The sequence below is a fragment of the Nelusetta ayraudi genome, unplaced genomic scaffold, assembly GCF_046127955.1.
Source record: "Nelusetta ayraudi isolate G7.1 ecotype Tasmania unplaced genomic scaffold, CSIRO-AGI_Nayr_v1 ptg000097l, whole genome shotgun sequence".
In the NCBI taxonomy this organism is placed as follows: Eukaryota; Metazoa; Chordata; class Actinopteri; order Tetraodontiformes; family Monacanthidae; genus Nelusetta; species Nelusetta ayraudi.
This window is the reverse complement of record NW_027466147.1, coordinates 1,976,143-2,048,231: the sequence shown is the minus strand read 5'-3', so window position 1 is coordinate 2,048,231 and position 72,089 is coordinate 1,976,143.

The following is a 72,089-nucleotide window of genomic DNA, read 5'->3' as shown; positions in this document are numbered from 1 at the left end:
AGCGGCTCCAGGCTTCCTCTTGGTACGAGGAGTGGCGCTTGACTTGACTTGACCTTTCTTTGCTCTTCTTCCCAACGAGGAAATGTTGTCCAGTTTGCATCAGACTGACCAAGTGCCGCATCCACGCTGACAAAGACATCCACGGACAACTTTAATCCAGTTATCCAGAAGAACTTCCTGAGGTTGGGAATGGAAATGTGTCAGCTGGGAAAATACACTAATCTGGTCGCCTGCCACAGGATTCAGGGTGGGTTTCGGACCCTAGATGTGATTTTAAGGGCTCAGAAATCTAAACAGTTTCCTCCAAGATTAAACAGTCCCTCTAGATATTCTTCATATTTTGGCGCAATCCTTTCGTGAACTTGCCCCATTTTGCACATCCGGCGTTCGTGTTTCTCGTCTGCAGGTTGATGGGACCATCATTCATCCCGTCATGGGTGTGTACAGTAGCATTGTAGAAAAAATAAGCCGGAGAAGAGGAGGCATCTCCGGTTCACGTGCGAGGACAGGAGTTTTTCCTTATCTTGGGTAAATGAAGCTCTTTTCTTCCCTCCCGTGCCCTTTATGTAGCCGTCAGAGCTCATCACACTCTCTGGCACGCTGCGCCGCTTGTGTGTGCTCTGGCATTTATTAAGAGTTTGCAGCCAGGGTGCATCACGGTGGGTGCAGCAGCCGAGTGAAGGTCTGAACTCCAGCTCGGGCACTTTGCCACTAATGCCACGACTTATTGCAACGAGCGTTTCTTGGGATGCAGCTACAGTTTTCTTTTTTTTAAAAAAAAGAAAGAAAAATTACCTCCAAAAATTGCGGTCTGAAGACACATGCAGGCAGTTATTTCTTCGGGATTTCTGGACGCTTAGCGCGGACGAGATCTCGGTTTCGCAGGACGTGACTGAGAGCAGATTGTTTTCATACAGTCAGTGTATTTAGTCTCCGAAACAACCCCGAGGATGTGAAGCAGATGCGGCGATCGGCAAAGAGGAGGAAAAACAGAAGACGAAACTCGGATTTTGGAATCAGGAAGTTAAGTAGCGATAAATCACCAATTAATGAATGTACATATCAAGCTTCTCCAACTGAAAGAATTCGCACTAAAGGACAGAAACACGTTTTGTAGCTTCCCCTTTGACGTTTGTTTAGGACCTGAAGCAGCACCGTCGTCCGTGGCTTTAGTGCTGAATATCTTTTCAGCTTGATTCAAACAAAATGAAAAGAAAAGAAAAGAAAAGAAAAGAAAAGAAAAGAAAAGAAGGGGATTCGTACCATTAGTATTCAACCAGGCATTGAGAAGTTAAGCACCATGGCTCAGGTCTCTCCTCCCCTAAACCGCCGTCCCTGCTCTGGATGGAGAGATTTCTGTGGAAATTATGGTTTAAAAAAAAAAAATAAATCAACACATTACTGGAATTACAGATTTTATCTCATGGTTCACAAAAATATGGAAATCATGTGAAATAACTCATGAAATGAAAACCTTCTTGGCTCGTCATGGTAATACAGAAAGACTTGATCGACGGGATCGCTGCCTCCGTCACCCATCAGAGCCACACAGTCAAACTCGCCGCCCTGGCAGAACTTCACTCCCATTTTTCACTAAATCTTCCGTCACCTTGTGCTTTGGGTTTCGTTGGCCAAACTTGGCTTTCTTTTACAACTCGCCACCGTGGAAAGCGCCATAAAGCGATACGTAAAGATGACAGTTTTTCTAAAATGCGTTACAGCAGAGTTGGTTTCTCAGACAAAAACTGAGGCGGTTTTGCTCACGAAGACGAAGCAAACCCATCGGTAACGTGAAGCAAAGACGACTAGCTAAAAGATGCTGACGGACTCCGTGGAGCTGAGAGGGAAACTGCTGATGCTGATGAGTGAAATTGTTTCAGTGACAGAGCTCAAAGAAAATTCCTAGCTGGAAATGCTGAGATATCTTTTTCCCAGCGTAGAACTAATTCCATCCAACTGAGGTTCAAATGTGTTGTTTTTTTTTTTTGCATTGGCTCAGACAAACTCTAGAAACTAAACACTTGGGATGTACTTACGCTTCACTTATTTATTTGCACCAAATGACTTAATGGAAACAAGATACTCATGTTTTAAATCACATTTATTTCTTTATCTAAACAACCAGGAAACTCAACTCAACAAAATGTCGTAGTTTTCCGTAATAACTCTGTTTATGTGAAATCCAGCAAAAGGATGAAAACGGATATGAGAACACGACCGAAATCTCACAAGTGTTTTTCTTTTTTGTATCAAATCATTTACGAGTCGGGACAAAGATCCGGCCCTGTTTTCCGTGTTTTTTTCACCGAGCAGATCCTGGAGCTCCGCCTCCTCCGAGTCCAGTCGGCTCCGCTTCCAGCTATGACGGTCATTCTTCTCGCACGGCCTCTGTGGGGGCCTGCTATTTCAATCAGCGTGAGGGGAGAGAGAGAGAGAGAGAGAGAGAGAGAGAGAGAGAGAGAGAGAGAGAGAGAAAAACAACAGCTCAGACATAAAATATAATAGGGGGAGAAAGAGCAGGAAGAGTTATAGGGCTGGGATGAATAGTTTCCCTTTTGACTTGGTTCCGTTTTTGTTCAATTTATTGCTCTCGGCGAGCTCCCGACCAGAGAGCTCTCTGCGAGTTTCAGCTCGACGCCTCGAGGCTTCGCTCTGCAGCACAAACCGACCCCGTTTGTGCGAGCCAAACACATGTTCTGCTCGGCAGGTTCTCCGGTCAGCGCCCCGCCGAGATGCAACTGCAGCGAGCTGCAGTGAAAGATGACGACGCAAAGTCAAATTAGCTTTAAAATCATAATTTCTGTTCCATTTAAAACGACTGAGGAAAAATGATTGATTTGGATTGCGGACTCATCATTTTCAATATTTCTGCACAGCGAGTGCCTGTTCTGCAATTTCAAACTGTTCTTTCAAAGTGAAGACAAACAAAGATTTTGTTTCAGTAGCTTTAAATATTGTAACAACCTTTTGGGCCCCAAATTTGCTTTTTTTTCTTGCGCTTGACTCCGTCACCTCGCTGCTCCCAATCAGGCCACAGACTTTGGAGGTAACTGGTGTTCCAGTCTCCTGCTTCCAGTCCCGGCAGGGATGCAAAGTATATTCTTTATGCAGAGAAGTGAGTTGGGAGATCTGGGGTGGAACCGAACACACGCACGACGTCCAGTGTTTTCCATTATTGCTGTCGGTTGGAGCTCCGAGGCTCCACTTTCGTGGATTTCTCTCCAACTGGCAACCAGCGGTGAAGCGACACACAGCTCGACCAGAACGATCCGCGGCACTGAGCAGTCAGAGTATCAGAGTCTTCCACTGGTGGCTCCCGAGACTCCAGCCTCAGAGTCAAACTGAGACAATTCAGCTTTTGTTGATGGTCTTTATCAAGCAAGCAAGGCTTCACCTGACACTCAAAGTTGAAAAGGAAATAAAGAATTATTTCGATGTCCATCGGGATGAGAACTCAGTGCAAACTGGAAAGGACGCGGCCACTTTGTTGTGAAACCGTGGCCTTTGCTCCGCCTCTTTATCCTCAAGAGGCTCTGATTGAATCCCCACTGACGGGAAATGCTTCAGAATTAAGCTTTTTAAAATGGATAGTGAACAAATTGAAGGTTGAACCTCTCAAATACAATGAATGAACTGAAAAAAAATGTTTGAGTTGACCTGTCTTGACAGATTGCTGACTGGTCTGGTCATAAAAATAGCAGAAGAAAACAAGTCCGGTAGGAGCCTCCCAAGATGGGTTGGACAGCGACTCCGCTGCTTCTCAAGGTTGAGAAATTCTTAAGCGAGATACCAAACTGTCATATTCCTAAAAATTCTGGAGTGTGAATTAAGCTGAACAAACTATCATCTCATGTAAAAACCCTCTGATGAACAATGAAGAGAAGTGGCCCCACAGAGCCCCGTCGTCTACTGCGCATTCACGAAAACACGCCGTCATAAATCACAGCGCAAGACAAACAATCGTATCTGCAGATTCTGCTGCGTCCTGGAACGGGTTGCCACCACCTGGGATCAGTGTCACGCAGCGAGTCAACGGCCAAAAGCTCTCCGACCCCGCGGCCTGCATTCTCCATCTGTCAGCTCCAGTCAAGAAGGAAACCTTAGGCCCCAAAGGTTGGACTGGAAGTGGAATTCCTCTCTCTGTCCGTCACATTCTGGTATCAGCCGTCGCTGCGCTCGGTCCAGCTTGAAACCGTGAAACGTCTCCGTCCAGGCTCGGGGGGACGGAAACCGCGGCGCACGTGTTCTGTCTCACAGGATCCGTTTCAGCGTGGCCGCGTTCCACCGCCACGTCCTCGTCTTTCCTCAGCGAATCAGAGCCGGCCGCCGCTGGTTTCTGGGAGTTCTCAAAGTTTTGATAAAGAGTTGAATAAAGTTGAATAAAGAGTTGCATAAAGTTAGCAGTCATTCTTCTGTTCCTGTTGTCTTTATTTTGCCCTCATTTGCGCAGGATCGGTGCTGCTGCACCTGCAGGGAGCCGGTTGGTTTTGGTGCATGGGGACCTCAAAACTACGACATCTGGTGGTGAAATACTTGCACAGTCCCACTTTCAAGCCTCCACTGTTGCGAACGAGACCTGGGGCAGCGGTTGCATTGCGTATTTAGAGTCTCAATAACATTATGGGACAATACTGCACAATACACCAACACACACGCTGTTGGTAGCATCAAGAATTTCCCCTGAATTTCAGTTTGTAACGAGGTCCCTCGTTAACAAAGAGTCATAAAAACAAACAAAAACAAAGACTCCCCCCTGCACTTTTAAGATGTTTATCTTAAAACTAAAAACTTATTCAGTTATTTTTTCATTCACCGTCCAGATGCCCCCTGTCCTTTAACTGTTTATCCTGTTTTTAATGCTGCTTATTATCGATAAACAGCTTTACTCATGAATGGAAAAAGGGATCAAAGCTGAATTAATACATTTATTTGCGTTCTTTCTTCTAAAAGTTTTTCTCTCACTGTCCCTGAGGAGAGCCTGTGAGTTGTTGACGTGTTGACCGAGGTCACGCCACTCCGAAGCAAAAATAGCGAGAGCTCCATTCATTAAAGTGGCACCTCGGAACATTTCTGAGGCCACAAAAAGTCCAAATATTTTTCCGGCATGAGTCCCGTGTTTGACGACACTGAGAGCCGGCGTGGTGGACGACGGAGGAGCAGGACCGCAAGTGACCGAGGGTGTTTCCAAAACAGACGTGTTTTGGAAACTAACTCTTTAATTAACGCCCCCTCGGCGAGGGTCTGGCATTTAAGTTCTTAATCACGGCCGGTCCTGCTCCTCTCGCCCTCCGCTGGAAGCTGCCGAGTGGCCACGGCGACGGGGCGACCGTCTGCCTCATCTGGACTCTGTGGAACAGAGACGTGTGAGGCCGCAGCCTCCTGGGAACCACGTCACTGGGACCCAGCGCGTCATCTGGATCGATCCTGCGTGAGGAGGGTTGTGTTGCGGTGTTCTCACGGTGCCGCTGTAGGCAGACGGCGGCGGCCTGTCAGACTTGTCGTCCCCCTCGCTGTGGTTAAATAGCGTGCCCGGGAAAGTTCTGCCGCTGTGGTCTGAGACGTCATATTTTTCGCAGGGAAAGGCGTGCGTGTTTCATGTGGACAAATCCATTTACACTGAGACCAGCGCCCCCTTTTTCCCCCCTCGAGGCCCAGTTGGGCTGAAGCCATTCCCACTGCTCACTCTGAGCTCTAAACTCGGCCTTTTGGATGGAGGCGAGCGGATAAAAGTCACCCATACAAACGGAATGGCCTTTTAATAAATCGTTAGTCTGTCCATGACCAGGGAGCTTATGGCCCAGAATGCAATGTGGCATGATGTCAGCAGAATCTTTTTTTCCTGACCAATCACTGTGATGCAAGAGACCATTTGCATTTTGAAACAACTTTCAAAGAAGGTAAGACGTTGCAACTGTATCCATTTGTTAAAAGACAAACAATATAGTACTTTACCTAAACAAAGTAACAGTACTGAAATAGCACTTTCCAGCGATAATAATGTGTTCCTCTTCCTGCAGAGTCTTTATTTGGCCAGCGAGCTCTGACACTTCATCACATTTACACAAATTAACAGGAATCTGCTGACTCTCGAACTCTCGCCACTTCTATTCTCAGCACAAACCCGACATTTTCATGATGAGTGTGACAAAAAAACTCAAATTTTCCTGCCGACGTCAGTTCAGTCAGTTCACAGTTTGACACGGGGCTCCTGACCGGAGAGCAGGTGCAATGACTTCAGCGGATCTGGCGTCAGTGACACTTTGCAGACGCTGGAAGTTCTCTTAGGAGTCTGAGGCCGAGCAGCTACACCTGGCAGCCAGCGGTAGCCGGACACATCGCGCATGACGTTAGCTGACAAGCCGCACGGCAGCCAGTTCAGCCTCCCCCAGCTTCCCCTTCGGGTCTGTTTTCTCTACCAGTTAAATAAAATGTAATATCACGTGATGGCTCAGGCTACCTGCTTGCATTCACAAGTTGTGCTGAGCTAAGGTAAGCTACGCTAAGCTAATCGGCAATTACGGAACACAGTAGTCGCAGCTCAACTTATACACACAAGTGAAAATTAATAGAAGTTTAGCAGCTACATTTAAGATTGAAAACCATACCAAAAGGGCCAAAGGTGCAAGTTTCTGTTTTAACTCTTCAGCACAAAGTCTATTTTAAAACATCACATTCCTTCAGGGACAAACCTGGATTTATAGCTACTTAAAACTTGCAGAAATCTAATAATTGCAGGGGCAAGACAGAAAGTTCGTAAATGTTTGCCTCTGAGTCTGATAGTTTTTTTTTTTTTTTTTTGGAATTGATGCATGTTCATTGCATACAGTAGCTTTTATCAAATAAGCAAATTTGATAAAAATTAATTTCCAGCTTTTTAGTTTTATTTATTTATTTTTTTAAACAGGCGACAGACTGAAAATGAGTCCGACCTTAAATCAGCCTCACTGTTGCATGAAGCAGACGGACCTGTTGAGTCTGCCGGGACGTCGTTCTGTTTGCAGCTGCAGCGTGAATGGAGCTGATGGTTCCCAGTTCCCATTACTGGGCAGGGGTGGAACCCAGCGGGGGAGCAGTGGACTTGAAGTGTGGATGTCAATGGAACCGGAGGGGGTTGAGAGGGAGCGAGAGAGCCAAATTAAAAATTGTGTGTGTGTGTTTGTGACAGGGAGAAACAGCGAGGGTCGCAGAGGTTGTGTATTTGTGGACACATTCCAAGCAGGCCGCAACCTCCGGAGCAGATCTGGAGTGAGTGTGTGTGTGTGTGTGTGTGTGTGTGTGTGTGTGTGTTTGTGTGTGTGTGTTTGTGTGTGTGCATGGGTGTGCAGTGCCAAGTTGCTGATGGGTGGCTGTCGGGAGAGGCAGCGGGCGACTGACCCTCTGACAGTCGGGAAACAACTCTTTGTCGACCTGAATTGTTGACGTGAGTTCTGCACAGTTCGTCTCTGTTTGACGATTATTTCGCTTCGGTGGCAGATTTTTTATTTTGGGGGGGCGGGGCGGGGAATCGGGGGGGTTGGCATGATGTCACGGCGGCGCCGCGCAGCCATAAAACAAAACGAAACGTGTCGGCCGCCGCTGCAGGAAGTGGTGCGGTGGCTCGCCCAGACGGGCGGCTGTGCGGGAGTGAGGGAGTGAGGGAGTGAGGGAGTGTTCCGGCCCTCTGCAGGACTCAGATGTCACGCGAGCGACTGCCGGATTTATACGAGCGTCCGAGCGAAAGCGGAGGCGTAGGTGGAGGAGGGACGACGCTCGGCCGCACAGGCAGCAGGATGTGACAGCGAATAAAGCGGCAGAGTCAAACAGAAAAAAAAAAGGAGCTGGAGGGGAAGCAGAGGCCCTTAAAGTGCGTGTGTGTTCTGGACCAGGTCGAGGACCTGACGCTGCGCTTGGCAGCCGCCGTCCTGACAGACTGCAAACTTCACTTCCTGATGGTCTATAGAAGCGTTTACGAGTCCGACGAGTCGCGTGTTGGAGCGAGCGGGTTGGCTCGAGCGGCGGGCCTTTCCGACTCGACTCGAGCAAACGATTCCCCGATTCAGTTCACTTGTAAAAATCTGTCTTTGTGGTCTGACGCGTCGTTCTGAAAGGTCCCTTTTTTTTTCATCCTCTCTTCGCTCTCTGTGAGCCACATCTTGCAGACCACCTCCAGAACCCTTCCTTTCCCAACGACAAATAGTCATAAATCTCGGACAAGCGGACCAATCGGCATCCCTGGTGGAGGAAGAGGCGAAGCCACTGCCAGGGCTCAGCTGTGGCAGGAAGTTGTAACAGTGTCAGCGTCAGCCAGGGATGTACTATAAGAAGTGGATACCGCAGAGGCAATATGGCGGTGTGGCCATTCTTTTCCAGTGGCCACTTGAGGTACTGCAGCCGGAAAAAAACCCATACGGCCCTAAAAGCATTTTTCCCCATAGACTGCAATACAGAAAGAAACGCACGCCTGACAGGACGCCCGGACCTGAAACACTGTTCGTAATAAATTCATAAATAAAATATTATCAATCCATTAATATCACCAATCTCAAGCAAATTATTTATTCCCAACGTGACATGGTGATGTCATGCGCCGGCTCACTCTGATTGGCTGATGATGCATCAGGTGAGTTACAGAGTCATGATGGGAGGTGACACTACTGCACATGCTCAATGGAACCTGGAAGCCGGGAACGCTTTTGTTGCGTGTGCGCCAAGTCAGCAGTTCCATTGAAGTGAATGGGCCACCATACTGGACGCTGGACACTAGGGGGCTGGTGTCAGCGTGGATGCCGCGGCGGCGCGGGTCAGAAACTCGACGTGACGCTGAGCAAAAAGGAAAAGCTCCGAGCCGGAGCGACGTCGTCGAGGCAGAAAGGAACAACAAAAACTATTTAGTCTGCTTTGAAAGTCCATCCCCCGGCCTTCGCGTACACATCGTTTTCTAACACAACAGGGGAACAGAAATATTTACAGTGGGCGAGCCAAGCGCAACAACGGCGCTGCGAGGAAACTAACAGCGGCGTGAGGTCAGTAAACGCTCCGTGACATATTTTCTTTTCCCATCACGAAAGGGAGCCCAGGCTGGCTGGCACACGACAGGCCGGAGTGACGGCGAGAGTCCCGCCGGGCGGCTTTACAGGCAAAACCCAATTGTTACCTTATCGTGTCGGGGCCAACAAAAAAAAAAAAAAAACACAAAATAAAACACAACTGGCAGCTCGACAGACACTGGTGTAAGCAGAAAGCGGGTTTATTTTCGACATCTCAGCCTCGTTGAGTCAGTCCTGGATGTGCGAGGACCCAGAGGCGGTGGTTCTGCCCACTTTCCCCTGTAATTTGTCATGTTTGGGAATGTTTTTTCTTTTCCTCACCTGGACGATCATCCAATTTTAGTTCCATGCAGCTGACAAATCAGATTACATCAACACCGGAGGAGATTTATGCTCTCGTCTTGTGTTAAATTATACAATTATGACATGAAATTGACAGTTTTTAAACAATTAAAATGGCCCGGGACACACAAACTGGCAACAACTGTAGCTATTGGCGGCTGAGCGGTGAGGTGTGATGGTGGGCGGAGCTTAAAGTGTGTCCAGAGCCAGTCAGCAGGAGAGAAGAAAACCCTTCCTGGTCTTTAGTTCTTTGCTCTTTTTTCAGGAAACGTTGTCCAGTTGTGATCACATTGACCAACTGCAGCATCCACGCTGACACAGAGACTGTTTACAAGCTAGTAGCAGCCTCTTGTTTCCTGTCACTGCTAAACCCCGGCCCGACTTTAGCAACTGGAACAAGTGACGTTGGGACTTTAAGGAACTGGCGGCCGGCGGCCGTCTGTGAGCACATTTTGGAGAAAAGTGAGTGAAAAATAAGGATGTAAGGTTGATTAAAGCACAAAACAACGCACCATGCCAGCCGTCTCGTCATTTTAAGCAGAAACTAAATTCTTACCCAGCCCCCAGTGCTTCCAAAATGAAAGCAGATCGTTTCAAACTCACTGCCGACCATAATTTGTTTTCGTCGGCGCTCTTGCATAACTTGGAACACGGCCACTCTGGTCAGCGACTGACGTCAATTTACCGGAGCCGTTGAATCACTGAGAGGATTTGAAAACCTGACATGCCGACAATTATGAGGCCGCCGAGCCGCCTCCCAAAAATACTTTGCATGTGTTAAATTCTCCCAGAAACCGACATAGGACGGTGGGCGTATAGGAGGCAATTAGCGCTCGCTTCCCATCAGTCACTGCCGGTTTGTAAACAAGGCCCCGAGTTGGCACAAATGTTTGCACTGACTCTCCGCGCGGCGGCGGCGGCGGCGGTGGGGAATCTCGCTCTGAAATACCACTTTCACCCGGAGGAGAATCAAAAGATCTGCTGTTCTCCTCCGTCCCCCTGCAATTACACTCAGACTAGTTGGGTTACACGCAACACCCGCCCCTGCTGGAAAATAAGAGTTCCCCATCAGGTTCTCTCTCTCTCTCTCTCTCTCTCTCTCTCTCTCTCTCTCTCTCTCTCTCTCTCTCTCTCTCTCTCTCTCTCTCTCTCTCTCTCTCTCTCTCTCTCTCTCTCTCTCTCTCTCTCTCGACAATGAGGACCTTGAAAAACGTTTTTTGAATCAGCATTTTCTATGTGCCGACGGAGCTGAATTCCACTGGCTGGGCTGTTGTGCTCCGCTGCGGGCCAGGAGAAGGTGTTCACTCGCTGCCGACATGGAAGCAGGTGCACCGAGAGCAAAGCCGTGAACAGGACACCGCAGACTCCCAGAGAGCCCGGGACGTCACCCGCCCTGTGGTGGCGCTGGACGCTGTGATTTCCCTCCGCAAGAATGTGAGAGGAGCGTCTGCGCTTATTGGAGCCGCTTTTCTTTTTTTTTTTTTCTTTTCTTTTTTTGTCATTTCCACCAGGCCGACTCCCTGCCACTTAATTTCCTCCGTCCAAGCTGATGTTCGTAGAAATCCAGATCCAGGTTGGCCTCGCACTTTTGTTATGTTTTCCACCTTGAGCGGATGAATTTTTCTTAATTTTGGGATCAGATGGAGTGAATCCTGAAGAGGAAGCTTTGTCAAATGGCTCTTGCCAAAGACTTTTCTTTAACAAAACACGTCTCCATCAGTTTTTGACACCAGAACTAACATCCGCACTGACACTCTCACTGACATACAGCTTATAGTTCCCAGTTAGCTTAAGGTGGATGTCTGCGGTCTGTGGTGAGGAGCTCGGCCAGTGCTGGGATCTGAACTCACAACCTTCTCGGTGTGAGAGGACAGTGTGCAACACTGCACCTTGACCTGAGAGGTGCTAATTGTTTCCTGCTGTTTCACACATGCTGTGGTTGCAAACTGCCCTTGTGCTGCTGTAGCTAGCTAGTTAGCACTAGCAAGATAAAAGCACCTTCTCCACATACACGTTTCTCAATGTGCATGCAAACATCCAGTCGACGTGTGCGGTTTTGCACAGGCTTCCTGTTTGCTCCTCTCTGCGGCAGCGAGACGTGGACGCGAGCGGGCAGCAAGATCTCAGAGCCTTTGGTTCTCAGCACCGCCGGTAGACAGGAGTGACCATCACTATTTTAATGGACGGTTGCGGTGTTTGGAGGCGCCCGCAGTGGCCTCCCATTATGGTCAGCGCTGGCCACTCGGCAGTGCTTCCACCCTGACCACACAGCTCCACTCACTTCCTCTGAAGCCCTAATCAGCTCTTCCTGTTTCTCCTGGAATTCAAAGAGAGGCCCACTGCTGCCCCCGCCGCCTCCAACATGCGCTGATTAGCGGCACAAATAACAAAAGTGGCTTTTCTCCATTCTGTCTTCAGCCTGAGGTGATGTGGAATATTATGAGCCAGAGCTTCTTATCGTGCGCTTCCTTCTGACTGATTGCAGCGACGGGCGCCTTCCCTCGGTTTTTTTATCTCATGTTTTTCACACTGACGAAAACCCCTAAAGGTGCCAAAAAGGCTCCAAACTTAGTCACGTTGACTGCATTTTAAAAAAGGGGGGAACCCTCTCAGATGCTGCAGCAGCAGCTGCAGACACACTGCTGGTGTGGAGTTTTCTGTTGATTCTGGACTTTTTCCTCAGAAAATCAGGAATTTAGATAAGACGTCTTTAATGGGATTGATGTTTATTAAACTTCGCCAGGAATCTGAGACACTCTTATGGCTTGTTTGGCTCCACCTTCCTTCGTGTTGAGCTGCTGACGCAAAACGACAAAGTCTGATTGTCATTAAATCAGCCCTGTGTATCAGCAAACGTCTCATATTTACTTTGCGCGAAGATTGTGCCGCTTGCGAAAATTACCCAAATTAGAGTGAAGAGAGAACGACGAGTCAGCGCAGACGCCCCCCTCCAATTTTAATGGGCACTTGGACATGGTAATTATCATCCAGGAACCCGCTAGGTCTTGGGAGTGCTCACATGGTCATGGACAGTGACAAATTCAACCCAAACTCAGTGTAGAAGGGTTAAGTTGCCCCAACTTAACCCATTACCATCCTCCTCCTCCTCCTCCTCTTCCCCCTCCCCCTCCTCCTCCTCCTCCTCCTCTTCCTCCTCCTCCTCTTCCTCCTCATCATATCAGAAGAAATTTTATTGAGAAAACAAAACAAGTGAGCGCTCCATAAAAGCAGCGATCACTGTCGGTGACACGCTGACAAGTACAATTCACCCGTCTCCTATCAGAAACAGATGGGACACAAATATTTACTGGACTCATAATTAGGTCCCTAAATTTAGATCAGGATGTTCAGAGGAGTAAATACAGAGGCTGCCTGTGACGGCTCAAGATCAGACGCAGGGGATCAAACCACGACGGGTTACTGAACCGGAGGAGTTGGGGACAAAAAAAAACAGAGTGTGGGAGGCGGCTTTCTGTGTCAAAGGTCCACCAACAGGCCTTATCGCTTCCTTCTTTCCAGTCCACAATTGCTCCAATAACAGCAGCTGCCTCCTGCTGCTGCTGCTGGAGACCAGGCCGATAAGGAGGCCGAGCCGCTTTATCGTAAAACACGCGGCAGGATCGGGACGTCGTCCCCGCAGAACCCGCATTAGTCTCATTAACTACCAGTTTATAAACGCAGATTATTTTTGGGAAACTATTTTTTTTCTTTCTCTTTTTTACTGGTTCCTGCCTGAAAACAGTTTGGAGCCATTAAAAGGGTTTTTACAGCCCATTTAAACTCAAAACTGCAGAAATTTAGGAAGAAAGGTTCTATTTTTAGTCCAAAGAAAGATAAAAAAAAAAAAAAAAAAGCAGAACAATGTGAACTTGTGAGTTCCTGTCTGCCTCTCGACAACGGCAATACGTCAGTCTCGCACCCCCGTAAATCCAGACAAAATGCTTTTTTTTTAGGTTTTCTGTGTGTGTGTGTGTGTGTGTGTGTGTGTGTGTGTGTGTTCTAAGGTTGGGAGAACAGGTATTTTCCGGCCCGGTCTCGTCACACAGCCGGTCCTTGTGTTGGCACGGTCTCGACAGGTGGCCCGCAGCTGATGGAAACTTTACTCCGGCCGCCTGCTGCTGCTGCTGCTGCTGCTGCTGCCTGGGACGCACGGCCCTCGGCCTTTGCCGCGCCAAGGTGAGGCCGATTCCCAGCGGCCGCAACGGGATACGGTGGCCTCGGGGTCGGGGGGGGGGGGGGGGTGTGTGTGTGGTGGGACCAAACGGAGGCCCAGCGAGCCAGTTCACCCCGACTAGGGTTTCATATCTGGTCGACGGCTCGCGGGCAGAATTAACATGCGAGTCATTCGATTCCCCACGTGCCTGCGGGACTTTTTATTCTGCTCCTGCAGCCGCGCACCATTAATGCACAACGAATCGATGGTTTTAGCATCGGGCCTGTACTCACGCCACGGTTCATTTTGGGTTTTTTTGTACTGAAGCGCAATGCTGCAACACTAGAAAAAAAAACAGGGCTCAGTATCACATTATAACGTGAAAACTATCACGTAAAAACGTGATAGTTTTCACGTTACAACATTAAATATCACGTTATTTTGTGATAGTTTCAGGTTTTTTACGTGATAATGTTTACGTTAAAACTTGGAACTATCACGTTATAACGTGAAACTATGTTTTTCGTGATAATTAAATTTTCAGGTAATGACGTGATAGTTGCACGTTATAATATGCTACTGAGCCCTGTTTTAGTGTGGTAGCAATGTGCTTCCGTACTTGAGCTCTCTTTGTAATCTGTATATTTGGCTCTCAGGGAAAAGTGCGACAGCGGGTTTGATTCACTGGTGCGGCGTGAATTCCAGTCTGAAGAGTCAAAAGAGTCGTCTTCAAAAAGCTCTGATCTGAAGGGTTTGTTTTGAACGGACCAATCAGCGACCTTTCGGGGGAAAGAGGCGGGGACTACTTGGCCAAACCAGGAAGCTGCAGTGTTTCATCAGACCTGGATGTCATTTCCTTATAAGAAGAAGAGCAACGGACGACACCGGAGCCTTTTTTTCTCTACTGCCGACCGGCTTTGCCCACTTTAGTTAAGCTCTGCCCACCATCGCACCCGCTGGCGCACTTTTACTAACTGCTGGTCACTCAATTGGAATTTTGAATGAAGTGAAGTTGTCTCCAAACATTTTCCGTCTCTTTTCTAAATGGAAATATGACAACGTGAACTTTGAAACACGAAATAAACTCTGCTCCTGTGAGTTTGTTCGGCGACGGGCCCATTTGAAACCGTTTGGTCCGCACGGAGTCCCAGAAACTGCTGCAGCCGAGCGGAGTCGCGCTGATCCTCCAAACCCCAGACTTGTTTTGACAGAAGGTCGATGTTAGCGGCGAGATTTGAGAGCAACCTGCACACAGCCTGCAGGTATGCAGCCGCTGAGCACAGTCGGCCACACACACACACACACACACACACACACACACACACACATACACTGACACAGAGTCAAATCCCTGACGGTGCCTCTCGTCCTCTGCGAGGGGAAGACACAGAAATAGAAAGGCTCGTTCTCACTCCGTCTTACAAAGACATTTTTAATCACCTCCCACATCTGGAATCACAGGCTGTCCTGAAAGATTTAATATTTGCTTCTCTCACGGCTCTCTTGTCTTCAAGTTGAAAGAGAACGCTCAGAACCTCCCGATTTATACACAAAAATAAAAGAGAGACCCAAACCAAAACTCTGTCATTGATCAAAATTTTAATACAAACTTTAACCGCAACTTTCCTCAGCAGAACGCTTCTGGGTCCTGGGTGGCAACGAACGGCGTAAAAATCCAGTCATCATTTCATGGACGGCGGTGCGACTCGCAGGTCGTCCCCCCAGTCGAACGCAGACAAACGTGGACACAGATTGATGCCGGCGGCGGCTCACATCAGAGGCCGACCACCCCGACTCAGCCGCGCCGGGGAAACAACGCGGACCAACAATTTGGTCGATGCCCTGAGACGTCCGAGCAGCTGTGTGGTCTCACTCCAGGAGCGGCAGCTGAACAAAAGAACAACAACTCCCAGAAGATTAAACGCCACAAGTGACTGTAATAGAAAACCACGCGTCCGTACTGTGAAACATGCAAAAAAGGGGTTTTAGGTCAACGTTTGCTCGTTTCGCAGCTTTACGATCAAAACGGGAGCAATTCCTCAACGCGTCCAACAAAGACCGTAAAGAAAATTTAGGGGATTTATAATGTAAGTTATTGGGATAATTTATCTTTACACAATGATCACCACTGACGGCAAAACTTTTCCCACCGTGTCCAGAAAACAGACCAGGAAGGCAAATATTTCTTCTGTTTAATGGCCAACGATTTTATTAAGAGCAACAACAACGACAAAAATTCTTCATGGACTGCGCTGACTGGGTGGCAATGTGCCGTCATGTCAAACATGAGGTGATGTGGAGCCGCTCCAACACAAACACACAAAGTAGGTGGAGAGCTCATGAACCTTTTTGAATCCCACATGCTTTACATGGTGAAGAAAGCAAATACAAGAGTATTTTTACTTGAATACCGAATGTGAGTACTTTTGCCTACTCTGATAACGCAATGTAACGCCCGGTAACGTCTAGTAACGTAATGTAACGCTTTGTGAAGAAGGTGAGCAAGAAGGAAGAAGGGCCACGATGTGAACTGCAGTGGCTGGAGGAGGTGTGACGAGGTCGCAGAGAGCTCTGCTTTGCCAAAAGAGGACCCGACGACTCAGAATGAGCTACAGAAACGACTCCCGCGGCCGTCCTGGTTTCCCGTGATGTTGGTGAGACTGCAGCTCATTGTTTCTGGCGGCGGTGGGACCGGCCAGAGTTCCTGCGGTTCACGTCAGGGCCTTTCCAATTACAACTCCCAACCCCCCCTGGGCTAAGCTAGCAAACAGAGGGGCCTGTCTCGGAGAAGTCGAGGGCCACTCTAGGTTTTGATACCGGCCCCCGTGGCCTCGGACGGACCCCCCCCCCCCCCCACCCTCGACCGGAGGGCTCGTCGCTCTGGCGGCACCCAGCCGCTCAGCTGCTGCTGCGCCTGCTGAGGTCTCGGCTTACGAGGGGCGGAGCCCCACTGGCGTTCACCAAACGGTAGCCGGGTAACCCCGCTGGCACCCCCCCCACACCCTCCCGCCCGACACCTGAGAAGCCACGGTCACATTTCAGCAGGTAATTAGGTTACTAATGTGGTGTGAAATGCAATTGAAGAAGACGAATGCAAAGGCAGCCGTTTCCCCGAGGTCACCCGTTGTTGTTGTTTTTTGCCTTTCTCGAGGTGCCAGTAAAGGCCTCGCTCTCCCTCTGCTGCCCTCAAGGTCTCTCGCTCTCTCTCTCTCTCCTTCTCTCTGCACTTGCCAGGAAAAACAAGTGCTCCCTCTGACCATCTCTAAGGTTTCTCCCTTCGCTCGCTCCAAGGTTGTTTTAGAATAAAACAATTACAGGAGGAGGAGGAGGAGGAGGAGGAGGAGCGTGCACGTACCCCCCCCATACACATGCACGCACGCATGCATGCGGGGCCACCGCTGCTGCTCCTCCGCGGCCGCCCAGGCGCTGAGCAATAGCTTCCAGCTGTCTCTCCGGGACTCTTTGGGAATATTTCCTCCAGTCGAGTCACTTTGCCGTAATAGCCGTACAGTTGATTAGCGAGGCCTCATTCCGCAGGCCAAAGATAATTGTCTCCACCTTGAGGCTCCGATAAATTTTTCCCACTTTTTTTTTTTTTGTGCCGGTGAGGTTGAGCAGTGCGGGGCAGTGTGTGTGTGTGTGTGTGTGTGTGTGTGTGTGTGTGTGTGTGGGGGGGGGCTGGACTACTTCGCCGCCAAAGCACCGATTAATTGTGGCAATAAATAAGATGAGCCGCACCTCACGCAAGCCTGGGCCGGATTATAGCAGGCGAAGGCTGCGAGGAAATATTAGAGGGCCCCGTGTGCCAGAATGCGCAGCTACGGCCGATAAAAAATACATTCAGTGAGTCATTTGCTTGAACAAAAAGACCAAAAATATCCCTTAAGTGGTGCGAGCGGAATTCTTGATTTTCTGCCTCCTTTGTTGGACGAGAGGCAACGACAGATTCATTTGGAGGGTTGAAAAACACAATCACAGGATGAATCAATAACCATAAATATCCTATGCTAATCCCTAATGGGCACCACATGTGGATGATGAAGCTCACACGGACGCTCATTTATTTTGAAATTACCGCAAGCGAGTAACGACTTGTCTCCACGGCGACTGAGCAAACAGCAGCACGCTGACGGATGTTGCGCTGCCGTGGCAGATATGGATGGATGTGTTTCACTCGTGCATCAAAACTGAGAGCTAGACCACGCCCACTGATCGCTCCTCTCTCTTCTGAGGGAGGATCCGGATTGGTCTGGATGCATTTTAAACAACAAGGCGGAAAACCAGGATCGACTGAGAGCTCCTCAAGACGGATCTGTGAGAATCCAGTTTTTCTGTTACAACCGTGTTGGGAGTGTCACCAGCCAGCGGCCAGCACCTCCTCTAGCACCTCTTCCTGTCACGGCTAAAGCCCGGCGTCCTGGAAGTCCTGCCATTTCTCTACGCAAATTACTCTGACTAGTCCAACCAAATTCCAACACAGCTCAAAATGATTTATACGAGACCTTTTTCAAGAAGGATTACTCAAGAATTTGACTAAATTCTCAGCAACTTCCTGCCTAAACACAGCAATAAATCTATGGATGTTGCCAGACCACTCGCCCCTATGTGGACTGTGTTCACTTTCTATTTACGTAACAGAACAAGGATGAGCGACGGCGAAATACTTTCTGGAACTGCAGATCGCACTCTCAGTTCTTTTACAGCATATGTGACAATAAATTCTCACTTTGGAAAAAAAAAACCTTGGCAATTTCTGAACTGAGTCTGCTCTCTGCTGAGTCATTTAGAGGAGCTTCTTTTTACCCTGGGCGAGATGATGACGGCGCTTCACGCTAATTATTATGCTAACCCCAGAAGAGATCAAGCGCAGGCTCTCGGAGAGGAGGCGCGCTGGCCTGCAGACGGGCAATCTGGAAAACATCACGCGCCTCGCGGGGGGAAGTTAAGACGACTCGCCTGCGCCGAGACTGACCACAGCTCCTCATCCACTTTTCCACTTCTGTTAGAAACCAGTGCCAGCGCCCCCATAGCTTCCAGCATAGTTTTTCTTTATTACTTTTTTATTTTTTATTTTTTTTTTTTTTAGGAGGTCACAATATCAGAAATCCCATTCCGTCCAGCTCACCTGGAGCGTGAGGCATTAAGGCCGTGCGAGTGGCTTTTGGCTGGCGGCGGGACTTTAACACAGCGCAGGGCTGCAGGTGCAGCTGGGAAGAAGGCGAGCGGGGCCTCACTTGGCCCGCAAACAAGAAGTGGTGTGAAGGAGCTTTAATGGCACTTCTTAATTCCAATCATTTTTCATAGTCACCAGCAGCAGCTCTGGAAATTTTAGAGCTGTGAGGTAAAAAAAAAAAAGAAAAGAAATAAGTGGGCGGAGAAACCGCTGCAACACAGACGTCCCTTATTAAGAAACATATTTTGTCATATTGGGACAGTCCGAGTAACCCGAGACAGCGAATGGAATGTTTCCAAATCCACTGAATTAATTTCACATATATGAAATTGGAAAACAGCCCGCGGGCAACGATGAAGAGCGGAGACAGAACCTCATGACAGAACCAGACAGATGATTGAACAAACATTCTGTCACATTTAGCCGATTTTCACCCCCAGTTGAAGCGCATAGTGACAGTGTGAGGCCTCCTGTTGGTGCCGGGACCGCAGTGAATGCACCTCACTGGGCCGTGGCCACGCACCGTGGCGTTGACGGCCCGTCAGGAGTCCGCAAAGGTTCTTTTCTCGAGCATTTACTGCCTGTGCCACAACCGAAGAGACGCAGATCAGTCCTTCAACTCAGCAATCCACTGAAAACTGTTTGGAATGGAAGCTTTCAGCGTGGATTAGTAATGTTTTGGGCTTTGGAATATCCAAATAAGGGTTACAGACGCACGGCTGTGTCAAACCAGGGAAAATAAACAGGGTCGACAGATGGGTGAGAATGGGGACAAATGGTTTGAGTTATGTTTGTATCCAAAAAAATCTGCGTCATCAGTAAAAAGCAATCCCTGCTTTCATACCCGGTACATCTCAAGGAGATTTTGAAGAAGAAACAACAACATCAAGTGGTTACATCTTTGATGGCAGTGTCTTTCACTCCCCCTCCCCCTCCCAAACTTACCAGTGAACTACAGTGGCTTGTGCTCCCAAACCCGGATACCTCGTCCACCTTCTTCCTTGGTTGGTTGGATTGTTTGAAGAAGCGAGCGTTCGCCCTAATTGTGCAACCTGCTGTCAGGCAGCTGGATTGTCCACACCAACTGACTGGGAGCAAGTTTGGGTCGAGACCTCAGTGAACCTGGTGAACCAGGGAGGCCGAGCCTCAGACCGGCCCCTCCGAGCAGACAGTGACGGCCGCCACCGACCGACCGCCCGCTGGCTGGCGGGCACGGAATGTCTCAATAGTTTCTGCTGCAGTTTTATCCCCGTTACAAACGGAGCGGGGAGAGACTTTAGTGCATCAATATAGATTTAGTGCCTCTGGTGAGCAGAAGGGCCGAGACGAACCCTCGCTGGGCCAAAAAGACGTCTTCTTTTACAGCTGAGAAGGAACGCTAGCGAGAACATATGATTTGTTCCCACCGTTTCCTCTCTCCCTGAGACACATCTCTGCTGCGGGGTTTTAAACTACCATGAAACTTTTTTTTTTTTTTTTTTTAAATTCCATCCTCCCTGCGGCTTGGTTCCCTTTTCAAATTTTGCATATATTGCAAATATTTATCTAGTATTTGGAAAAAAGTTTTTTACATAAAAGAAGACTAATTTGTGTGTGTTTTGCTTTTGTGCCATTGCTGTTGTTGGTCGCTGTCAGGAGTGGGTTGCTTAACTTCTTGGTATTGGATGAATGTTGAATTTTGCTGTAAAACATCCCCAATGTGAAATAATTATTATAAATATAAAATAAGTATATATAATATAGAAATTAAATGAAATTTTTCTTAATTTCAGGGTTTCCATCAAGTTATACAAATATATAATAGGCATGAAAACAGTCTGACAGACCCCCTGCTTGTGGTCCGACATGGACCTGATTTATCTTGACTGAGTAACTCGAGGAATAAAAATTTGACACGACATAATAACTGAACCTCGACCTTTCTCGTCTTTTCTTTGGCCCTTTTGTTATAGAAAAAAAATTAAAGCCTTAACATTAGCCTTTTATTAATTTTTTTTAGGTATTGGTGTTTTTGTGTTTTTTTATACCTGCTGTAATTAAAACAATATTATCCCAATGCTCACCTTGAATGATGGTCTTTTTAATACGCCGTGAACATTAAGGGCTCATGAATGCGCCACTGTGAGCAGGCGAAACAGCTCAGACTGCAGAAAAAAAAAAAATCACAAGCAATTATCCAAGCCTGAGCACTTCCACACATCACATCAGGCTCCGGGAACAGCGGCCCGCGGCGTCCAATAAAAGCTGACTGGAAAATGCTGAGTGCGATTGGCCCGGCTCCAGCGACCAGAGGAGTGTTGTTTTACATGCAATTGACATGTAATAATCCTATCACTGCCCCCCGCCCCCGCCCCACCGCCCCCCGCCTTCAGGAAGCCCCTCATCAGCGTTCAGGAGCCCCGACGTCTGAATGTTCCCATTCAGCACCAGCGGCCGAACCTGGGACGCACAAGAAGGCCGAGCGGTTTCCTCCCCTCATTAGCGTCCTCGTAAATCAAGCCAATGGGGTGTCCCGTCCAGAGCAGCGAGGCATTATGGGGGATAATTGGGGTCCGAGCCTCATCGGAGGCCCGGCGGAGGCCCGAGGAGACGCCGGACCTCCTGATGTGCGCGACACTTCAGCGCAGGAACTTTCTTTGTTAAAGAGAGATGTCGATTTTTTTAAGCTGATCAGAAAAACCCAGATTTTTTTTTTAGATTTCTGAGTCTAAAGTTTATTCAGTCTCAGGCAAATTTCAAGTCGATCTTTGTGCCGCATCATCAGTTTCCTTCCTTTCCCGTTGGCAAAGAAGCAGGAATCAAATGGTTTGGAGGAAGAATTCTGGTCGAGTCCAAATGTTCCCAAACATTGTAATTGGGTCTCTCGCAGATTCAAATCTAAAATAAACTCAACTGTGAAGTTTTTCCCCTCCTCCTATTTTATCTGCGTCTTATCAAAACACCATATATATATATTTCTAGCATTCTTGAGATATTTGGCGTGTTTGACTTTCTGCACTTTAAATCGTTTCTTCAGGAATGATTCCTCTGTTTGGGTTTTTCATCTTCACTGACAGCGACAAACGTTTGCCAGCTCAACATTAAGTCCTGCGATCTGACAATCAGTCATCTTGACGACTGCTGTCTCCAACTGCTGCCTCGCGAACCACAGTTTATTTTATTTGTCTGCTTACACTTCATGTTAAACAGAAAAAAAATGACTTACTGGACGGATGACGTTTTTTGTTTTATTTCGTTGTGATGTGGATGCCAGCGTTTCATTAATCTGCGATTGCGGTTGTGAAAACAGTTTGACATCACAAGGTAGGTAAAAAAAAAAAAAAGTTAATTAGTGTCAAGAAGAAAAAGTTGGTGTCATTAAAATGTCCAAAGTGAAGTCACGTTGTGTTGAAAATTGTGCCTTTTGGTTTGTTTGTCAATTTAGGGAACCCTAAACACTTTCTCCCCCAATTAGTCCTCTTAAAATATTAAAAAAAAAATTCTTTCATAAATATTTCAAAAAACCAACTGCAGGCCTCCAGGAGTAGAAATGAAAGGAAACATGACAATACAACCATCAAATAAACAGAAAAAGAATTAGTCAGCAGCGATGCTTTAAATGAGTTGACTGGAAGTTCACAAAGATCCAAATTAAATTGCCCCCAATTAAAAAAAACAAACAAACACAAAAAAAATCTTGTCAGCGGTCGACCCTGCTGGTTTTTTTTGCATTTCAGATTTCACGCCGAGTTGCCAATCAAACGATTAATTAACAAGCCGCTGACAGAAAGTGAGTAATTAAATAAACAAGCACACTGTCCCTCAAAAGTGAGCTGTTAAAAGGAATATAAATGGCAACAGAAGCTGCCGGTGAAGTGAAATGGCGGAGAGTTTGCTGCCTGGAACTTTCGGTAGGAAACCAACTCAACTGTTATACCGGAAAAAAAACCACTTGCTGCTTTGAAACCACTTTGTCGGACGATCAAACGGGCGAAAACCCGGCGTGTTCGCAGCGTGTCGACCTCAGCTTCAGTTTTGAGCAGACGACGACAGAACCGCTGATGACTCACTGAGTTCATCCATCACAACATGGTGGCAACACGCAGTCGCGCCTCCTCAAGCAGGTTTTTAAAAAACCGGATCGATCCTCCGGCGCTTAGCGTCCCCGCCGCGACCATGTGCTGTTTTTCCAATCAGGCGGGATTCCCTGCGGCCGGCGGTAAAGCGAAACCCTTCCTCCTCTCCCGCCTCATCCGTCAGTGTCGGACCTGGACCTGGCGACCTGGACGCTGTCCTCTCGCCCGCAGCGGGCCAGGTCGGGTTACGGTTCATCGGGAAGGGGAGCGGCGTTGGGTGTGTGGCGGGGGGGTTGCCAGTTAGGCGTCCGCGGCCGCCTCCCACGCCCCTGGGCGGGGGGGGGGGGGGGGGGGTGGATGGCGAGGCTTAGAGGCAGGGCGAGGGCAGAGGGCAGCGCCCAGGCATCCATCACTTCGTCAATTTTATTGATTGTCTGCCCCACGCTGTAATTCACCACACATGTTGGCCGGAGCAGGAGCGGGAAAGAGGAGGAGGAAGAGGAGAAGGTGGAGGAGGACAGGAGACGGAGGAAGAAGAGAGGACGGAAGAGGGGGAGGAAGAAGGGGAAAAGGAAAAAGTGGAGGAGAAAGAGGAGAATTGGATGTGAGGAAGAAGAGGAGGAGGTGGAGGAGAAGGTGGAGAGGGAGGAAGAAGAGGAGAAGGAGGATTAGGATGAGGAACAAGAGGAGGAGGTGGAGGTCGAGGAGGAGAAGTAGGATGAGGAGAAGGAGAAGAATGAGGAAGAGGTTGAGGAGAAGGTGAAAGAGGAGGAGAGGAAGAGGAGGAGGTTTAGAGGAAGGAACAAGAGGAGAAGAAGCAGGATTAGAATGAGGAAGAAGAGGAGGAGGTGGAGGTAGAGGAGAAGTAGGATGAGGAGAAGGAGAAGAATGAGGAAGAGGTTGAGGAGAAGGTGGAGGAGTATGAAGATGAGGAATGGCAGGAGGAGGAGGAACGGGGGAGGAGAAGAAGAAGAGGAAGAGGAGGATGAGGAGGGAGGCCGAGCGGCTGGAGGTTCTGACTGTGTCCGCTGCCCTGTGGGGAGAAGCTGCTGAAAGCTGCGGCCATTACAAGCTGTTTAATCCCTGATTGGCTGCGACCCGAGGAAGCGAGTCGGCCCGTCAGGGCGAGGACGTGCAGCAGGACGCAGAGGACGGAACCAAAGCGGGCCGCCTGCACGGGGGAGGACTGCGGACGAGAGTGATGGCCCGATGACTCGGACCTTTCAGCGGGACGACTCCCCGGCTGCTCCGTCGCTCACCCTGATTACTTTCTCCGACTTCTGCTGCTCATCCGTCTCTCCTCGCCGGCCTCGTCCTGTCAGCGGGCGCCGCACGGTTACCCAGCGAGAGACGGAGAGTCCGGCTCGTCCAAAACGAACAGAAGACAGCGATTGATTCCAGCGGGGGTTGTTGTCTTACGTCTGAGCGGCGCTCAAGATCTCAGATTTACTGGAGGGAGGCCGAAAAAAATTTACACAGACGATTAAATATGCAGATGTTTGATTTTCTGATATCCAGCTCAGCGAAACAAACCTCACAGGGAAACGCCAACTCTTTCAGTTTCCGTGGAAAAAAAAAAAAAAAAAACCCAGCTGTGAGAAGCAGGTCCGCCCTCCAGACACGGAGGCTGCTGGTGAGCATTTAAACCCACCGAGAGAACTTGAAACTTGCACATTTTCCAACTTCCCCCACTGCGGAAACGGTGAATGACGGTTGCCCGGCTTCACACGCAGGTCGTTAAAGTCAAGTTGTGTCAGGAGGGCATCTCCTCATTAGGCCTGGCAACCACGCCGCTCGTCCGACTCTCCGGCTTTGAGGCTTCCAGAGTGGAAAATAATTAGGGGAGTGACCGCTGGCTGGATGTGTGTCGCCGCGTTCAAAAGGGAATTGATTGATTTGGGCGAGGGGGGGGGGTAAGGACGTCATCAGGGGGTCCCGGCGGGGTGATGCTGAGCATGAAGACACCAAAAAGGGGGTTACCGACACTCGTTTTGACCGTAAAGTTTAACTGCTGGCGGTAATTTGGTCCATTGTACTTGCTTGAAGTTCCAGTGTGTAAAAATTGATTGATTTGTGATTTTCGTATCGTTAAAAGCTCAATATACTGCTCGTAAATATTTTAATAAGAGTGTACGCTCGCAGTACAACAAAAGGAATTTGGTTTTCCTACCCTCAGAACAGTTCTCATTTATATAATTACAAACAGCAAGGGTCTTGCTCCCAGTTAGCTGCCATCTTGCACCGCCGTATTTCTATGGAAGCCCGGTGTGGACAATCCAGCTGCCCGACAGCGCGCTTTGTATCGAGGGTGAACGCTCACGTCCTCAAATAAACCAACAAAGGAGACGGTAGACGAGGCATCCAGGCCACCGTAGTTCACTGGCAAGCTTGGGAGAGGGAGAGAGCAATCTAAAATCTGACCACTAGATGGCAGTATTTTACACACTCTACCTTTAAAAAAGAAATGAGGTCAAAGAAAAAGAAGGGCAAATGGAAGCACCAATCAAAGCCGTGCCAGTATCCAGGCATAACAGTTCTAAACCAGAGTGTCAAAGCAGCCAAACTGGCAACCCTCACATCTTTAGTTGTGTCCTATTTGTTCTGGAATCCCGTCAAATTGATAATGCTATGTAAGGTGACGTCAGACAGATGGATGAGCAAGTTTTCTGGGGTAAAAGTTGAGGGGACCCAGCTGCCGCGTAAAGTCACACTTTAGCCTGCGGCAATTTGGAAAGAAAAGCTCAAATTATACAGAAATCCATAGGATGACGTCGTGTTTTGCTGGAGCCAGAGAGCGACTGTGGCTGATGTGACCAAGAATTTTCACCCTCGTAAACACGTTTTAATTAAGTCCAAACTGGTCGGGCTGGTGGGCGGAGAAATTGGATCCACGTGTTTTACGAAAAACACAGTTCAGTGGCGGCCAATCGCAGTGGTGGCTGCAGGGGATTGCCCCCCCCCCCTGGATCCACCCAATTACATGCACTCATAAAAATTAATCAGTCGAATTAGAGCTATTAAAAACACTTTATGTGTGCAAATAATCAGAGCAGGATGCACTTATTGCCGGATTTACTGTAAGTACACAGGTTTTTTTTTTTTTTTTTTTTTTTTTTTTTATAAGGAACTTCAACTTGCAATGCAATTCACTGCAAAATCAAACACCTCTTACAAATTTTCGGAAAACACAGATGTTTTTGCATTTGTGCACTGATCAGCGATGTAAAGGGCAAACGCAGATAATGACATGGGCCCTATGAATCAGTGAACAACGGCCTCCCTGTGGCCTGGAGAGCTGAAAACCAACATGAAAGCCTAAAAACCAAAAAGGACCCTCGAGAGCCAAGAGGCTCTTCAAGTGCCAGTGTTTTGGTTTGACCATTCTGGGTTGCCGTAGAAACGTGGCAAGATGTGTGAGAAGAAGCAGCAGCAGTGGCAGTGGTGGCAGCAGTTCTCTGCAGATTGAACGACCCAATAACGTCTTTTAAGCAAAGGCTCTTGGGTGATTATGCAGAAATGAAATCTGTCCATTTTTTTTCTTCTATATATACGTCATGAAACTATAATCCAGGAGGCTACAAACGTCTGCACCAGCTAATAATATTGGCATATTAATCGTGAATATAACATTTGCTGCTTTGGCAGAATCTGATTGGTCCAATTTGTCGTTTTTGGGCTTTTTCCTTGGTAAAAAATAAATCTTCCATTATTCCACCAGGAGCGTCAGGATTTAAGAAGACTTACAAAAAGTGGCACTCAGATCAAATCAGAGTTTCGCTCTCCGCTTTCACTTTCCTGCTTTGATGCAGTCAGACGGTCCAAGAAACCAAGATTGGACCGTTTCCTTTGCACAGGACGTCACAGGACGTCAGCCCCGCCTCCACGACCCAGCGAGGGAGAAACAACCAGCTGATGGCTCTCACCTTTGACCCCTGGGGACATTCACCTATCAAGAATACTTTCCGCTAACTGCGCTGCCTTCACCTCTCCACCTATCCGTCCACCCAACAAAAAAAGCACCAGAGAACAATGGCTTATTCTCCCGCGCCAGCGCTCCATTACGGCTTCTGCGGCTTGGCAGCGCAGCCGGGCCTCGGATTTCAACCACATGTACGGCTCCCAAATCAAAAGAGTCAGCCCTGGCAGCGCCGCCGCATAGCTCGGGGGGGAGACACGCAGAGAAAAAGTACGCGCGGGGAAGCGGGGAGAATAAAAGTGAGTGATGTAAAAGAGTAAACAGTGGAGGGGACGGGACTGAGGGGAGGGGAGGAGACGCGGAGACAGTAGGAGTGAGAAAGCAAACCGTGGGCCGGGACATGGAGGGGTCCGGGCCCCCCTCCCCCTCGGGGGAGTCGTTTTTTTGGAGGATAACCTCGGCGTAACCCTCCGCCGCTGGCCGTCCCCGCTGAACTCTCGCTGTAACGTGGACAGACGGTAGCCTGTCCCGCCGAGTCTAAACACGGCCCCGGCAGTCGCACCCAAAGGCAGGGTTTGTGTTTTTTCGAAAAGGAGAAGGGAGGGAGGGGCCTGAGAGGCTCACCGAGAAGTTAAAAAGTGGAGCTGTGAACTTAAAAAACAAAACAAAGCAAAGAAAAAGAAGAAGAGGACAGCGCGCTCTGCCAGTGTTTTCCAAACCGTCGCTCAGTCGTCTGGCACCGCCGGCCCAGTCGGACTGGGCCCCCGGCCGACAACATCTGCGCCTCGGAAGTTCACTGTCAAGTGCAATTTTAACGTCAGAGGCGATCGTGTCATTAATGTGACAAGTCGAACTTGGATGCTTTTTTTTTTTTTTTTTTTTTGCTTTTCGCTTGGATGTGAAGAAAAAGGAGGACAGAAAAATCACAAACACATACGTTAGAAGGCGTTTTTCTTCCCCCAGATGGGGACGGAATTTTAGATGTTTGACCAGAGGTGGCAAAAGTATTCACATTCCGTACTGGAGCACAAGTAAAAAAGTACGGGTTCTGAAATGTTTGCAAGAGAGTACTTTTTTTTAAGCCATTAATGAAACACTACGTTGCAGTGCATAATTTAGCAAAACTGAAAAAGTTCTGACATAATAATCTGGACTGGACTGACCAGAGGTCTTGAATGAGCTTCTGGATGGGTTTCAACAGCTGTGGTTCACTCAATACGAAGGGTTTCTGCTCTTTTCAAACTGCAGCACAACCAAACTGTAATCAGTCATGGTTATGACCTGTGAGCCAATATTGAATGTTTACACTTCTAAAAGCAATAACCAATGTTTTTTTTCTACATTTTCTTTTAAATCTGTACTGAAAACGTACTGAACAGCGACCCCAAAGGCAAAGTACTCTAAAATAATATCCCTCGAAATGATGATATACTTTTACGTCAAACTGCCCAACTGCATAGTTCAAATAGCTCCAATTCAAGCAGCAACCATAATAAATAACCAGCAAGTTACTTTGGACAGGATTTTTTATCTTTTAAACACAAAAATAACGAGCACGTTTTTCCAACGTAAGATGTAGAAAGGACAGATATTTGTGTCCAAATGTAGGGAGTAAAAAAAGTTAAAAAAAGCCATCTGAAAAAGAAATACATGTACAATTATGTACAAATACCTGAAAAATCGACTGCAGTACAGTAACAAAGTATTTGACCTGTGTTGCTTTCCACCTCTGTACTCGACATCATCCGTCTCCTTCAGCAATGGCTCGCCATTACAGCAGAGTTTTTTTTTTCGCAGTATAGATATACATCACTACATTGACTGACTAAAGAAGAAAAAAAACGGAGCTTTCCTGTGGGAAAAGGAGTTTATCAGAGCGACCGATCGAAACGCAATTGCCCAAATTGCGTTTCTAAGTCACCCTGCCACCGGCGCCCCGGCGCGAGGCCGCTGCTTCCGTGGGAACCGCCCGCCAAGTGCAGTCCGGGACAGCCCAGGTTGAGTTTAAGGTGAAACACGAAGGCGTCTGCTCTTGGCTGCGGCCCGGTGGTTGTTTGTAAAACAGCGGACAGCACCGGAGGGGAGTGGAGGAGCGGCTGGCAGCCGCCGCACGAGCCCCACTGCGGGCCTAACGAGGCCGAGAGCAACCCGACACCGCCGCAGATGTTGCGAAAACCTCTGGAGACCCTGTTTCCAATTTGACTTGATTTACTTCCACTCCTCTGCAAATACTTTGCGTTGAACACCAGCAGAAGAAAGCTAAAAACCAAAAGAAGCAAAAGGGGATTGTGAGGTTGTTTCCTTGTTGCTCCGTCAAACTTGATTCACTTCAATCGTGGTTGGAGGTGAGCAGTCGTTTTTTGGTGGGAAGATCTCGAAGACGCGTTAAGATTTCTGTATCGGCGCCCCCTGCTGTCATCATTTCAGGTGAATGAGGAGCGCTGGCTGCTCGGGACAAACGGCAAAATGGGTAAAATGTGTCGGTTGCCGTTCAAAGTTCACGTTCTGGTGTTTCAGTGCTGGCGGCAGATGCAGCGAGAGTCACATCTGTTTTGGTGAAAGCTGAAATCCAATTTGCAAGCAGGGTCAGTTGACGGTGGCGTCCTCACGATCCACCGAAGCCTCCGCTCCACCCTCCTTCCACCTCTGAGTGAGGTTTTCAGTTTGCCCACGGGGAAGAAAATTCAGTCACCGGTCGTGATGCTAGTCCCTGAACTAGCTCGGTAACTAGCTTCCTTTCTAAACCTACTAGCTAAGTGCAACACTACATTGGTCATTGCAGACCATGCACCACATTTTCGTTGTGCTGTAAATCATAGAAATCCATGATCCTCACAAACTGAAAGCCTATGTAAAGGAAAACAATGCTAGTGCTAATGCTACGTCGACACCTGAGATATAATTAACCAAACTCTATGTTCCAAACATTCTTTATTTGAGAGCTCGTATTTCTTTGGCATAGACTAAGATTTCGATCCAACTTTAATCACTTTAATCATACTGGGGTCTTTAATAGTCATGACTTCAGTAACTCGCGCCACACTCGCAGAAGCTGAGCTAAATTGACCGAACCGCTTGCACAAAGAAAGACTGGAAGCTTTGCCAGCGAGAAAAACCTCCCAGCTTCGGTTCAATTTATTTGCAGAGTCTTCACCCCGAGAATGGAAGAATTCATTTCCTGATGTCTCAGCAGGACGAGTGTTGTTCTGCCTGTTGTGGCGGCAGGAATAAAAGGACTAAATCCGTTGCCTACATATTTGCTGGATCGCAGATTAATCCCCAGAATATCCCGGAGGATAAGGCAAATCCCGCTGGTTCTGAAGTGAGGTGGTCCAAGGACTCGCCGGGCCAACGCTTGGAACGCTAAAACAAGAGTCTCTTTAGCATCTTGTTGCTCCAACTGTCGGCTTTGCCAGTTTGTGTCGCAGCATCCATAACCAAATCCCGCTGTTTATACCCGACGGCGGGCCAAATCTCCTCTAAGTGGTTTCGAGCTCTGCCCGGCGCTCCTACAGGGTTTTTTTTCTCCTCACCCCGGCTGGTATATTTCACCCCTGCCACTTCACTTTGCCTCATAATTTTGGGACCATAAAAGCAGTTACAGTTTAACACGCTTGGTAAATCTCCAGGTGGGGACGACTGACAGACGTCGGCCACACCTGTGCTGCTAATTTAGTATCCAGCAGATGTTTCACATCCCTACAAAAGGAGAAAAAAAGATTAATGGAATCTATTAGAAAAAAATGCCTCGTGTTTTACAGTCCGGGACACTGTGGGACAGCGGGGCTTTGTGTCGGTGTGTGAAAAAGCAAAACATTTACCTGAATCGGTGAATGGCTAATGTCAATGTCAGAAGAAGTCTGTTTTTAACCATGAAGAAAGAGGTGAATGTGCGCGATGGTCAGGTGAGACATGCCGACTGATTCAATTAGGAAACCGTCTCTGAATTGTGCAATACATGCAGTTTCCCCGCCTCCCCCCCCCCCCCCCCCCCCGCCAAACCTCGTCCCATAAATTAAGCGTGAGCCTCGTCTCTTCTGTTGCCAGCGTCAAAGTTGAGGGACTCCAGTTTCAGACCCTCCCACAGGACACTTTATAGTCTCACTGCAAACCCACGGACGGCGGCGGCTCGGCAGAAGGAAAAAGCAGCCGCCCACTTCGCTGAAACAAATCATATATCACGTTTATTTGCTGGTTTTGGTCCGAATTTAGGTTTTCAGCAGTTTCATCCACAGTCCCACTTGCAGTGTTGCAAACGTCCGTATTCATTGCTGGATTTTCTTTGGACTTCATGCAGATCTTCTGCAAATCACTGCAGGATTACAGTGCATGAGGGGCATGATGTGCAAAAAGTTACAGATTATCCCACACTTGGCTATTACAACAGCAAAAACTAGCGCGGCCACTTTTCAAGAGACTGTAACTTTGGCATTTTGACTGGTTCAAAACAAGACAGGAATCATTTGAAACTGGGGAGCACCGGTGGCCACTAGGAGAAGTTTACCCAAACTAGACGTCCATCTTGGAAATGTCCATAGAAAAAATGTCTTTGAAAGCCGAGGCAGAGCCATAAAACAAGAACAAGACTTTCCATCGGTGCGCAAGAGGACATTTCTGGGGCGCCCGAGTGTCACATGGTCACGACGACGAGAAGAACTGTTCATCACGCAAATGGAGCAAATGTGGACACAAAACAAAAAAGAAAAATGGTGTAGGGTTGAGCTCAGACAATGGATGTGCAGGATTTCAGACATAAAAAAAAAGACTGCAGCAAAAGACGTTGGAATATGTATTAGCCAGAAGCTGGAGAGAGGAATGTTCCCGTCACTCTGGGTCACATGGTCACTCGGGATCATCGTGTGAAGCCTCCGCCTGGACAGATCGCTCACATACGAGGTGTTTAGATTCCTGGGCGATGGAGGCGACCTTGTGGTCAAGAGTCCGTTTGAATGCGCGAAGCAGCTGCTGAGAAGAAAAGCAGAGGTCTCGGCTCTCACTCTCCAACCTCAAGTGCTCTTGAGCAAGGCATCCCCCCGGTGTCACTCATTAGCAGGGGGAAGGAGGGAGGTCAAGTGGGAGAGCAGCTGCTCTCCAACGACAACAACAACAACAACATCATCCGTCAGGGCTGCGGGTCGAGGGCTCATTAGCCCGGCGCTGAAGGGGATCGAGTCTCACGAGAGTCCTGAAGACGGATCTGCAGCCACGGTGGCCGCGTTGGGTGGCGTTCCGATAGGATCTCGACTCCTGTATGCACTGAGCCCAGTTAATCAGCTCCGATGCTGGTGTGTTTTCAGAGCAGGAACCCGCAGACAGTCACAAACCAGGAGCCACTTTTGAGCGAGAAGATTGTTTATTTTGGGTTTTTTGGCCCCTTTGAACTATTCATTCTCGTAAATAATACATTTCTGATAAGAGTACACATATTTCTTATGATGTGATAATATCCCTCTAATAGCAGCGATAATAGGCTTTCCAAAACCATTAGACCACGCAGCCGCCTCGTTGACAGCAGCAGCGTTTCAAAGGGGAACTTTAACTTTTAAAGATTTTGCACAAACAAAACCCAGAACAACCTCCTGTGTGAGTTTATCTACCACCCTGCCTGCCTCAACAACAATACATAATACTTATTGTTGTTGATTGGCAGGCACATCCAGTCACAGCGGGCACAAAGCGCAGTGCAGAAACGGGCCATAAGAATCGTTGACAATGTGGGATGCTACCATCATACACATTACCAGTTAATTAGATCTCAGAACTTCACAGATAATCTGCAGAGCCAGACATACTTTAGTCCTGAGTAATCTTCAGAATAATCAAGGACAGGGAAAGGCAGTGCACACCAAAGGGGAACTCAATTTTCAACAACCAAGAGTTCACACTCCACTGAAACTCATGTGTGTTTCTGTTGCTGGGGTGAAGTTATGGAACAGCTTGTCAGAGGGCCTTAAACAAGGCAAAGGCATTTTACAATTTAAAAATAAACTAAAGCAGATTGATATTGAGAAATACAAACAATATTGAATTATATTGTACATGCATACAGATACAAAGACACCGGCTCTCGGATCAGAACCGACCCGTCTCTGCACACCTGAGCACAGCGGCCGCTCGACTCCACTTTCTCCTGAAGAAAAAAAAAAAAAAAAAAAAAGGGTGCGATGGCAAAATAAATACAGCAGGAGGCTAATGGTCGTATTTGAGGCTAAATGGGCTGGAGAAACACTCGGGGATACACAAACAGAGCTGCGAGCCAATTACTCCCCAGACGACTCGCACGAATAACGACGACGGCCTTTATTTGTACAGCAGCCGACCTTTCAAAAGGGACTTGAGGAAAAAAAAACGCCAATCCCAAAAAAACAAAGTGTGACGACATCGTGAGAAAATGGAAAACATAAAAATGACTTTTCGTATCTTGCGATCATGTGATAAAAGAGGCTCCCTCTGTGTGGGTCCACCTCTGTTTATTTACTCAGCGTGAATTATTACGTTGCGCCGCAGGTTTGGCCATGATTAATAGTTGCCGCATGACGTTTGATGAGACCAACAACCGCAATAATAACAGGAATAATTAGACTGAGTGGCGAGGAGCTGACCGGGGTTCAGGCCACCAAAGCTGAAACACGTCAACAAGCCTTTTTGATTTTGGAGCTGCTGCTACAGATGCTGTAACTCGGTCAGCAACAGCGAGCGCTAGTTAGCGGGGGAGCTAGCTACTAGCGCTCACGCTCAGATTTGCGCAGCAGTGTGTGACCAGAGAATTGTCTCCGCTAATAAATGTCACGACATCAACCGACAGAACATCTGACGAAACACATTTAGTGTCAAATGTTGCAGCAGCAAAGCCCATTTTTACTGCACACAGCAGCTGAACTTTGACCTGTGGCGTCAGAGTTAGCAGAGCTCCGAGGGGTTGTAGCATCAGAGGAGCAACACTGCGAGGGAAAAGTCCATTTTCAAAATATTTCCACCCGAGGTGCCGTGATTTCTGCTCAGGTCTGAGCCGTAAAAAGCAAAAGAAAGAATTTAAAGTGTCGGGGAGCCATAAAACCGCGAGCCAGCAGATTTATTTTATTTATTTATTTTTTTTAACAAGCCTTCGTTATACAACGGAGTGAAGTGCGTACAACAAAATGTTTTCTTATAAAGGGTAATTGACTGTTTTTTGGGGATAATTGTAGGGTCCGCTTGCAAGGACTGCAAACTGGCTGCTTCCTGCAGGAAATGCTGTCACTCTTGCAGAGAAGGAAAACAAGGTGACACTTACAAGAGGCTTGAGGAGGTTGCGTGACCCTGAAAACTGGACCGACTGCAGGTGTTCTCCTTCAGAGAAGCAACTTTACGAAGAGCGGAGGGCCAAGGTTGTGCCAAAATTCCATATTCGCTGCCGACTGGCCCCCGAAAACCGGCGTTTTTTTTTAACAGGCCACGGCCGGCCGAGCCGCTTTGTTTCCGTCCGCGTGATGTCACGCAAGTCAAGAGGTGCCAGCGGGCGACGACTCGGCATGACTAACCCTCGCACGCCGCAGCCGGAGGCCAAGACAAACAAGGCAGTGGAGTGCCTACCGGCCAGGAGCCGCTGTCCGCTCCTCTGCTGACGACTCCCGCTGGAAGCTTTAAATCAGCGAACTCGTCAGCCGACGTGTTTACGAGGTAAAAGCTTTGCGGCGCGCTTCCAAAAATCAGCGCAGACCCTGAAATTATTCCCGCTTTTTATGTGTCTGCTTGGTTTTCGGTGCAACGTAGAGCTGTTTTACGCTAAATCGAACATGAAACCTGAAATGCCACAGTGTTAAAATAAGAGCATTGAAAATCAGGTCTGATGCCGGTGAAGGGAAAAAGATCTTCAAACCTGAAATACCTTGACCTCGGATTGGACGCGAAAAAACGCATGATCTGACCACCAGGGCGGCAGCGTATCAGGTCAAACTATCTTTTACACAAGTGGAAAAAAGAAGTCAACGAAAACTTTTCAGGTTAATAAAAACCAAAGACCTATTTCCATTTCAACTGTCAGAGCGCAACCGGACCAATCGGGATCCTCTGAGGTAGAAAGAGGCGGAGACACTTTTATTGGAGACGTTGGAGAGCATGTTTGCCGTCTGCACTCGCTGAGGTTCAAGTAGTTGTTTCCGCTCAATAACCAGTGCGACCAGTGCAACCAGTGCAGTAACAACAGTTTCAACTCCGTACGACTGCATCCAGGAAACTGAGCGGCTTGGCTCTAGCTCCTCACGGGAGGCGTCTGGGTCCTAATGCAAGCAGACGTGTCTAAGCCTCGGGCTAAACCACTCCGTCAATCAGACAACAGAGATGAGAGCGTTTTTTTTCATCCGCCCACTTGAATCTGGATCCCGGCGCGGATTTCCTGTTGGTGGCGTTTCTTTGTTTTATTTTCACCCGCAGGTGGCGAATCGGGAGGAAAGCCGAGCGCGGCCAAGGTTACGGGGTGCAGGCGACTGGCTTTGCCTCCGAGGGGGGATTTTGTTCCTCGCAATTTGAAAAGAGTCCTTCACACTTTGATTCACTCCCACTTGGGAAAAACGCAGCGAGCGACACGTTTAGGGCTGCGGACGTGGGAACATCACCGGTGTGTGTGGCGTTGCGGGGAGCTGCTGTAAATTCAGCGCGATGATGAAAGCGTCCGTGTGTGTGTGTGTGTGTGTGTGTGTGTGTGTGTGTGTGTGTGGCCTGTAGAAGTTCACGTCATCACTCCGGCCTGGAACGGCGAAGCGCGAGGAACCGTGGCGATTTTAAATCACTTTGGACTTTAAATAAATCTGCGCGGCTCCAAATCCGTGAGGCCGCGACTCGAGACGTCACTTCTCGCTGCTCCGGCCCGAAGATTAACGAGGTCAACAAAGACCTGAAGGCAAAAAGTGCAATAAAATATGTTCTATAGGAACTTTTTCTTTTTTTTTTTGCATGTTGAGGGTTTAAGTTAAGCTCCTTTGAAAAGTCTCCTTTTATCTTTTTTTTTTTTTTTTTTTGCTCCAGGCAAAGAAAAGAAAAAAAGTTTGAATTTCCTCGACCAACCTCAGCCGTCGTCATTTCAAATATATTAAACACTCTTTAATGGTTGTAACTTTGTACGTTGATTCAGACTGACCTTTTCATGCAGCCGCTTTGGCATTTGGACATTTCCACCTGTTGGATTCAAACTACCAAAAAAAAAAAAAAAAAAAAAAAATAGATTTGTGCAGAAAAAGGAGTCACATGCCATGAGGTTTAATCCCGTCCGAGGATGTCGGACTGGACGGTGTTTCATTACAACGGCAATAATCCCGCAGAAACCGAATCCGTTTTAAAACGTCCCGTCTGCTCGTGGGAACGAGGGACGTCGTAAAAACGGCCACTCGCGTTCACTTCCTTTCATTGCTATAAAAGTATATTGCAGCTCGCTGATATTGTTTCTCACTAGCGATCCATCACCGTCTCTTCTGATGATTACGGACTCATATAGGCATTTATTTTATTTAAATTTTTTTTTTTTTTTAAAAGGTGATATTATGATCTGGGTCTGGGGTGCAGAGACTGTTTGTGCTCACTGGGAGGAAAGGAAACATAGGAAACATAGGAAAAACGAATGGGGTGTAAAACTGGCTGGGGAGGCGGGACTCAGCGACGGCAGAACAGCTGGACTCCTCTTAATCTGCCGGATTATTATGAATAACATGTCACGTCATACCAGCAGACACTTTCCCAGGTATGAAAACGTGGACAAGCAGGAAGCTGCATGCGCAGAACTTGTGTTTGGTGCTTTATGATATTCTTGATAATCTTGATTGAAAACCCTTCTGGGGATTTTCAGGCCGAGTTTAATGGCGCCCAGCCGCTGGAAAGTCGTCTGTTTTTCAGCCGCACTACTGTATTACTTTGCCTCCCAAACGTCACTCGGCACCTGCGGCTCCCCTTCCGACCCGAGGAGTGACGAGTCAAATAGGGCGGGAAAAAAAAATAAAATCACGCGAGGAGTGAAAGTATTTCTGCTGGATTTATCAGATGTGTGAGGTCACGCTTGATAAACACTCGCTCCCGCAGCAGGAACTGGCTGGAAGGTGCAAAATATATTTCTCGGTGAAAATCCTGTCAAAATAAAAGCTTTCCGGCATGACACTGAATTTTTCCACGTCCGTACAGTTATTATTAGTTAGTTACAGATGCAACAAGCTCTCAAAGTGGAAGGAAGGTTGATTTCTAAGCATTCCTTATTTATTGATTTTATTTCTGTGTATTTTTTTGAAGTTGGATTTTTTTTTTTTTCGAATGATTGCAGTGCGAACCAGCAGGATAAATTTTCTAACGACTTCACAATATGCAAGTCTATGGCTTGGAATCATCATCTACTGTTTTTCGCAGGAAGTAATCTAAAGATGGGATGTTGCTGATCATATTTTAGTGAATCTGCTCTTTAAAAAAAAGTTTTAACCTTAAAAATCTTATTGTGAAGCAAATTTGGTCATATTTTATGCTTTGGAATGTCTTTCTGACTTCTTCTCTTTCACTTTTTGTATTAGCACCAACGTTAACGCGGCCTTTGAAACGTCCTTTGCTCCTTTGTTTCACAGAGTAATAAAAAAAATAAAGCAACATGGAGTGAAAAGCACCTGTTGAAAGACGTTGTTTTTCTTCCAACTCGGACATTAATGCGGAATGACGTTTTCCACGTCCAGGCGCTTCGGCTCCCAGATTCACACGCGCAGATGCGAGCTTCCCTCCCCGTGTTCTCCCACCCGGGGGTGACAGCGGCGTTCGTACCTTGCACAGCTCACCTGCCACCTGCCGCAATCTGCTGCGGCCTGAACGCTGACAGACAGCCGTAAAACACTTGTCACTTCCTCCTCTTCCTCCTCCTCCTCCTCCTCCTCTCCGCCATGTTATTGTTCTCCCAGCTGCACCGCAACACTGACGGATTTACGACGTGAGAGCGACGGAGAGGGATGAGTTTGATTTTTGACCTCAGAGTTGCACAAACGCATGCTTTTGAACCCGGAGCGATAAAAAGGCCAATTTGTTGGATTTCTTTTCTTCCTGTTTGTGTCCTGAAGCAGCTGCTGTTCGGAGCCACTCGCTCCAGATCGGAGGATTTTTCCCGTCCTCCACGTTGCGCCCGGGGACCGCGTTGCCGGAGCCGCGCGTTGTCGTTCATCTGTTTTTGTGTTTGTTGTTGTTTTTTTTAAATGTTGTGTCATCTGCTGGTCACAGAACAAGAACACGTCGTGCCCGTTCTAATCGGAGCCTGCAGCTCAGTTTCTGCATTCTGGTGGCTGGGGAGGTAGCGCGCCTGTATGTGTGTGTATGGTTGTGTGTGTTCTTTGTTGTGTGGGAGAGTTTCATTTTTTTTTTTTAACAAAAGTAAATTTCTCGGGGGCAAATTGCCTCTTGCAGAAAATTCCAGTTGTTTTTCTCTTTGTTTGTTTGAGCTGTCGAGAAAAAGACGGAGTGAAAAATTTGTCATCCAGGCTTTATTCTGGGGTTTCTTATAATCTTGTTTTTCTTCTGTACTGTGGGAATGAGGGCGCTGTTTCTTTTTTGTGCAAAAATCTAGATGTTGTCGCTGGGATGTTGAGCGTGGTGCTTCGACGCCCACATGAAAAATGTGTCGCTACCGAATAGAAGAAGAAAAAGAAACTTGGCTTTCACCGGCGTCCCGCACCTCTGGCGCTGACCCTGCCTGAACGGCTGAAAGAAAAATAAAGAATCTCTTGCCTCAGTCTAAACACAGCGGCGGTTGTGGAGTTTGGAGCGACGGACATAATTTCAATTTGGGACCCGAAGTCAAAATACAAACTGAAAGTCTTCCGGGAGTGGAGGCCGGGGCCTCTGGGTGACCGTCGTCCTTCACGGAGAGATTGAAGGAGAAAGTCGTGCTTTTAATGAATCCATGGCTTCAGTTCTGATGCTGCACTTCGTGTAATAAACCTTCTTCATGCAGGCAAGGCGGCGTCGGCGGAGTTTCCTCCTTCCAGCGTCTTCAGCTGCGTCGTCATTTAATTAACGGACCTCGCTTGTAAACGATTGCCGCGTTCTGAACCCGTTTCCCCAACGCAGCATCACAGCAGTCGGCTCGTCCGGTTCCCCTCATTGCAAGTGTTGTTGTTCCAACTCTCTGCGCACCACGTTGCGCCTATTTTATTACACTTGAACCGGCTTGTGAGGACAGGACACAAATGACTTTTCACCGCGGGTGAACTGTTCCTTTCTGGAGGCGTGGGAACAGTTTCCTGTCAGGCTCTCGCAGGTATCCCGGAGCGTCTGTGTCTGTTGGCCGTCGCCGTGTGAAACGCAGCACCGAGTCACCTTCTCACAAGCCTCCTGTTGGCCCGCAGGCGAAGTCCAGGAGAACCGGGCTCGACAAATATTTGGCTGAAATACGACTCGGTGCGCCACTTTTCGTCTTTTAATATTGCGTCCGCTGCTGGAAGTGCCGTGCTCGGCCAGGCCGACCCCACCTCCTCCACTTCCTCCACCTCCTCCTCCTCCACCTCCGCTTCCTGCTATTGATGGCCTTGTTTTTACCTGCGCAGACAGCGACTGGGCTTGCCAGGTTCTTGTTCGTGATTGCGGCCTGTTTAGCCGCCACGTTGCTCTCCAGGCATGAAGCCGGGTTGATTTGCGCAAGTGGGTGTTGAGTGCTGCAATCAGCCGCCGAGAAAAGAAAAGGAAAGGAAAAAAAAAACCCAAACACAAAAGCGTTTTACCTTATTGTTCCACTTTGCGGCGGCGCGAGACCCAGATGTGAATGTGTGTTATGTCTGTCCGAGCGCGAGGCAGGTTGTGTTTCGGAGCGGGAGTTCACTCCCCGGACGAACACGCCGACGGAAGCTGGAAGAGACTCGGGAGAAAACAAAACCTCCATCAGCGCGAGAGCAGCGGCGGTACTCATTAAAAGTTTGTTTGGTTGTTTCTCGTCCTCTGGGTTTGATTTTCTCGAGGAGAGAGAGAGAGAGAGAGAGAGAGAGAGAGAGAGAGAGAGAGCGAGAGAAATATCCTAACAACGTGGCACGCAAAACGGTTCCGTTCTGCCAAGAAACTTTCAGAGCTGGGACGTCGTCTGACTTTCTCATCAGCGTGTAAATAGAGAGCCGTAACACAAACACGGAGCGCAGTCGCAATTCGGATTAGCACCAAGAGCTAATCAGGCTATCTGTGTCTTCCATTTCTGCCAGAGACGTTTAGAATTAGCGGAGAGAGCAGGGGGGGGGGGGGGGGGGGGAACAGGTGTTTACGGCTCATCTGTCTGAAGCCTCGCTCTGTCCCCAGATCAGCCGCTGACTCATCTGGAGCAAAATCAGCTCCATATTAAAGTCAGATGAGTCCGACTGTTCCCCCTCAGCGCACAAATAGCAACAATAAGCATGAATGCACACACACACACACACACACTATATATATATATACACACATCATAGCTGTAATGGTATATATATTTTCCATTAACATGCATTGCCAATCCAAAGCTTGTAGATCTTCAGAAAACAGCATGATTAGCATGATTAGCCCACTGTTTATAGTCTCCTGATAAAACTGATGCTTTGTTGGACCTTCTACTAGTGTTGTAGAAGAGACCAAGACCTTATCAAGACTCGAGTATTGAGATCGAGACTTGCCCAGCCTTGATCAGAAATCCTCGGAGCTTGGAGCCTCACGTCTTGACTGCGGCTGCTAAATTGGATGATAAACCATCTATGGCCACATTGTGTTTCAGAAAAAAACAAAACAAAAAATGTCTCAAGAGTAAAACAGTTTGGTGACATCACACAAACCACATGGTGTCATCCAGCAGAGTGCAGAATGTAATTAAACTAATTGAATGTCTCGACACTTAATCACGGCGACGGTAAATCAAGTGGTCCCTTGCAGAGTGTAGGGGGAGGGGGGGGTTGCTGTGACCTCGCCGTGCACGCTGGTCGTTGTCGATCGTCACTCCGACACCGTGATGTCACGACACTGAAGGAGCCACACAAGACAGTTTGGTGGTGAACGACCCGTGACCAGGAAATGAGGGGGCGCGTGGAAATTAAAGCCATGGAAATGAAAAGTCGTGATCAACCCTCATATACTGGGCATGAACAATATATTAGCTGATATACAGTCAAAGAGATGACAGAAATGTATTATTATTATTATTATTATTATCAAATGTGTATTTAGATTCCTTATAATTAACTTTTCATTTTTTTATGGTAGGGTTAGGAATTATTTCCAAGAAAAACAAATCCACCCAAGCAAGAAGTCATTAAGTCTGCATGAAATCTCTGTTAAACTCTGCATCGAAAACCTGTAACTAACTGAACTTCTCTCTTGACACCATGAAGAAATTAAAAAAGCAGCGGCGCTGCCATGAGGGAGGCGGCTACTCTACCGTCGGCCAGCGTGAAGATCTCTGCAGGCCACATGTGGGATCTGCTCAGCGTTGCGGCGTGATTTCATCGACACTTTGGCTTTTTGGGAGGAAGCAAACGAAACAAACAGAAAAAAAAAAAAAAAATCAACAAATGTGACAAACGGCTCGGCGGCCAAGAATCGTCTCAGGCAGCGAGCCGTCGCATCCGTCCTCTTGATTACGGGGCGTCTTCTTGAACGCAGCCCAGGCTTCACGCACGCAATCTCTCCATCCCCACCAGGTGGCCTCGGCTGCGTGCGATGACGCTTCCGCGGCTGCTTAGTCTCCACATGAGGTCACGTTGGCGGGTCGCTGTGATTGGACGGCGGACGGGAAGTTTTCCCAGAACCCGATGACTTTTCCCCGACGACCCTTCGCATTTGAGATGCGCACGTGTGGGGAGATTCCTACACCTGCTGGATTTATTTGACATGTCCGCTGGAAAAGTTCTTGGAAGGAGGATACGCTCAGATGCGCTGATGAGCGGAAACCGTCTCTGGAGCGGAGACGCGTTTTCGCCGAAAGATTCCTTTTGATGGCGTTTCTCCTCGAATCTTCCACTGTGAATACATCCTGTCACCGCGTGAAGACCTCACTTCCTCCAGCTGCTGCTGGGTCCTTCCTGGTTGATGTTTTAGAGATCAGCCCTCCTCCTGCTCCGTGGGCTGAAGACAAGGTTCCCTGATGAGCTAAAAAAAAAAAAAAAAAGACCTGCAGGGGGCGCCCTGCTGTTTAGCCTCCGGCACCATCGTGATGAAACGTTTGAAGGTTCCCTGTGTAGAATCTCTGGCAGGCGGAGCGACGCCTTGCGAATTAAAAAGACGAATCGTCGGTTGGCTGGAGATGATTGAACGTGTTAATTCAGCGTCGCAGGTCCAGTAAATATTACCGTCGCGCCGCCAGTTTAAATAATTAGTGGTATCATTATCCGGTGTTTTCCACTGAGGGTGTTTTTGGCTGATAAGACGCATTTGAAATCTTTAGCAACACGGACCAAAAGAAAAAAAAAAAAAAAAGGGATATTTTGGAGAACTTTTTAGCGCATCATCGTCATTTTGAGCGTGGTGAGGACACGTCTGCTGCCCGTCCCCGGAGATAAATAGTGCATCAATCACCGGCAGCTGTTTGTTCCTGAACTGCATCCAAGCCTGGCCCGGCCCGCGGCCAGGCGCTGCTGCCGCCGCCGGTGATGAATGTGGAGGTTCTGTTAGTGGAAACAGCAGGGGGTGGTGGTGGTAGTGGCGCTGGCAATTATCTGAAGTTAACAACAATATACACTGGCGCTGGTTCACACTCTGTAAAATATCCTAATATTTACCAGCGCCGCCGTCTCTTGTGGAAATGATGAGGCCCGTCTGCAAAGCCGAGGACGCTGCTGCCGCCGCCGCCGCCGCCGCCGCCGCCGCCGCCGCTGCCGCCGCTGCCGCCGCTGCCGCTCCACCTTTGATTCCTAGTGTCACCGCTGTGCAACCCTGACCTTTGACCTCCGAGGCCGTAAATCCCCAGCTGTGCCTCGGCCGTACCTCGGGCGCCAGCGCCGCGCTCCTCCGGGACCCTGCGCTCATCTCGCCGCAGATGTTTGTGGCGCTGCAGTTTGTAGCGTCGTATAAATTTAGTGGGCCTGACGTCGGGCCTGGAGGAGGCCCAGCGCCGAGCAGCGCCACGACTTTTAGAGCCTGTTGTGCAACCTCGCAGAAAGAAAATGCGCTCGGGAAGGACGGAGGGGAAGTCCAAGTTCAAGGCTGTGAGCCGGTCTGCTGCTGAACCAGCGGTTCACGGTCTACAAACTGGTTTCACGCCTGGATTTTGCAACCTGGACGTCAGCGACCTGGACTCAATATCCCCCCCAAAAAAACCTCTGGATCTCCGCGCCACTGATTCATTAGCCCTCTGTTTATAACCTCCTGCCAAAAGTCTAGGTTTTGCAACACCTCCCCCCCCCCTGTCAAAGTGATTCGCTGTTGGAGCGGTCCGGAGCCAAGAGCTGGCTGAGGGTGTGGTCATTAACCTTGGGGAGGTATCCACGCTGTTTGTGACATCACAAGGGGCCAAACAGTTGTTTTGCTTTTCTCAAACTAAATCTGAAAATCCTAAAGAATCAATAGATACATTCAATTGAATTATGAAAACAATTTAAACATGTTTGAAATCTGGTCATCTGGTCAGAACACCACTGAGCCAATCAGCAACCTTTGGGAAGAAAGAGGCGGGAGCTGCAGCCGAGGGTTCCTATTGGCTGCTTTTCACTTTTCATGTTGTGAGGAAATCTGTTTGATTCGTGTTGACTGTGACGCACAGACGTTTCATCCAAAGTTTCTATTGAAAGGGCCTGTTTGCTCTGGCGTCTTCTCCAGATGTGTGTGTGTGTGTGTGTGTGTGTGTGTGTGTGTGTGTGTGTGTGTTTGTATGTGCGATTGTGTTGTCAAATATCCCATTTGCCATATCAGGTTCAGCAAAGCAGCATAAAACCCGTCACATTCGATCTGGCTGTACACTCGTCGCCGGAGTCAAACATTCCATTTGACCCTTCGGTAACAGGACACCGCGGGTCGCCGGCTCGTCCAACCGGCTGCAGCTGATAGTCTTTGATAGTTCTGGTCGCGGACCAAACGCACTTTATCGTCCCGTTTGACCAACGGCGGCGTGAGAGTCGATCGTGGCCTCGCAAAAAAGACCTCGCTCACCTTCAGCTTCTCTCTGCTGCCAAACCCCAGGAGCCGACCTCGGCAGCCGCGTTGGCCCGTAAAAAATAAAGACTACAAGCCGGGAAAAAAAAACAGCAGCAGTTAAAAGGCAACGACTCCACGAGGTTCCTCGTGGTTTCCACGAGGAACCTCTGACTCCTCACAGGCTTTCAGACTGAGAAACTTGTTCAGTCACCGATGAGTCTCTCTCTCTCTCTCTCTCTCTCTCTCTCTCTCTCTCTCTCTCTCTCTCTCTCTCTCTCTCTCTCTCTCTCTCTCTCTCTCTCTCTCTCTCTCTCTCTCTCTCTCTCTCTCTCTCTCTCTCTCTCTCTCTCTCTCTCTCTCTCTCTCTCTCTCTCTCTCTCTCTCTCTCTCTCTCTCTCTCTCGGCCAGGAGGTTCGGGTTCCTTTCTGGAAGCCGCCCTGCTCCTCTTCCAGGCACATTATCTTAATCGCCGCCAACATGCCAGGGGCGAGGAGGGCAGCGCCGCGATTTATACCTGGATTAAGTGATTTAGAAGTCCTCGAGAAATATCTCACCGCTCCTTTTCTCCACGCATGCGAGCGTGGGAGTGGACGGCGGTGTGAGCAGAAAGCTGCTGCTGCTGCTGCTGCTGCTCGGGCAGCGGGATACGCATCGCTCATTTGTTGCTAATTTGTAGGCGAGCGGTGGAGGAAACCTGCTGGGATGATTTAGTTGGGGGTGGTCGGTAGGTGAGGCCTTTCCAGGGTACTGGATTGGGAGGAGCGAGACGTTTTCTTGGCTGCTGGCTGGGATGGAATGAGAAGCGGCAGGCGGGAGGTCGAGGCCTCGGGGTCTGACGCTGATGAAGACTTTGGAGAAGTTCAGCGCCGCGCCTGGAACGGCCAAGCCCACCCGAACGCACCACCACCACCACCAACGCCACCACTGTGCTGCGTTCGTTATTTTTAGCTGGTGGTTTCCATTTTCCACATATTTGTGCCCGAGTTGTTCTTTTGCCAACATCGGCTTACTTTGTGCAAGTCTCCTCGAGTCCTCTGCTGTGGTGGCTTTCTGGCTAATTAATTCTTAATAATTATGTTGCCTTTTCGCTAACAAGTCTCGGCAGACAAACTTCAACAGCTGGCTTGGACCACATCGAGGCAAATGTGTTCTATTGTTGCTCTGGGTTGGATTTTCACTGGTAACACTGGCAAAGGATCTGAAGGGGAAGATCGAGAATCTGCTGTCACACCTTTGTCACCCCCCGCACTGGAAAGACGTCGTAAAGCTGCAAAAAGTCGTTGGTTCAGATGATTTGAAGACTTTATCTGGCCGCCACCGCTCCTGCACTTGGCAGCGCCGGCCGCCGCTTCGGCTCCGTTGCAGATAAAACTTTCAATCACTGCCGGGCCTCGGCGGCGGGAGCGAAAATAAATCAGCGTGCAGCGTGTGATGGCGTAACTCAGCCGTCATCGCACAGCTGCCGCACGGCCAGTGATGTACACACGCCAAGTCCTGTTTACACAAAACCCCAACCATGCGGCGCTCACTGGGACCAGGCTGCGCCGGGTCGCCCGGCATTTGTATGAGATCCAATCGGATTTAATCAACACCTGCTCACGTCGGCCACATGCAGAATGAATGAAGGACTAATGAAGAGTTTACAGTGCATGGCTGAATAATCTCGAGCGGCACCTCCGAGGAGGACGTCAAGCAGTGCTGGAGCCAGGCTGGAGCTGGGCTGCCACTAGATGGCAGCAGTGCACACTCCTGGCTCATCATGCAGCAGTTGGAAAGGGAACAGGTTGGAAAACAACATGCAGCTTCTCAGGCTGAACCTCTTTTCAGACCCTCAGACCTCTTTCATCCTCGACTCCACCGCAGCAGCCTCTGCTCTGGTTGCTGTAGTTGTCCGGGGTATTTAGCCCTCTGTTTACAGCCCCCTGCTAAAATTGATGCTACGTCAGACCTGCCACCTCTTTGAAAGGGGACGGAAAGTCTCAGACGGCAGAGCCAACTGCTGAATGTGGCATGCAGTCACTAATCTGGGTGACACTGTTCAGTACGTTTTCAGTCCAGGAGTTAAATCAGTACTTCTACCAGAATTTTTTTCTTTCTTTCTTTTTTTTCTTTTTTTTTATATAAGTATCTGTATTTCTACTTCAGTAAAGAATGTGAATGCTTTTGACACCGCTGCATGTCTGTGACACCACAAAGATGTCAAAGGTTTCCAGTACCGTGTGTTTTAGCTCACACTTCCTGAAAGGAAGCAGGTGGAAGAAGTAGAAGTGTGGAAGAAGGAGTGTTTTCTCATTTGTTCAAAAAAAAATAAAAAAAAAATAAATAATTTGCCCTTCATGGAGAGGAACATTTTGAGGGTAAATGTTATACTGATACCCCTGTGTTGATTACCATGTGACCCCTGAGTTTTCCAACTTTGGGAGCCAAGTTGGAAAAAGTCAAGTCGGCCGCAAAGGTTGTGAGAAAACAGCCCGACGCTGTCAGCTCGTCGCTGCTGGGCGGGTTGTCGCTCTGCATTGTCACCCTGCTCAGTCACATCCTGGGAAAAACAACACAAAGGGCCGCAGCCTCTTAAATTTCCGGGCCGGGAAAGGAAGGAAAGAGAGGAGGAGGAGGAGGAGGAGAAAGAGGAGCAAAAAGAGGAGGAGGGCGAAAGCGGCTCCACTGCCATCCTTCACGCTGCCGCTGCGCTGGAAACACCCAGCAGTGATAAGACGGGACGTCCCGTCTGGCTTCCATCATCTGCTGCCCGGCGCAGAACCAGAACCATTGCTGCTGCTGCCGCAGCCGCCACCGCCGCCCGCCGGACCCCCTCTGTTTAAACAAATCCTGACTCGCCCTCTCCGAAAACGTGGGCTTAAAGAAGAAAAAAAAAAAATCCCAGCAGGCCGCACTCTTGAAGAGAGGCCGCGGTAAATCTGCACGGGCTCGAACTAATGCAAGTGAGAGTGAATAAACAGATAACGGAGAACCACTCTTCCCGCCACAAGTGAAAGAAAAGTTGGCGAGCTCTAAAGACAGGGCTGCTCTTTAATGGGTGCAAAAAAAAAAAAAAAAAAAAAAAAACTCCCTCCTCTTCCCTGTGTCTTGATTCGCCAGGGTAAACAGAGAAGCCGCCGCTGTGAAGCTCACGAGACGGTATTTCAGGCTGTCGTTGACCTCCGACCTCTCGGAGCTGCTCGGCGGCAGCCGTAGATTAAGTGGAATATCTGGGCCGAGCGACCGAACGCACCATCAATCACCGGCCTCAGCGCCGACAGAGCCGAGCGCCACCTCGCCAGGGTCGAGTTTCCACGACACCAGACGGAGACTCACGTCCAGGCAAACGACCGGGACGGGCAGACGTGAATGAGTTCACCCCCCGGATCACTTCCTGTCAGCTGGAGGAAGTAAGCATTACTCTCTACCAGTCACCTCCCATTTAGATTCCACAATTAAAAGTGTCATGTTTAATTGAGCAATTGCTTTAAAAATAAATATGTTAAAAATAGAATGAGTAATTCAGATAATATGATCAAATTAACAAGAGAATCAGTATGTCCCCTAATAAACAACTGCTCTAGGCGCCTGCTGACTTGATGAGGTCAAAATATTCACAGTTGTGATGACATCACTCAGTTCAGTCAGGCAGCTTCTCTCTTCCGACAGATGTTTTAACACTTTAACAACTCTTTTTTTTTTTTTTTTTTTTTAAATGAATGAACCGTCCACCTGCTGCTCGTCTGAATCGACTCCAACTGGCGTCAAAAGCTTCCGTTCAGTTTGTCCACGGCCCCCCCCATCACACCTGTCCATCCATCACCGCTCCGACACGCCCAACCACGCAGCTGCCCGGGGGACGGGGCGGCTTCAGGGCGTCGGGGTCGAGCTCTTCAAGGGCGACGGCCCAAGGCGATTGACTGCGTCTGTTCTACGTACGCGAGTGACAATGACCTGGAAACTGTGTGGAGCGGCCTGCCGAGTTCAGCGAGGGCGCGAGTTCCACGCCGTCTTTCTTTAAGAGGGCACCGTTACTCTGGAGTAGAATAACGGTGCATAGCTGGACGAGGTCCAGCAGCAGCAGCAGCAGCAGCAGCAGCAGCTGAGAAACAAACTGTGGAGGAGGCGGATGGACTATGATGGACGAGGAGTTTAGAAATGTGTCCGTCCACTGAGTGCTGCGCGGCCGCGTGGGCCAAACAATGAGCCGAGGAGCGTTGAAACCAAACGATTTGGAATGCGGCCCGGCGGCTATTGGCCCATTTACGGCGACGTCTGCGGCCTCGTCGCTGCACGCGGCGGCATGAAAACAAATAGACGTGTCGATGGGCTGCTGATGGCTCCGTGAAGAGGCCCGGGGTGACTGCACCGCGTCGGGTCGGCATCAGTTTTTCCGATGTTTTGGTCCCACGAACCGACAGACGTTGTTCTGCCGTTTTCAAGTCACGATCGAAAACATGGAGCGCGCCCTCGTTTGCCCTGCGACTGCTTCTTAAACCACAGAAGTGAACCACAAACACAACGACTTTAACACCTTCACACCTCAACGACGAGGAAAAGGCTCACGTGCGTTATTGCGTAATCGTGGCTCTCAGTTACACCTGGCAGTAAAATAAGCGGCGCACAGATGTTACACTGCTATTGTTAAAGGTGGGAGGACTGCAGGGAGTCTTTCTGCAAAGGCGAAAATGCTTCAAAGAGACGAGAAGACACGAAACCTTTGCCACGAGTCCTCTGTTGATTCTACATTTCCTCTAACAGCAAATAAGTGAAAGTAATCTTACGTCGTTTTGTTATCGTTGTAGTTCCTGCAGGCAGCTGATGTGCAGTCAGTCCGGCAGGTAACAGGAAGGCAGCTGACTGGCGTCTCCTTGAAAAGTTTGCTCAAAATTTGCATGATTGCATCTCCAGGAAACTTGACTTGTCAGTTTACTTTGCTTCATTAATGCCATAAAAAAGAGCATCCAAATCACCAGCTGCCCTCTGGTTTTCTCTGTCACGCATAAAAATAAAAGCGCCGCTTACAGGCAGCTCGAGAAGATTAAAAGAGACGTGTGTCAGTACCTCTTTTGTCCACTGGGAGTGCTAGAATAAGCAAAAACTGTAACTTCTGTCGCCACTTTAAATGGTGCGTCACATTTTTTGTATTCATGTGGGGGGGTTTTTGAGGGGGCGGGGGCAATGGGGGTGACCTTACAGAGCATGCTCAGTAGCGTCCTTCAAAGTGGCCACTGATACTCGGTGATTTATTGACGCGGACCATCTGGGAAAACCGGCCACGAACTTGACTGACGTTCAATAAAAACAGAGAGGGAGCAAAAAAATAAATGTTCTCGTCGTTAAGCAGCTGCTCCTTTTATTAAAACGCCCCCCCCCCCACCCCTTTTTTTTTTTTTTTTTTTTAGAGGAGAGGAGCGAGTTTGTAATTCTAATGTGCAGGAATGCGCGAGTTCACACGAGTTTAACAAATAAGCGACATCTAAGGGCAGCGAAAAAAAAACGGAGTGAGGAAGCTCGACCACATCCTCCCGGCCGCTGCCGCTGCCGCTGCCGCTGCTGCCGCGCTCTTCCTGCCGGCGATGGATAAAGCAGACGTCTCATCGATAATGGAAGCGTCGTCAGGGATCTGTGGCATCCCTGGCTGATTTGTTGGCGCGCTCGCTCCGCAGCTCCAGAATGAACTTGTTCACTTTATCTCAAGCGGTGCCAAGAATGGTGGGCTTCCAAACGAAGGAGGGCCCCCGTTGTAGCGCAGCAACTTATTTATGTCTCTTGGACTCGGCCGGCCCCTGGGACCATCCATCACGCCGTTTTTGGGTTTTTTTTTTATCTCCAAAAACGGAGAAGCTTGAGGTAAAACAGGTTTAATAATATAAAAAGGGAAAAAAAAAAGGGCTCGCGGACGGCCGGGCCGGCCGGCGAGGGTTTGGAGCGCCGACGGGATCCGCATAACAGTGGTTTTCAGTGAGCGCCGAGCGCTCAGCGACTGTGCAGAAACAATCAGCGTGTTCGCTGGGAGATAAGCGGAAGACGGTTGGGGTGGGGTGGGGTGGGGTGGGGTGGGGTGTTTGGGGGGCTTCAGACCCCATGGGCCCTCGACGCCGCAGACAGGAAGCGTCCGCTCCTGGTCTAGAGGGGGCGCTGTAATGTCAGTCAGATGTGAATCGTGAAGTCGAAAAGTGTTTTGTGTGCTTGTGTGTGGTTATTTTTGTCAGCCCCCCAAAAACCTACCCCCCCCCCACACACACACCCATCCTCATCCCCCAAACCCCCCTGCACGCGGCGTCTCTTTGGGGGTATCGGCGTACAGCGGGACAACAGAGCGAGAGGCAGAAAAATGAACATAATCGCAGGAAATTGTGCTCGGGAGCCGCGCTGACACTTTTTCTTGGTTTTTCTTTTTCTTTTTCCCGTCTTCTTGTCGACGTTCCGTCGATGCTTTCTCCATTAGCGGCGGAGGAGACGAGTTCTTGGCGGCGGTGAGCGGACACCTTTCGGCGTCCGCTCTGCTGGGACGTTCAAGTCCGCTCAGGAAGTCTGGCTTTTGTTTTCCGCCCGTCCTCTCCTTCTCTCCCTCCCCGGGTTGAAACGCACCCCGTCCATCAAATCCTCCGATTGAGGAACCGCGAGGGGGGGGGGGGGACGACCCGGGTCCCCTTGCGGATCTCCAAGTTCTGGGCCTCGTGCGTAAATATGAGCCGGCCCGACCTCGATACGACGGCGTCTTGACGCCAACGCAGCACTAAACGGTTGATTCCAGTATTTATTTATGTGTTTTTTCTTGAATTGCGGAACCTTTCGAGCCAAACGGAAGGTTTTTTGTTTTTTTTTTACTTCAGATCTGCCGGCTATATTTCACTCGTAAATCGAAGAAAGATTTGTAAATGCGGAGTCCCAGCGTCACTGTGGCAGCGTCCAGGGCTAATCGCTCCAGCAGCCAGCAGTCGCCTCTTCATCTCTTTTATTATTTTTTTTCAAAGTCAAAACATCAGCTGATTATGTGATGCCAGTGCGGACTGAAAACACTTTGGTTTCGGATGTCGAGACGATGGACGTGTCAGATTTCGGACTTCGGCCGCCACGAAATAACAGCGACGTCTCCTGTTTGTTCATTTCACAATCAGACTGGCTTCAAAAGGCAAAAATGAAAAACAAACAAAACGCACCGACCTCCGCTGAAGCCGAACACACGACTGCGCCGCAAGAACGCTCGCATGCAACGATACCGATAATGATGCCGTAATTAAACGCAACTCCCGGCGGTCGAGTGTAAAACTAAGTCAACTTCAAGGATAGCAGATCAAACGCGTGCGCGCAGCGATAGATGTTCGCAATGATAATGATAAAAAAACACAAAACAGAACATATAAATATTTTTCCGTCTCGTCTTTGATTCCATATTTTATGCAAACAGCGCGCAACTCATCCACCAAGCGGTCTTCAGGAGCACCGAAAGAAATAATAATGACAGCATTAGCCAAGGGCCAGATGTCCTACTGAAGATTACTGCTGAAAAAAAAACAAAAAACAACACAGAAAAACCCAAGCTAATTAGCTTCCCTCTGCGGGGTTATCTGATCCAATTTCATATCGACTGTTTATTATATCATTAAAAGCAGCTGCGAGTGCGATGCGACTCCTTTAATAACTCTTTCATTTGAGCTCAGCTCTTTACTCCCTGGGTTACTGGAGGAGGAGGGCTGAATGGAAACGGATGCAACGCAACTTCTTCTTCTTCCCTTATTTATTCATTTATTTATTTTCTCAAGCCTATGTCAGCAGAAGATGAAAAGACGAAGCGTTTCGCATTTCACATTCGATTTAGTGATCAATTAGCCTTCGCCGGCGCCGCCCGGTGGTGTTGCCAGCGCCGGGGAAGGAGACTCGTGTTTGTGGCCAAAGTGCCTGCCAGCTCGCGCTGCCACGTGTGCGTCGAGGCCCGGGAGGGGGAAAAAAATAATCTGTTTGGGGAGTGCAGCTCAGTGTGTCATGGTGGTTTTGGGGGAAGGAATGTGTGATGATTGCATGCAAATATTCCTGCATGTTGTTGTCGGACCTCTCAGCCCTGCAAAGCTCCCCTTCTAATTAGATCCGAGCTGGAATCAGCGCTAATCAGATCCACTGTCTCTTCAGATTTACGCCGACGGCGCCCTTACGCGGCCGCAGCCGCGATAATTGACTGTGAACTTACGGTAGCCGCCCGTCGGAGCTGCGCGGGATTTCTTTTGCGCCGCCGAGTCGCTGCCTGATGAAGTGAGAATTGTGGCGAACGAGTCTATAAATGGTCGGCGGCGCACAAAGAGCTTGTTTCTTGTGGTGGAGAAAATTTGTGGAAACAAAGAATTAAAGTTGAGCTTTTGTGCAGACACAATTTCACATGGTGGGTATTGGCTCCACTAAGGGCACACACACACACACACACACACACACACACACAAACACATACGTACAAACTGGAAAACAAAATGCCTATTTTGAGCCTTATTTGTAACCTTCTAGTGCGGTGCAACTATTTAACAAGAACCTGATCCTGGTTAACTTAAAAGTCCAAGTGTGTATTTTTGAAGGAAGCCTGACAGCGGGTTTCATATTTAGGGCACTGTGAGGAGGGCCTCCTTAAATACACCGTCATTAATGTATTTGTGGGTAGCATCTTAAGCTTTTACTAATATAAAAAGCATAAATCAATCTAAATTTTTCCCACTGGACCTTTAAAAAAAGCAAAAGGCAAACCAACATTTCATTTTTAAAATTCCACTTCCAGCTTTGTCCCAGAGGATAGCCAATCAGAAAGAGCGGACGAGGAAGCCCTCAGCCACTGCAGCGCTTTTACCATCCGCGCTGACACTGACCACCGCTCACAAGCTAGCAGCAACTTCTTGTTTCCTACGCATCTTTAGCCTCTCCGCGTGTTACACGCGGTGGTTTGGAACTGAAAACTCGGCGCCCCAGCCGCTCTTCAGGGTTAGCGTCTGCTCCGTCTGCTCGTATGAGATTCGAAGGCTAGCTGTTAGCAACTAGCAGCTCTTCAGGGAGAAAGGAAGTGACATCAAGTCGTCAGGTGTCAGTGGGCAAAAGAGGTGAGGCTGCCTATGTGGAATGGAAACTGTTGTGCACAGATAACGTGTTTTAATTGCTTGCGCCATGTTTCTGCTCGGGGCATTTTCAAATGCCTGCTTCGGTTGCTGCATGTAAATGAGGACCAATGCATCATTTTCAGCGCGCGTCTGGACAGAGGGTTTGTTCCATTTATTAATATTTCAGCAGTGAAATAAACAACAGACTAGCAGCTCACTGGGGGGGGGGGAGGAAGTGACATCAAGTCGTCAGGTGTCAATGGGAAAAAGAGGTGAGGCTGCTTCTCTCGGATGGAAACCATTAGCAAAAACAGTCAAAACAGGAAAGTGGAAGCTCACTAATGCAGCAAAAACGCAACCAGCTTGGCCCGAACACCACAGCCGACAGCGCAGGAACCTACAGGTGTGTGTCTGAGGCTGAGGACTGAGTTGTGTTTGCTTCCGAGTGCCTGTAAAAAAACAAAAAAAAAACAAAAAAAAACAAAAACAAACCAGCAAAAACTGTTGAAAGAGAACCGGAGAAGAAACAAGCGGCACACTTTTTCTTGGCATCCAGACGGCGTCGTTAGACATGCGAAGGAGCGTAAAACACATCCTCATGTTCCCACCAAAGGAATGTTAATACTCTCACCTGCTGCCGCGCCTCCCTTTGATGGCTGCCAGCGTGAGTCGGCGCTCCGGTTGGCAGGCGATGTAACAGGATGAGGGCCCCGTGACGCCACCCCCTGATTGGCCCGTGTTTTGGTGTGTGTGTGTGTGTGTGTGTGTGTGTGTGTGTGTGTGTGTGTGTGTGTGAGAGAGAATACTTGATAGCTCAATTTACACGAGTCAACTATGAAGTTAAACCCCTAAGAAAGATTGTGAATAAAACACACGCAACCCTCTGCCCCCGAAACACCACTTAAAAATTTAAAAAAAAAAATCAGGAAATTTCAGGAATAGTTTTCTTTGCACCAAACTCCTCCATAGAGTCGCCAGCCAGGAACCACCACGGCACGACTGCTGCTGTCAATTATCAAGTTAATGATGTGAACAGATTGTCTTCTTGTTTTCTGGACTCGCGTCAAATTTGCGATTCTTTGAGCGAAACACAAACCTGTGTGTTGTGCACAGATAACGTGTTTTAATTGCGGCGTTTCTCCGCTCGGGGGCATTTTGAAATGTCTGCTGCGGTCGCTGCATGTGAATGCGGATGGCTGGATAATCGCAGCAGCAGCACGACATCGCTGCATCATTGTCGGCGAGAGCGTCTGCGCGGGAGGTTTGTTCCATTTATTAATATTTCTGCATTGAAAAAAAACAATAAAATTCCCCATCGATGAAAGTGGCAGAAGGTTGTTATCGGCCAGCGCAGACCAGCAGCTTATTAGTCTGTTTGTGGGAAGTGAGAGAAGCTGCTTCTTAAAGGGATAGTACAGAGACTTCACCCATTCCAAACGATTGCGCACCACTGTGGGCTGTCATCGCGTGTGCCAGCGCAAAATCTGTGCAGGCACGGAAATACGACTTCAGGCTTCCAACAAAGGATTTTACCATTTGTGAAAGCTACAAGTGTGACTGGGTCTTTTCAATTCGTTCTCTGAGTGGAACTCAAAGAACATTTATTAGAAGCTGTCAGTATAGTCGAAGGTGGACAAGAATCCAACTCCGAGTGAGTTCTTGTCCGCCATTAAATTTTCCTTCGGAAGAAAAAAAAAAAAAAATCTAAAAATTCCCCCCGCCATGTTGTTATCAGCGTCCAAAAAGCTTTTTAGGCTGTTTGTGGAAAATCAGTGACTCATCATCGAAAACTTGGAGAGTCTCTGCCAACTAATAACACAGAAAAAAAAAAGACAACTGCTTTCCTTTTGAATAGGGGAAAAAATAAAAGAAAAACTACTTTCCATTCACTGCGGACGGACCTGCAGAAGATGGAATCAGTAACACGCTGGCGGATGGCGACACGTAATTATTGCAACAGAAACGTGCAGAGTGAGAGTTCAAACGAGCCATTTAAACGAGTGGATAAAAAAAAAAAAAAAACACAAAAAAGTCTTCATCATCGCAGCAGGAAAGTTTTTCAACTTTAAAAAGAAAAAGGCTCCTGAAGCCAAATAATAAAAAATCTGCAGCGTTTTCTTTCACAGCAGCTCGTCCTTAAGTGGGTCAAAGGAAGCTAGATCTCCTGGAACGCTGTTGAGAAGCCGGCAGCTGTGCAAATCATCGCAGCCTTTCATTACCGGTGTTTGTTCGACGGACACGCAGTGAATTGTGTCTTTCAAATCTCTTAAGCCCACTTCTGGAGCCGTCCAATGAGGAGCCCAATTTGAGGCATGCGCTCCAGCAGACGCAGTGGGACCCTTGAACGCAGTTAGACGTTAAATCTAAATTGTTCCGGGACTTTGGAGAACAACTGTATGACAGGCGAGCCGTAAAAAAGTGCCCATTTGGCGGCCCTGGAATACTTCATCAGGCCTCCAAACAGACGCTGTTGTTTGATTGGCTGCCGGCTGACGTTGCTGTTCTGTTGCGTACGCGTTTCTTCAAACAAGCGTGAGGTAAATCACTACGACTTAGCAGACAGTGCAACCTCGTCCAAGTGAATGAAGGAAACATTTTTTGTTTTTTGGTTGGATTTATCGTTTTCTCCAATTCCAGAGCAGATTCTCATCTGGGTTGAACAATCACTCCTCTGGGTCTTAACGGGGTGGGGTTGCCAGATCTGGGGGCTAATATTTCTGGTTTTTAGTGCTAACAGGAGTATTTTGCTTTATTGAATCGACCTCAGGAGCTGGAAGTTGGCGTCAGGGACTGAAAGCGAACTGGCCGGTTTGTTAGCGCTCCGCAACTGCTGATTCGTCGGGAACATTTTTCCACGTCTGTTGGGCGCCTCAGTGGTGAAAAGGAGTCGCACAAAAAAAAAATAATAATAATTAAAAAAAATAAAAAATAAAAAATAACGTCCACGTAGCCAGGTTGCATTTTCTGTCCCTGCGAGTTGGAAAATGCATCTTCAGATGGATTCTGATTTTGGATTTCTTCTAAATGAAGTTTCCAACCGTGGGACTCGGTAAAGAGCTCGACTCAGTATGATGGTAGACGCTAACGCACAGGCAAGTTTTTGGCTGTGCCGCTGGTAAATATTTCAATAAAAATATTAAACACTGCTTAAAATGTTTTTTTGAAGATGCGGTTTGTGACTCACCTCAGACTCATCGTGCTACTTGTCTGTGGTTTTCCGAGAGATTGGAAACATCTGCTCCCTGTGAACAACAGCATCATGTACAAAAATGCATGAATAAATATGTGTGTTTTTTTTAGATAAATTGTAACGCTAATTTACATTTTGGACCAATTGAGCATTCATGCGTGTAGCTGAATTGAGCTGAATTGACAGTTTTTTTGTTTTTTTTCGTCCCAGTACGACGGCTTCTGTAATACACATCAACTAACTAATGAATTCAAACCACAACAGGAATGCAGTGAGAAACTAGGCACCGATCACAACACTGGTGCTAAACACTCACAACGGGCTGAAGCCTCCAGACCACTCTACCACCTTCCTTCCTTCTGTGGACTGAGTGAAAAAAACAAGGGCAGTTAAAAAGAGAAGATTTAGCCTTCAGAGGACGCCAAGGTGTGTCTTCAACTGTGCCGTCATTCATGGAGGGAACACAGTCAGCTTGCCAAACATTTTAGGACGGTGAGCCACAAGTGATCCGTCCAGTCTTCAAATCTGGGAACTGAGGGCTGATTTGCTGTCCTCTGGACAGTTTGCATAGGCCAAACGGACATAGTGAGGGATTTTGGGTTGAACTGGTAAGACGTTCCCATACAGTTTATATCTGCTTGGCCTCGTCCCTCCATCTCCGCAGATGGGGAACTGGATCAAACGTGCTGACTTTTCATTCTTGCACACACAAAGCTTCATGTCGCACCCAGCTTCATCACAGCCACGTTGTGCATTGTGGCTTGGCTGTAAACTATTAGAATTATTAAAACTGCAGAGTGCGTCACCGCCCCGTTCAAGTGATGGCAGGAAAAGGGATGATAAGATTTATAATTGGCTGAAAGGACCAAAGGGGCCGTGAGACAGACAGGCCTGAGGGAATCCTGAAGCTAGACGACACCAACTAGTTGTGTGATTTCCCCTTCTTCCACTGCGAGTGTTAGCACTAATGCCTTTTAACCTGAACTCTATTTTAAGGGAAATTACAAAGTTTTGTTTTGTCAAACATTTCAAGCACGGAGAAGAGATGAACCCACTGGTCAGGAGGGAAGGTGGGAAAGAGTGTTGTGCAAGAGGAAGAAAAGGTTAAGTCTGGACCGACTAACCCTGCGTGTTGCTACTGCTTGTTTGGCCAAAAAACATCTGTGATAGCAAGAGATGAGGGGCGCTGCAGCTGCGAGGCCTGCGGCCAGAGAGCCGGCCGGCCGGCCGAGCTGCCAGGATCCTCTTCGCCTCACAGCGCAAACACCGGCAGATAGCGTGGCCGGGCTTCAGCGCTGGGAAGGTTTCTATCGGCTCTCCCCTCCACACGACTGGAACTTCTGCACGTTTGCAGCTGACTGTCGGGCTTGGGTGTGATGTCGGAGCCAGTATTAGTCAGACATGGGTGTGCGTCCAAGGCTCTGCTCAGCCCTATTGTACTCCAGATAGAAAACAGCCCGTTGTTCCCCGCGAAGGGAAACATTTGGATATCCTCAGGTAGCAGATGGTGCAGGGTGTGACGGGGGAAGGGAAAAAAAAAAAAAAAAACTTAAAAAATACAAAACTCTGGATGATGTTTGACAGATTCGTTTGAAGCCTCACCTATAAAACTCTGCAGCCCCCACAAAGAGTAGCGCCGGACTATTTTCAACACGCTGTTGGGAGATGGGAAGAACAGGAAAAAAGATATTTTGTTTTATGGCGAGTTGGATCTGCTTTCTCGCAGCTCCGTCAAATTTTGCCGCTCAGCTCCTCGAGGTAGAGACGTCTCGGCTGCCGTTTAGGAAGTTCCCTTCAGACACTCGGGATTTATGCCGACTCTTAGACTCAAGACGGCCATCAAATGACTTGGGATTGGGAGAAAACAAAACAAAAAAAGGGCAGTCAGCGTTTATTAATTAACTGTGAACGTTACAAAGATGTGTTAGAAAGTGCAGTGCGCTGTGAGTTCAGGTCCAGCAGTGTCTGCTTATTGGAGCCAGAGGAACTAAATATCTCTTCCACGCATCAAATTTAAAGTGAGAGCAAAGGATGATGGGAACACATGGTCTAGTGGTAACAGCAGTTCCCACGTCCCTCCATACGGCCCATTGTCAGATCTTGACTTGACATCCTGCACTTGCAGGAAGCACACTGCTAGCATGACTCATGGTAAGCTGGTACTCAAGGTAAGGTGTTCTGGTAGGTTTTTGTGTTCTTCTTCCAAAATCAACAACATTAAATTTCCCACTTTTCACATCTTTATTCGTCATCTTGGACTCCAGTGATGCAGCAACCACAATCTCCATATCACAAGAAAAAAACAAAAAAAAACAACAGTATTTTTAGCCCTCTGTTTACAGCATGTCGCTAGAGCCGGGTCTTGAAGTTCACTATATTCGCTCGCTATTTCACCTTCAACTGGTCCAGCAGTCCGTCGGTGCAGTGAGCTGCTGGGACACGAGACACAACATCTCGTTCGTCTTATGTAAGTGGTAAAACTTAATTTGTTTGGGTTACGAAAACACACGGTGGGACAGAGCAACAATGGTCGGCTCTGTAGCTTTAAGTGGAACCAAACGTCTTCGAGCGCCGTCCACATTTATTTCCTCCTACAGCCGTGTTTGCTTAACCTTGCGGTCTGTTTTAGAAACCGAGCGTTGGTGTTATTCTGCCCCCTTCCGACCTCCGTCTCCGAGATGTCGCCACATTTCCAGGCGCCTCCTGTTACAGCGAGCTGTTCCGGTCCAGAAGCATCGCTTGGTGGATGGAAAATTACACCTGTTGCGCTGACGAGAGTCCCGTGAATAACTTCAGCGATTCAACGCTCGTTTTGTTGTCAATCAACTGCCAGGCTGCGGCAGTTTAGACGACTCGTTCGCCTTCTGACGGGGATCAAAACTTCAGACGTTCCTGTGGTTGGATGGCCGAGGCTACGTGCAATTCATCTTTGAGTTCCCGCCTCTTTGCAACCGATGTGTTCCAATGTTTGTGTGGGATGGACCAATCAGAGTCGTTGAGTGGCCACTCGTAAAACAAACAAAAAAAAGGTGGCTGTGCTGCCATGCTGGAAGTACGGTATGTTCCAAAATGGTTTCTATGGGCTTTCTTCCAGATGCAAATGAAAAATAAAACCCATGTACTTGTGAAACAATCTACCAGTCCATGGGTCATGTGACCGCAGATTCCTTCCAGGTAGATGTCACGTCATTAAAACATTCATGCACCCCAGTGGATATTTTTGTATATTTCATAGTACAGTAGCTGAGGGAGCGGAAAACCTCTGTAATGTTTCCGATTTACTGAGCTCACAATTAAGCGGCAGCGAGGGGGAAGCGTTGCATCACCGCAACGTCAGGTCGTGCACGTCGCAAAAGCCACAGCCTGGAGGAGACGGCTCATCTCCGAATTAATTGAACCGAAAGGCGTCTAATTGGCTGACTTGCATACTAAAAACATTGCCTCACCTGGGGTGAGGCGAGCCACGTGGCTTTAGACGTGGAGGCGAGGCAGTTTTTTAAGTCGAGCTGGCGTGGAGCTCGCTCCAAAGGTCCCGGCTGATTAATTCCTGGCCATGTGCGGGCAGATCATCGGAATATTTCCACTGCGCTTCGACGGAGAATCCTACCGTGAGTCAGATCTGCAGCCAGCTGTGCGAACAAACACGTCAGGGGGAAAGTGGAGGAGGTGGGGAGAAGGAGAGAGGTGAAACGTGGCGGACGTTTGCAGAAACCTATTGGCTCTGTGAGGGAGTCCTCAGTGGGAACAGCAAACGCCACCCCGGTGTGGTTGGTGACTAGTGCTGATTTAGTAGCAGCCTCGGAGCTTCATATGAGTCAGAAAGACTGCAATAGCTCGGAGGGGGGCCTGCAGGCCATCCCCGCTGAGGAACTCTGGATTTTAATACGTTTTCCTGGAGCCAGCACAAAACCAACAGAGGAGCCGATTCATCAGTCCCAATAGTTTCCAGAACGTGCCGGGCTACCTCGAGGTGATGAGTGTGACTGCGGGAGGCTAAGGGACCCGAGCCGAGACGCACACCGGCACGGAACTCTTGAACACGTTCAACTGCAGCGAGCCAAACAGACGGCATAAATGACGAGTGTCTCATTATTAATCAGCCCTCGTGGAGAGTGGAGCGTGACGCCTCTTAGGTGACGTCAAGACAAGGCAGGGGACAGTAAGTGAAGGACATCTGTAACTCTGCTGGTTCTCGTTCTGGTTTTGATTCTTTTATATAAAAAAATAGAGAGACACATATAGGATGTTAACTGCAGGAACCCCGGTTTGTTTTTCAACACGCTGGTCTACCTGTGCAACAAATTGAAGAAGACACAGGGCATCACCGTAAGCAAACTTACAATCATCCAGTCATCCAGTACAAAAAACATCACTGGGATCCTTCTTGTGGTTATTATCATTTTCTTTTTTCTTTTTTTTTACAGCGTGAAGCAGTTGGAAAACGATTCAAAAAGTAGAAACTGAACACAGGAGCAGGCTGCCGGCAGCTTTCGGAACACTTTTGTTCTGGAGGTTGAAAGAAGCCCAGAATAGAGCTGAATGACTGAACGGCACTCTTCAACAAGCAGTGAAGAAGCTGCCGGATATTATGTCATCTGACTCGCTGGAGTCCAGGATAATGAGCAAAATAAAAAGTCGAAAGAAAAGCCAACTCTTTGCCGTCTTCTTTTTTTCCGAGGACCTGGACTGGTTCAAGCGCTGCAGTTACACTAAGTGCCTCTGGCGGTGCCATTCGACTCGCTGTCAGATGGAGAAGAAGGATTAAAGTCTTAAAACATCAAAACAGCGATTGCAGGGCCGGGTGTTGGGTGAGCAGGTGGAGCTCTTAGCTGGTCAACCTACCCCATGATGCTTCTTCAGGCTGGTGCCAAAACACGTAGGCGGGTTTGAGGGAGTCGCTGGCAGTCCGGCTACACCGCGGTGAGCAGTGGGTGCCAGAGTGAGTGGTGTTTTGGATCATTTCTGACTCTTTCTTAGATTCTGAGAAGAGAGGAAACCTGACCACCAAATTTCCATTTTCAAGTATGAATTCATTCATGCAGGTTTATTTTGAGAGGCATGGCTGCAATTTGAAAGATAAATGTAAACTGGGGTAGGTGGCGGGTTGATGGCACAATTGTGAAAATACAGGTTCTGTTCCAGTTTATGGCCATGTCACAGAAGAAAAAAAAAAATCTGAAATCCCTGTCAAACGTACACCTTAGTCATCAGGACATATGGCCAAGAGTTCCAAATTCTGAGACATTCATTCCATATGAGCAGACCAATCACAATCGAAGGGGTGGAGCTACAGCCAGGGATTAGCTGTGACTGCAAGTGTGGATGCTGCCACCAAAGGCTTTTCTCTATACTATTGATTGGCTTTGGACACACTGTGAAACTCCACCCAGATGTCACAGGTGTTGCCCATTGAACCAATAGGAAGTCTTACACTGTTGCCAAGCGGCTCGACTGGCAGTGATTGGTCTGGGTTGGTTGGTCTGCTTTAAATTGGACAGACGTTGGATTTGTCCAATCACCTTCCACGCTTCTTCTCTAAACACGTCCAATAGGCTCTTGTATTTGGACAGACGCGTGAAATAAATCCCACAGTTCTGTAAAACTCCCTTAGTCCAGTCGTCACGCCGGGCGTTTCTTTATTTCCCGGCCAACATCTGCTCCAAGCTGCTGCGAGTTCAACCGTCTCAAGCAAATCTGAAACCCAATCAAAGAACTCCACAGTGAACGGTCGGTTACGCAGCAGGTCACGCAAACAATGTTGCCGCCATGAGAAACGGCTGAAGTGGCGAGCGTGCACTTTGCACGGAGGAGGAGTGCAAAAACCAACGCCGTTGCCATATTTCACTTGCAGGGACCCTCAACCGCAGTATAGAGGACACGGTGCTGAAGCTGCTCCGCTAAATCAAACTCGGAACCATGTCGAGCAAAACGCACAGCGATGAATCTTCGGTCGGAGGCCGAGATGTCGACTGCGATGGCGTCGCTTCACGCTACCGCGCCGCTCAGCTCAGCTCAGGTTGAAACACGCAAAAACTCGTCATTCCGGGAGGCACACTTGCAAATCTTCCGCGTCAGTCCCTCTCAACTTAAAATTCATTTTCAAAGTGTTCCTTTGCTCGGCTACGCCTATTGATTGCAGCTGTTGAGCAACTCGTACCATGTGTGCGGAGGTTTGTGTAAATACTGTACGGCGAGAAGCCTGCGTTGCATTTCAATTACTGCATTTAAACAGTCGGCAAATGTGATTCACAGGAGAAAGGAGCGAAATCTGACCTGGGGCCTCGGCAAGTGCACGTGGTGCATCGGGGGGGTTGCACAACTGTTTCCAGCATTCTTCTTTATTTGTGCGCTTTGTTGGGATTTGCACCAAAAGATTTGTTGTCCTTCTGCTGGAGCTTTTCCATTTGCACGGCGTCTGATTTCTTCGCCCAGTAAATACGCTTTGTTTAAAGCCACATCGCAGTTTAGGTAAATAAGAGTAAATAAGAGTCTCATTTGTTAGCAGGTCGTCGAATTGGAGCCGTTTTTTGGACCGCATTCCACCTTTCCATGCTTTTGATGTGTCCACGTATGCAATAATATCATAAAAATCTGTGTTAATACACCAAAACATGGCTGTTGTCAGGAGACAAACTGGTCACGAGTCAAAGTCTGGAGTGGTGTGAGCATGCGGTTTCCTGGCGCTGAAAGATAAATAGGCTGCAAATATTTGCCGTTTAGCACTTAAGACATGCTTTGCTCAAAAGATGGATGGACGGATGGACAGATGGATGGACAACATCCAATCACCTATTTCAGGTCCTTGTACAGCAACGCTAACACCGCCATGTCAGCGGCACACTGGCGACTGTGAACGTTTGGCTAAAAACGTTACAGTTTTGAGTCAAAGTGGATTAATGAGCAGTGTCAGCGTTTTCCCCAGTTACTGCATTACTGCATTAGTCAATGCCGTAAATCACATTGAAGTAAATGGTCAACATATCTGTCAATTTGGCTGGACATTTTGGGAACATAAAATATCACCAGACCCCTTGAAACCGAAAGAGGTGAGTAATAAAAGGGGCGCAGTATCGTTTTTCGGTGAACTATCCCTTTAAACGTAGCCGTTTTTGTGGTTAATCCAATTTTCTGGCTCCCAAACCACAGGACGATGTCACAAAACATTCCTCATGCCAGTGGCAGAAGAGCTATAATGCAGACGAGTGGAAGGGAGCAGAATTCCGAGCAGAAGTGAAGGAGTTTGGACGCTCTGTGAAGAGCCAAACCCTGTGATTAGTGGAGCAACTGCCGTGGAAACACAGCTGTACTAAAGTAAACCAAAGCATGTAATGAGCACCTGCAACAAAAAAACAAAAAAAAAAAGAAGAGAAGAGAATGAATCAACGTGGGGAGAAATCCAAAGCTGCGTTTCGTCTTCAAAAAATAGTCTTGAGGATCGTTTTTTCCGGCTGGTTTCCAGAAGCCGTTCGGCTGAGGAGCCTCGTAAATACTGAGGCTGCAAAATGGTTCGTCCTCAAACTCGGAGGACCAAATGAGATCTGACAAATCGGCATCTTCTCCAGGACGACTGCCACGCCGCATCGCTGCAGCAGCTCCTTACACAATTTGAAATGTTTTATTTGCAGTAACGAGTCAAAATTGGGGAAAAATTAGCATTTTTGGAGGGGGAATTGGTGTGTGAACGTGTGTGTGAATGGGTGAATGACAGGCCTTTGTAAAGAGCTCTGGGGCACCATGAAGGTGCTGGAAAGCGCTATAAATGCAGTCCATTTACCATTTCTGTCAATGACTGTCATCCACTTGTTGAAGAATATAATCGAATGATTTCCCAATTTTCTTTTCACCTTGAGAAGTGAGGCTGCTGTTTGGTTCAATGACGGGGGGGAAATCAGCATGTTTAGCCCTCGGTTTACCAACTCCTGCTAAAACAGATGCTTTTCTGGGCCTTCCACAAGTTCGGAAGGGAACAACTACAGGGTGGCCACAGAGGTCAGAACCAATACTTGGCTGCGGGTGTCATCACTCAACTGGGAGTTGTCAGTGCTCGTAGTGACATCACAAAAGACTGATTTCTCGGAGTTGAGGGAGCACAGAGACGGAGAAAACTGTCAGAAAAACATTGTTAAAGTGAATTTTCTGTAATAAGGCTCTCTAAAGGATGTGGTACAATAAGAAAAGCAAATACAGGACACTTGAAACCTCTAATCTTTTTTTTGCCAATTCTTTAAAATTGTCACCACATTATTAGAGAAATCCCCCAAAACATTAAACATATTGGACTCAATAATGACAAAATCACTGAAAAATAAGCTGTGCTAAAGTCCGGAGAGGCCGATTTCTCACAATTTATGACCTTATTTCTGGGTCCGGTTTTGCAGTTTCACACAAATGACTTTGGTTCCAAAAGCCAAATTCAATAAGAAGAAGAAAAAAAAAAAAAAAAGTATCTGCATTCCAGCACCACTGTATGAAGGAGAATTACAATGAAGCCGAGTAAAAAAGCTGGACGACCGATGAAAACCTGTCAGGAACCTGAGAGCAAATGTTCAGTTTGTGTGTGTGTGTGTGTGTGTGTGTGTGTGTTGTTCCCTGCCAGTGATTCACGTCATAAAACTAGTTCACTGGACATCACTGGACGAGATGTCTGGAAACAAGACCGGGGAACTTTTCAGTTTATCTGTCAAATCAGAGGCAAAGTATTAAATTATTCATGTCATCCCTTTACTTTCTACAGAAGCGTATTGTTGCCATATTAGAAAAAGGGTTCAGTATATTATACATATATATATATATATATATATATATATATAATATACTATACTATATATATAGATTATTCCATGAAACTCACAGAATTTTGCGACAGCGAAAGGCTCAGTGTCACATATTTCTGTGAAAAGTCTTTACTGAACAATTTTCACATAATTTGATAAAAACAAACAAAATGAAATGAGGCATGCAAAGGCACTGTACGAGACCGACTTTTCATGTGTCTCCAACCGAACTAGCATAGAGCTCCCGCTACGTTGCATTGGTTCAAAATGCAAATGAGTTCAGGATGTCGCCACGTCGCAAACCAAGCTTAAAGCTGAATTAGGTTGTGCAAACGAGCGACACTGCCTTGCTTCTGCCTCGTTTCTTTCAGTTTGTATTTGTTATCCTAAAACGTAATTACGTGATACTGAGCCTTTCACTGTTGTCGCAAAAGTATCTTGTAAAAGCGTAACAATTCTCGTGTCAAAACATAATTACGTGATACTGAGCCCCCCTTTTATCAGTATGGCAGCAATACGCAACCATAACGTTCTCTTTTTTCAAGCGGCGGTAAAAGCTTCTTGCGCCGCAGCCAGACTCCAAAACGTAAACTGCACAGTTCATATCACTCGTCGGCTCGGCCGGTGGGAGCGTGTTCCTCCGCCAGGGGGGTCTCCGGGCCCACAATGCTCCCTTGTTGGGCCCGTCCGGATGACTGAAAGCTTTACGGGCCCAATCATAACACTCAGGAGTTGCCCTGCAGCCTCCGGGCCCCTCTCGACCTGTGTGGCGCGGCCGCTGTCTTCACGCTCAGCTCCGGGTGAAGCTCTCCCGCATCCCGGCGGGGCCAATCGTCTTCACGGGTCACGGCGGGGGGGAGGGGCTTGCTCCCCTACCGTTCTGGATTCTCTCCAGTTCAGTGACGAAACACAACAAACTCACGTGAGTCCGCGGGAAAAAGAAAAGAGGGGATTGTTTCATTGGACGCAGCAACTCCTGGAAGAGGAATCCGGCAAGATTCCCGACCCTCCGATGCATCCATCCCAGGCTCCCGGAACCCAATATGGCAATATGGTCCAGCTGAATGTAGCTGTTCAGAGAGCGCATACGGCGAAAAGGCACTTGGGTTCTGTGTTACTTCTGCATTATGTGGCCCATGTGATACGTCAGGACGCATCAGCCAATCAGTCGTGACACAGCTCATGCTAAGAGGAAACCATTTTCTGGAGATTTACTGCGCTTTGGAATTTCATTGAAAGATTAAAAGTCCATGACTTAAAAATCTACAATAGCAAGATTCATTGTGAACCACGTTTCAGGTCGCAGTCATCCTGGCCTTTCGTCTTTCATTTTGTATTGAATTGCTTTTTGGGGCCGTATGGGTTTTTTGGCTGCAATACCTCCAGTGGCCACTAGGGAAAGAAAAAAAAATCAGTGCACCGCCGTATTGCCAATCCGGTAGACAGTTTTTATAATACATCCGCAATCCACCCACATGCCGGGTGCTTGGCACGCCATAAATTACAGGCCGTGATCGGAGGAACGCTATTGGCCGCCGCTCTCGCCATGTCTGTGCACAGCAACGGCGTGCAGCGGTGAACCTGTTGGGGGCGGTCGGGCCGTCTGGGCTGCCGTGCACCTGCGGCTTTACGAGGCAGCCGGCAGTCACGCCGCTCACATGTGCATCTCCGCCTGTCGTTTCCTGTTGTTTCCTCTGAGGTTTATAGAATCAAACCCAGGAACACCATTAGGTCATGGGTCTGTGCCGGGGCTGTTGGAAGCGTTGCCTCGGTTTCCCGGCAAAACATATTAACCGTGTTTGAGTCCGACCCGAGACAATAATAACCACAGGTCATAAATACATCCGCTAATGATTGTGGGATTCTTGTATTGGCGGGTTGAATAAAAAGGGCTTTTCAACACCATCTGGACAGCTTTGTTTTTCGTTCTGTATTCAGTCACAGTTCATTATCATGTAGGAAACAGCATGTTTAGCCCTCTGTTTGCTGCCTCCTGCTGAAATCGATGCTTTGTTGGACCGCCAAGTGTTTGGAAGGGGGAACAAAAACAAAACAAAGACGAGGCGAGCTCAGAGGGCGGAGTCAAGCGGTGGCCGGGGGTGTGATCACTGACCTGGGAGAGGTGTCAGGCCGCCGTCTGATGTTTGCAAAGTAAAGCAGTCGTAAAGGATTCCAGATGCTGCACTGCATTGTGGGACTGCTGGACACAATGTATCGCAAGGAATGTATCATCTGTATTAGATCAGGCTAAAACAAAGAGTTTACTTATTGTTCATTTATTTATTAACATAACATAGAAATTAAGTCTGGACGAAAGCGCTCGGCCTTTGCGTGACTCATCCCAGTTAATGTTTTTCATATCTGTCTTAGTTTCAAAACAAGGAAAACTAATCAATTGTATTTGCAGCTCCATTGGACCTTAAAATCGGACGTCTTTCTTTCTGCTGCTGGAAAGTGCTTTGTCAGGATTAAGCTCCGCCTCTGGGTGCCTCCTCTGTCTCCTCCTATCTCTTGGCAGCCCGATGAGGTTGGAGCGGCTGAGGTTGGAGGTTTGAAAGGTGGATCTGTGAGATTCCAGTGCTCCAGTCCAGCTGCGTGGCAGCGCCATTAACCAGCCGCGGGCCAACCGATGATTCACTTCTGTGGTCGCGGTTGGATTCTGGGAGAGGAAACTTCCTGATGAACAAAAGCCGTCGTTATTTTGACTTCTAATATGAAACATGTCCGTCCACTCATTGAACCCTCCCCCCCCCCCCCCCATTTTTTTTTTTTTTCAAAATGGGGTCCATTTGGAATTTGGTCCAGCCTCCAGTTTTGTGGTCACTCCTGGTTTTCTTTCCCCCGATGCTCCGCCGTGAAACCGCATACATGGACGTTTAAACACTGTCACAGAAAAAACATGCATATTGCCAAAGTCATGGGAGCTGTTTGTTACGTGCAGAGGTCCAAAATGCGTCTGGTCACATGTCTGTGCCACGTCCTGGAGGATGCTGGGAAGGCCTGGAGCCGTTCCCAGCATCCTCCAGGACCTTGGTCAGCTTATGGAGGCAGCAGAACAGTAACCTAATCGACAGACGAGGAGAAACATTCCCGCAGCCTCACTATCGCAGTTGACTTTGGCTTCCGTCAAAAAAAAAAAAAAAAAAAACATAAAAAAAAAGCAGCCATTGAGCTGTGTTACGAGGTTCGAGCAGAGGAAGTGTGTCTCAATTTGAGGCTGACGCAGAAAACAGAGTAGTGAGTGGGCGACTGTTTCTTTCTTTCTAGTTTAAGGTGTTGCTGAATCTTCCCAAAATCCCGTCAAGCTTCTGGTGGAGTTTTACATGTCGGGATGGATCCAGCATCTGCCGAGTGATTGCAAGTGCAGTCGCAAAGCCTTGATTTATATTAACGCCGGGAACCTTTTAAAACAGGAGAACTCACTTCCGAACGGCTGCTTCTGACCGCTTATTTATCAGCTGGGAGCATCAGACGAACAAGTGGACCGGTTCCCACCTGCCAAATGCACGTCTAGGAGGTCCCGTGATGTGCAGAACGTTCCCCATAGCAGCGTTTTCCAACAATAATGGCTGTCAATGAAAATAAGAGAAGCCCATATTTTACGCTCTTTGCTTGTTAAATCTTTTCACAAGGTTCTGCAAGCTAAAAAACACACATCGTCGCTGAGTCAGATTTTTTTTGTGATGTCACAAGGGGCATCCATCGGCTGACTCTGCCCTCAAACAAAGTCCAGCCAAGCGTCAACAAAGTCCAACCAAGCAGGAGAGTAAAATTTTCCCAACAGGCAAAACAAAAGCTTGAATGTGCTGTTTTTCGAAGTGTTGGGGGCGTTGACTTGGAGATTTTTCATGGATAATTAACCATGTATGGAGTCCAGAGTAGAAGATTCATCCATTCATCCATCCACTTTCAAAATAGAAGATTCAAAGACTGTGAAATGGGTGGAGCACGGCACCTTTAATGCAATTATCCATTTTTAAATTTTCAATCTGAAATCGACAAGAAATTCACTTGCTTCCCGTTGCAAGTGTGCATGTTTTAGATCTCTGAAAAAAATTAAAAAATAAAAATCTGCATCCATCAACTTAAAGATTCTATGCGGGAGGTGAAGAAACTTTTCACGCCTGTTTTTCTCCTCTGCCAATTCCCCACATTCTGGGGTGCAGAAAACAAGACCGCTGGGAGGGAAATGTAATCGCCCACACCTTGCTGAGAGTCCGACCTGCACATAACAACTTACAGTCGCAGCAGTTTTTTTTTTTTTTTTTTTTTTTTTTTTAAGTCTGCTGATTTATCCACCATACGCACATCCCAGTTCCTGAGAAGGCTTTGCATAATATGCTATTTGACAGCTGGATGTGATATGAGGGAAAAGGAAATAGGATAAGGAAAAAAAAAAAAGAATTCCATTTCAGTCCTGGACTCTGAACTTGGAAGAGCTAATTCTTCTTTTTTCCCCCCCTCATCTCCAAATTGCCAGGTGTAAATCCGCGCTGGCTCTGCGCCTGACAGGATACAGACGAGGGTGGTGGCAAAGTCTCAAAGCGAGCTCCGTAAAGTGGGAGTCCTGAAGCCACTTTCGATACCAGGAGTGTCGGTTATATCTCACAGCTGCAGACGGATGAGGTCTTCTTTGATAGATGGAAGCGCAACCAGCACCTGGGTTCTCTTCTCTTTAGTATTTTTTTTTTTCTTTTCAAAAACTCGGAGGAAATAAAGCTCAGGAGTTGGTGCGAAGCACATTATAGGTCCAAACTTTTTCTTTTTTAAACTTCTGGCTTATATTTCACAACCACCTGGATTCAGCGCACCCTGCGATTTGAGTGGCCGTCGAGCGTCTCATTGGCTGGGAGTTCTCCGAGTCGCGTGCTTGCAGTTTGTGAGTTTTGCTGTTCAGCTTCTGTCCCGCCGGTTTAATCAGACGACGCAAAATATGTCATAATGTTGTAATAATGTTGCAATCAGTGTCGGTGCCACTTCCTGTTGCTACAGGAAATGAGCCGATCCAAAGCTGGACTAATTAAGCAAACAGCATCATGACAGCTGTGACATCACTTCCTGCTCAAATGTCACCATTTCTTCTTCAAAATCTGTCACGCTTAACCTTTGAACTGTATTATCATATACAGCACATCTGTGGGAATGTGCCTCTAGTGGTCTCCCGGGGTCATAGCGGTCCTTATTATCACTCTGAAAGCGAGTCAACCTGGCTAGCGCGCACGCTGCTCACTGAGAATCCGCCTCGCTTAATTTATTGCCTTGCTAACAGTCGCAACAGATTCCAGCCAAATGCAGATTTTTACGACCCATCACCGCTCATCTTTTTCATTAACACACGCATGAAAAAACAAGCTGCTGTTGCATGGGACCGCGCTGATGTTGCTGTACAACTGGCGGCCGAAGACTGAATTTACAACGCGACAGCTGTTTTACATTTGGTCCTGAACACGGTGATTATCAGCGACAGAGATGCACTCAAATGCACTTTGAGGGGAAGGAAAAAAACAAAAAACGAATTCGCAATTTAATTGGTCCGTCAATCAGAGGGCAGCGCCAGCGCCAGAGGGGAAGAGAGCAGGGTCACCATAAAGACACCCATTAGAGGAACGCCAGCAAGACGCTGGCGACGTCTCGCGGCTGCTGAAGGATCACGAGGCTCGGGAAGGTCGGAGGCTCTGCCCTCACTTCTCGCTCTGTTTAAACCATTTCACACTCACTCCGTCCTCCATCCCGGAGCTTCCCACTCTCACGGGAACATCTGACACATGACGTAATTAAGTCCAAAATACACAAAAATTGATGGAGGGCTTTCTCGGCTGGACGGCTCTAATGAGGAAAGGCCGGCGCCGGCGAGTGTTTATAGAAAGTGACACGTAAAGCAGGCCGGAGGGAAAATGTGGGATTAGAGCCGGATTAGACAGAGCTCAATTCACTTTTACCTCCAAAAAAAAAAGAAAATCCCTGGAAGGAGTCCTTTGCAATGGCAGAACTGGAAGCGCTACCATGGATACGATGACAAATAAAAGGACACGTCCGTAAAAATGCAGAATAGAGACCCGAGTGTCATATAGATGAAAGTTTCCATGTGCTTTTTTTCATTTCTTTTTTCAAATACTTCATCCATGTGAGAGAAACATTTTTTTCCCCCCATTTTGGTGTAACCTCGCATCCTTTTTGGCTCCTTCACAGGATGACGAACCTCGGTCTCCTTCACAAAGTTCAACGACAGTGGGACCAGCGCGAGCGAACGGCAGCGAGGACGAGGCCTGCTGTACGGACGCTGGTGCAAGAGGCTGGAAAAGTGCTGGGAAATAAAAAAAAATCCAGTGGGATTAGCAGGTCTGATTGGGGATGTTGGCGTGTGATGCGCTCCGACTTTCACGATCAATTTGAGGATTAATGGCCGTTTACGTGGCATCGCCTCCCTCGGAAATACGATATTAACGGGGAAATGTTTCCGCGCTGACTGAGGCCACAGTCGGCTGAGGTCACGGGAGGAGCTGCTCCTCTGCCCTGCGGTTTCAGAGCAGCACGGGACATCAGAGTTCAGCGGAGGGAGTCTGGTTACAATATCAAACAGCCGCGACGCTGCTGCAAAGATCCACTTTTGTTCTGGGCTCGGGGGGCTCGAGGGGCGCCGGTGGGGGGCGCGGGCCTGGCCAGGTGCACGCAGGGGATCTGGCACACGGGGTGACATCATCAAAGAGATTTGTGCAATCCAAGTTTTTATTTTTTTTTTGCCCCTCTTTGAAAATAAATTAGTCCGAGCTCCCGGCCGCTCGGCTCAGGGCGGGTTTCTGGCGAGACCCGAGCTGCCGCGAGATTCTCGGACGTTGTAACGAGAACCAAATGTTTCAGCGTGTATGTCCGTACATCCGTACGTCCGTCCCCCGAACCCAGATTCCACTCGAGCTTGTCCGCGTGATCAATTGATCGGCCATTCGTCACGCGGCAGTGAGCAGAGGGCGCAAAAATAAACACCCAGAAATCTGCACTTATTGCGGAACATCTGCGAGGCCGTTGCGCACACGATGAGACTGAAAGACTAAAAGTCCCCGTCGGCGTGATGAATAACCGCTGCCGAGGCGCTGTGTAAGCACTGGAGCGGCCCAAGGCTGTCTTTCAGCGATGTGAGTTATCGTCGCGGGGGCGCAGGCGGTAAATAGGTCGACAGAAGCGTCGAGTGTTTACGCGCTGAAATAACGCAGTTATGCGCTGCACGTTCCGTGTTCCAGCCGCACTGGTTTTCCTCGGACGGGGCTCTAATCGGGACACGTAGAGCTTCGAAGATTTGTTTTTGATAATGCCTCGTGATTGGGGGAGTTGGGGAGTAAGTTACTGTA